We start from the raw sequence: 72,089 nt of genomic DNA on the forward strand, positions 1-72,089 counted from the left end.
AGATATTGTGTCACCAGATTCTTTGTTTTGCTTTGTTTGCATTTTAAGAATCTCAACATGATAGATCCATCAAGACAATGTGGAGAAAGTGTGAGCTTTCTCCGTCCAAGTGATGTTTTGTTTCCGCAGGTGTAAAAGAGAGAAAGTGAGCTAATGTGTCAAAGGATTTTGCAATTAATTTTGAGTTAGTGTTATATTCCTGCAGAGTTGTACAATGTTTCTGTGATGTGATGGTTATTACTCATCACATCACAGAAACAATATTCCTGCAGAGTTGTACAATGTTTCTGTGATGTGATGGTTATTACTCATCAGCACGACACTGCTGATCTGTTTTGTGATTAAGATCAGCATAAAACAGAGGAAAATATGCAAATAAATGGAAATAGATTTTACCAAATGTGCAAATGTACAGTACTTTATTCACTTAATATCCTTTTTTTTCAAGGATATTTTTTCACACCTCCAAAGTTCAGCCTTAGAAATTGGTTGTATTTTCTGCTTCTAACAATCTGAAAATATCCCAAGCATTTCAGTGATGTTGAGGTCTGGACTCTGGGGTGGTCAGTCCGTTGAGAACACAGCACAGTGGAAGGATGGACAGAAACACCTGTGGATTTTTTTTCAGATCTGAAGTAAGAGTGGAACTTGATTTTCTCCTCTCTCTCAAAGATGAAAGCTTTAAGTACTGTTTATCTGATGGTGATGGTGGTCCTGGAGAGCTACTGTCCTGCAGAGCCTAGTTCCAACCACAATTTGCCACACCTGCTCCAGCTAATCAATCTCTTCCCAAGTCCCTTATTGGCTGGATCAGACATATTAGAGTTAAATAAGGGGTGGGGCAGCTTACTGGAAACAGATTGAAATTAAACTCTGCAGGAAGGTAACCCTTCAGGAACACAGCTGGAGACCACTGCTCTAGTCTTTCCTCAGTGGTCAGTTTCTGACCACAGGAGCACTGTTGACAGCAGAACTGTTGCTTGGCAGACTATGGATGTGCTATGTTCAACAGTTTTATAACTGCAAAGTGTACCTAGGTGAAAAAATGGCCACCAAAGTAGGTGTGCCTAATATACTGACAACTCAGTGTATTCACCAATACTGGAGCTGCGTCATTAAGACTGATAAAGTGAATGTCTGATTTCATATAAAACACAGCGGTAAGGTGTCCCAAACTAACTGCTGTCAGCTCATTCAGTATAGTGGTTAAACTAAGACTAGCCTCTGTGTCAGACATGTCCAACTGAGGACCTTGCAGGAGACTTACATTTACCCTCATCTGCCGCTCTGAATTCAGTTCATGAAGGCCTTGCTAATTAGCTGATGAGCTGAATCAGGTGTGTTTAATGAGGCAGTGTGCTGAAGTCTGCAGTGGTTTGGCCCACGAGGACTGCAGCCTTACACATGTGCTCTATGTCCACACAGTCGCACCAGTGTCATGGAATTAGCCCTTACAAAATCACTTTCTTCTTGTAAATCAGACAGTGGGGCTTTACTGCCTCACTGCCTTTTTTGCACCTGGTACCCATCAATCAAACTCGCTGATTTTCCTGAATTATAGCAACCTGAACTGTCAGTGCTACCTAAAGTCAAGACTGGTTGGAGATCCTGTGAATTTCACGGGCATGTCAGGTTTCATTTGGGAGAAAAGTTTTAATGTTTCTACAGAAACCATTTTTTATTTGGAGACCTGTACATAATTGTTCAAAAGCTGAACACTTAATTTATGCACCTTTCACTTTTCCTTCAAGATTGTCTTGAAGCCACTGGCCTTAGTAAACAAATGGAGGAGACTTTAAAATCAAAGAATTATAAAAAGACAATAAGCCTAACTGTACAAATGTCAATTCCAAAAATGCTGGAACAGTATGTGATATGCTAATAAAAACAGAAAGTGCTTAGTAAATTCTGTTTGACCTGTATTAAAATGAAGTCAGTGCAGAAACACATTGTACTAAACTTAATTATTTATTTAGAAAGTTGAGGCAGGAGCATGTTTACCACTGTGTTACATCACCTTTCCTTTTAAGAGCACTTAATTGTTTAGGGACTGACGACACCAATTGATCCAGTTTTGAAAGTATAATTTCTTTTTGCCATTCTTCAGCTGTGCAGCTGTGCGGGGGCTCTGTTGTCGTATTTTGTGCTTTATAATGCACAAAAATGGGAGACAGGTCAGAACTGCAGGTAGGCCAGTCTAGCACTAACTCTAAATGTGCAACCATGCTGTTTGTAATACGTGCAGAAAATGACACTGTCTAGGAAGCAGCATATGTTGCTCCAAAATGTGTATGTATCTTTCAGCGCTAATGGTACCTTCACATATGTGAAGCTACAGATGCCACGGGCTCTAACACATCCCATACCATGATAGACTCTGGCACTCTGCCATTAAACTTTATGCTGGTAACAATCTGGATAGTCCTTTTTATCTTTGGCCTGGAGAACACAACATCCATTATGTTCATCTGAAAAGTTGACTCAAAATTCATGTTTCTACTTTGCGTTAGTTCATTTCAGATGAGCTTGAGCCCAGAGAAGTTGGCTGCATTTCTGGACATTGTTAACATGACATCTGCTGTGAGTTCAGCCTTAACTTGCATTTGTGGATGCACCAACGAACAGTGTTTATTGACAACGGTTTGACCAAGTATTCCTGAGCTCAAGTGCTTATGTCCATCACAAAAAACCAGTTTTCAATACAGTGCTCTCTTAGGGCTCAAAGGTCACAGGCATTCATTTGTGGTTTTCAGCCTTGACCTTTATGCACAGAGATTTCTCAAGATTCCCTGACACTTTTGATGATATTATGCACCAAATAAGGTGAAAAACCCAAAATCTTTGCAATTGCTCATTGAGGAATGTTGTTCTTAAACTGTTGGATTATTTGCTGATGAACTTTTTGCCAAAGTGGCGAGCCTGGACGCATCCCAACTAGGGCTTTGATCGATGTTGCTTATATACCTGAGCATGGTTGCATCACCGTCACTGTGTTATTTGAACAATTTACAATTGCCTTAAGTTACCTCTATCCCAACTTTTTTGGAACATACTTCAGGCATTGATTTCAATATGAGCATATATTTCCAAAAAGCAACAAAGCTGATTAGATAAAACATTAAGTAACTTGTCTTTGAGCTGTTTTTTGTTTATATACAGGTTGAAGTGGATTTACATCAGACTGCATCCTCTTTTTATTTGCATTTCATTTATTTGCATTACTGTCTTGATTATTTGTGAATTGAGGTTTGTAGATACTACCATTATTTATTTTTTTTTAAACAGACATATATTTCCATATCATGAAATCACAATGTGATATGATTGGCCAGATACTAATTCCATTTACTAAAGATCTAGAGCTAAAGATCCTTCCAAACTGATCCACAAAGTATCAGAGTATTTCATGAAATTATTATGGATTTTGTGTATAGTGCATTTTAAAAGCTTATTAAAATGATGTTATGTTTTCTATTTAATGGCTAGCTTGTTTTCTGTTTCGTGATTCAGAGGATCACGATGGTAAATGTCATACATTTTTGATTACCCCCTAAAGAGCAGGTCTTCATCAGGAGCCGGAGAGGAGAACAATGTGCTCTGGTGGTCCCTAAGGCAGAAATGGGCTATAATTCAGTTTACACCCCTACATGATCTATTTGGGCTCAATTAAGGTTGGGCGCCATGTGGTGCATTATACAACTCTATTATATGAGTGTGAGCTTTAGCCAATCCATTTTCACCAAGCCCACTCAAGTATTGTGATAAATGGGTTTGATCTATTATGGATTTCCTTGTTGTTACACCTTTAGTCCAGGATTTTTAGTTGTGACCACAATGGATTCAAATCTTACATGAGATTCAACTCTTATACTTACCCTTTTTCAGATCAAATGTATCTTCTTGGTTCGTCTTGGCGCTCGGCAGCTCTTCCAGATAATATATCCTATCTTACTTATCTGACTTAACATGCATATTAAATGCCAGCGCTATGTACTATTGGATTACTCAGCCATTGTACGTCCATTAGACTGATGTGTTTGTTCAGCACATATGGCAGTATCAGACATGCACAGCATCTCTATAGCACACTACTCGAGTCTTAATCACCGCTACTCCATATGAAGTGCGACCATGACATACATGCTATTAAAAGATGTTCCAGCGACGATAATTTGATTGATTTGTTCATTTATTTGCTGAAGGCAAAATTTAATAAAGTAATTAGCAAACTCACCAGGCCTCTGGCACCGGGTAGAGAGCCTTCTGCAGAGGACAAGTATAGTGTGTCTTTCTCCTACAAAGCCCTGCAATGACAGCTGATTAATCATAGTTATGACTTCTCTGCTGAGAGAGCTCCAAATATCATTGCAAGTTAACTTTATAAAGTTGGCCTTGTTCCTGCCAGAGGCATTTCTCTTGCATTCTCAGGAACAAGAGAAACAATAGGTCGAATGCAGTCTAGACTAAGCTGCAGATAAAATGTATTGTGTTAACTCTATATTTAATTAAAATCAGTACATGCCATGTACAATAATCCTGTTGGAGTGATTTATGAAATTGAAAAACTACAATCCTTGTGTAATAGTGTCCAATACGGAAGTGTGTAAAGTAATATATGTGGTTCATTTGTGACACTACAGTGACCTACCCAGCAGCTTCTCTGTGACTTTTTAATGAGTGCTTTTAAAGCAGAGGTCTTATTTGTGACCAGTTCAGCAGTTTTTAAGTAAGAGAGAGAGAAAGCAGAGGGTAAAACTCTGCAGCATGGTCATAAATCTGCTTGGAGGAAGGCTAGCAAAGTAGTCACTCTCAGTAGTGCTGAACAAATGCAATGATCTACATCAAGGCTCTCCTGAAACCAGCCTGTGCACAGATATATTATGGGGAACAGGGCCTTAAAGGGAAAAAGGGCAGCTTGAATGAATGTGTGAACAAAATTTGATGTAATTTACAGCATGTCATACTCCTTTTGCCTCAAAGAGGAGGTCTAATCATGTATCAGAGGAAAGCAAATGTAGTGTTGTGGGATGTCATGATTGAAAATGTTAATTGAAATTGATTTATTTTTCAATAAATGTCTATTCTTATTTGAATATGCAGGTTTATCATTCAAGTTTAGGAACATTTTTGAATGATATAGGGGCGCTATAGGCAGTTGGTTCCACAGGTATTTGTGTTTGATTTAACTTGGGCTGATATGCTAGTAAATCCAGAACTTTAGGACATTAGAACATTACAATATTGATCTTTCAGTAGCCATCATTACATATTCCATTCATTCTGTCAGGTTTTAGTCCTTTGTCATATAATTATGTACATATTATAGTTGTAAAACCCTCTGTTTAAACAAAACCATGTTTCTACATAGTGTTTGTTTAATGCATTTTTAGGGCCGTTTACTGCGTATACAAGCCGATTCCTGACCCCACCTATCAGTACTATGTTCTATGGTCACTACACGGAACATGTTTTATTATCTCGGGGCATTAATGTGTATAGAAAGCATATTATAATGGCTTAGAATGTGACTCAGCCAATCAGATATCAAAACCAGAACTCTCCATTTTAATATTTTCATGGCTCACATGCATCATTGTACACTTACTGGTTGATTGATTGCCAACTAATACTGGTTGGTTATCAATCAAGAGACTTTGACTAGTCAGGGATGTTTCCCAAATACTCTTATAGATTGCCTAAAATCACAGTTACATGCTGATACAGGAGTGATTTTGCCCAGGCCAGGCATCAAACCCTCAATGTTCCATATGCAAAACAACAGTGTTATCTATTACACCAACTGCAATACTTATAAGTATAACTAGTTATAGTTATACCTCTCTTAAACCAGGAGGTCACTGCCCCACATTGTTTGTATAAATATCCCTGTTTTTAGTTTAAAGAAAAGCATACTGTTGACATTAAGTTTGGTTGTTTAGGTCAGAGCTACTGAGAGGACATCCCCTCAGGCAGTCAGCACTGCACCTGAGGGGGCACTCAAGTAGAATGAAGCTTGTGAACTCAAGCCAACCCATGAGCTCTATTCCTGGGGTGAGGCTGAGCCTCGCCTTGCTGAAAAGGATCTTGAACAAAAATAGAGGTCGTATTAAGTACAGTTATTATAGGTCACTTGTACAGTGTGAGGGCAAAAGGGGCAGGGGACCAAGCCCCTTCTGGGGTCTATCTGTGCAGATACCTGCCTAAAACAACGATGACCTCATTAGATCTTCGCTGCAGACCATGCCATGCCAGCTGACCCTGTTGCAGAGGGAAGCCCCTCACACCCCACAATGCCATGTGACTGTAACACCCTGCCATTGTGCTAACGACGCAGCAAGAAGAGGCACAGCTAAGCAAGTGGCAAAGTGGCCACCATGTGTAGCTGGCACTGGCATGGGCACGTTGATCAAGTGTGCCAAGCCCAACTGGAAAATGGCGTTGCATACTGTTGTGCTGCACTGATAATGGAGCCAGTCTCCTCCGTGGAAGGCTGTAACCCAGTTTTCCAGAGAACAGCTACTCTCGCATGCACTCTCAACCAGCACATCCTATTGATGCTAGTGGCTTGTCAAAAGGAATGCTGTGGGCATAGCTCACATGAACTGTGACCCACAAAAGCACAGATATCGATGCTGATTAATATGATAGCTTCATGAATATTTCAGGTCGTGTATGAATTTCAAAAAAACTGGACACGCTGCATTAATTTCCTAAAGCGTTAGCTGCAGCTCTTTTAACAAGGCTGGAACATGACAGCAGAATCTGTTCTTGCTCACTTGGGAAAAAAAACCAAAGGCTGGCTGGTGGTGAACTCTCCATTTGGTCTTCGTGAAGTGAATGCATGCGAGAGGAAAAGGAAAGGCTAAGAGAGTGGAGCACTGAATGACGTTAAAGCCGTGACGTAGGGAAATTGAACCACTTTGGTCGTCGTTTTGACGTCATCGAAAACTATTTGACGTATTTTTTAGCCTCAAATATCATTGCATCATTTACACCAAATGTCAGTTCTATTTATATTATTATCAGTGCATCGTTCTGTTTATGGAACCGAGCCTGTTTTTTTTTTGTCCTATTGGCTCATATATAAATAGCTTACAAACAAATATGAGGATTGGTTCTATCGTATGTTAAAAAAAAGAAAAGGCTTGTCAGAGTCAAAAACAATATCACCACTAAGATGGTGCTGGTGACCCATTCGGAGACACTGTAGCTCTGTAACACCATCGCTCCTTCACGTAGGCTACATTTTCACCTGATTACGTCATTCACCCATCATTTCAGCCACCCCAGGAACATGTACAACTGTCAAACACTGTCCACTGCTGCCCACTTTTAACTGGTTTTATTTAATACCCCTTTATGTATTTTATAAATGCTTCATATCTTTGTTTATCAGTCTGCTTCAAACTGCTTTGTTTACATTTTTTCCTCTGAATCTGCTCTTGTTTGCTCATATTTACTGACTTTGATATTTTTTAAAGATCACAAACGAGCGCCTTCCCTGCTAATTATCACTGAACTAGACCTGTGTAATTATTTCTATTAAACATATCGTTATTTCAAACGAACCAGTGTTTCCGAAATGAACGCTATAGAGTCTGTTCTTCTGCGCCAGCGTGCAGGTGGAGTTTCTATAGTGCAGATTCATAGAGATACTACAGTGTAAATAATTGAATAGTAAAAGGCGCGCGCGCTCATATTTTATTTATCATTTCAAAATGGCAGCTTATAGCTGAGCATCAGTATCGGTCCAGAGGAGCTGCAGGGTGTGAGGAGTTTCACACAGGCGTCAGGACGAGCTTCTCTTACTCCATATTTAAATACAGACGCGAGCTTTGATTCTTATAACTCGTGTTTGGCTCGCTTTGCTACCAAATTCTCAGAGCAGTAGTGCACAGATGTGTGTGTGTGTGTGTGTGTGTGTTAAAGCACATCCACCGTTACGTCACACAAATCCCCAACATGAATACATGACGTAACATAAATTTAACCCACATTGAAATATATATGTGTATATATATATATATATATATATATATACGCAGAACATTTAAAACCATTTGTCTCAGTTTTGAGTGTGTTTTTGCAAGTAAAAACCCCAAGTATTGTTAGAATGAATGCTGAATAAATGCGATTGAACACAAATGGAGTAAAACGTACTAAAAGAACCAAAAATATTGGGCTAGTTGTTATCGATTACTCCAGACATTATAACATATATATATATATATATATTTAATATGTATATATGTTAAATTCCATCATCAGCACACCTGATTTAACCTAATGAAGCACTGATTAGCAAAAACTAGTGATAGATTGGATAATACCTACAATAATACTGGGCTGACATGGGGATTATTATATTTATTGCTGGTATTTGTATTTATTGTAATATTAGATATTAGTGTCATATTACTGTTACTGTTAATTTTGTCACGTGCACACACGCGTATACATATATATATATATATATATATATATATATATATATATATATATATATTATTTTGGTTGCGTTCGTATTTATTTCTCCAGATTCTCGTATTGTGTTTCTGTGTCCCTCCACACTGTAACACAGTCCTACTGCCTTCACCAGATCTCCACATCTACATGAAAGGACTCTGCTGCTTTATTAATAATGAAACAATACCTCCTCGCTCCATACAGCGTGCATGGGGAGTGGTGGAGGGGGGCTGCGAGTGCACCAGGCCAGCACACACTCACACACACACCATTTGGCCTGATGCATATTGATGTTTTCCCTTTTTTTCAGATGCATTTTTCCCACCACAGACCAGCACTGCTGTGTTCTGTATCAGTGGGGTTTAAACAGGACGAACTAACGGACTAAAAACCATCACAGAAACTGTGCAAATGAAAACCACACATGTTCTTTTTTTCAAACATTAACTGATTTTATTTAATACTCTTTTATGCTTTTTTTGTTTAGCAATCTTTTATATACCTGTATATCAATCTGTTTTTAAAACTGGTTCGGTTAAAGTATCTCTCTCTCTTTTTTTCTCAAAATCTTTATAGTATTTTTCCACATAACGTCTCTTATTTACTCGTATGTAATTGTATTTGGAATATTTAGGTATTTATATGCAACATCCCCAGAAACGAACGAACAAACGAACGAACGAACGAACAGAATCCACATGGTCTGAAGGCAGTGAGTCGTGGCCACATCTCAGCAAAGCTCGAGCAGATTTCCCTCCGTCCACACCGGCGCTGACACGGCCTGAATGGGATCGTGCTACGGAAACCTACCGCTCAGAGGAAACGCGGTCTGCTAGCCTACACAAAGTCCCGGAAACTAACAAACAAATAAAGAAATGGCAGAATGTCAACAGTCAAAATCATTCACCAGCCTTCTCCATCTTCTTCTATCTTCCTTTTCTCGCTACATTTCACGTCTAACGTGTTTTTTCTACCTTATTGGAACTTTCCACCATCGACTGAATGCCTGGGTTCATTCCTGAGGTTGTTATTATTAGCGTTGTAAGTGTTATTCTAGCTGTTTGATATCTGCTTACAGGTCCAAACCAGCTTTCATGGTACCAACATGCTTAGCTTCGCTAAATTTGGCAACTAAAACCAAGAAAATTCAATAAAAATAAATAAATAAATAAAATAAAGGAATAGAGAGAAGAGAACATGGGCTCAGCCTCCGATTACTGGTCGAAATGACTTTGACTGATGTGTGCAGTGTCAGGATATCAGGATTTCTCTTATTTCTTATTATTTCTAGGCATGATCGTTAGATGAAGAGGCCTGCAGTGATGATTACTTCACTGCGGCCTTTAACACTACAGGCCTATGGAAGTCCACCGTTACTGTAAGCGCGGGACCGTCAAAAAATGACCGATTTTTTTTTACTTTTTTTGACCCCAGGTCAGGCAGATATGCTGGAGCAGTTCCCCCCGAAGACGACGTCACCATTGTCTCTAGCAAAGGAAAAAAAAAAACACACACACAGGTCGTCGTCTTCCTCTCCGGATGAAGTATATAAATCCATTTGGGCGAAGATGGTTTCTCTGTTTTCTTTTTCTTTTTGATCGTCATTATTATTTTTTTATTATTATTCTTTTTCTTGTGGTGCTAGCACTCTGAAGTCGTCCTCCTTCTCCTCCTCCTCCTCTTTCTGCTCCTCCTCCTCCTCCTGCTGCCGGCCGTGTCTAGAGCGCGCAGAGGCTGGTGAGCAGGGCACACAGTGCGGGCAACAGCAGGCTCAGGCTGAGCGGGGGTCCTGCTCTGGGGGCTCCGTTCCCTCCTGCACACAGTTCAAACAGGCTGCCCCGGAACTGCAGGCTCCTGGACTCCTTCTTCAGCTTCTCCCACAGCTCGGTGGCGCCCTCCTGGCAGTCCGCCAGCGCGGTGGTGGCACACGAGTGGAAATCATCCCAGTACCTGCACATCACATTTACACCCGGGTTACACACCCAACAGCGCCTGCTCTCACTCTCATACACATCTACTGTAAAAGTCTCAATCACAATCGACTGGAATGCAAAATGAAAATCATAAACATAAAAAACAGATTTCCTGTCTACTGTAAAAAATCCACATAAACCGTAAAAGCCTCACTTTTAAAAAATGTCCATAAATGTCCCATTATAAAAAACCCACTAAATCCCCTTTAATTGTAAAACATGGTCCCCATATCTCCATTTACTGTAAAAAAAATCCCGACAAACCGTGAAATCCCCAATCACCTGTGAATGAATACACCATTTACTGTAAGAACCCTATATACCCACTATACTATATATAAAAATCAGCGTCCCGTCTACTGTAAAAGGCCAAATCCACCATAAAAACTGCAATACACTGTAAAAATTGCAGCCACTCTTAAAAAAATCCCCATATACTGAAAAAAACACTAACCGTAAAAATCCCCGTCAACTGAACTGTAACATATAAAAATTCCAACCCACTGTAAAAAAAAAAACACTTTCATGTATCTTTATTGTTAAATTCTCAATTTCTTATAAAAATCACAATCAACTGTAATAAAAAAAAGTTGAACTATAAGATTCCTCGTGTACTGTAAAATCCTTATAATCCTTATAAATGTCCCAGTCCACTAGTACATCCCCACAAACCACAGGAATCCCCTTCAACTGTAAAAAAAAGGATCCCATCCAATGTAAAAAATGGGAGGCACTGTAAAATTCCAATCCACTCTGAAATTCCCGTAAGACTGTAAAAAAATAAACTGTAAAAAATCTACATAAACCGTAAGAATTCCAATCAACAATCAACAGTAAACAGCACCCCACCAACTGCAAAAAACCCTCAAACAAAAATCACCATAAATGCAACAAAAATCCGCACTGTAAAAAAAAATTCACTGCAAAAAGTCTCTTTTAAACCTTTCATATCTACTTTAAAAATCCTCATCCATCCATTCTAACGTACATATATATTAAAGAAATTCTTAAAACAATGTATACAAAAAAAAAATCCCCAAAATCCTTTTTAAAAATGATAAAATCCATCCCTATAAAAAACCCGTCTATTTAACATACTATATCCACTGTAAAATGCATTCTATAAATCGTATATAATAATTTTTATCCTACCTAGTACTGGAGTTTTAATAAGCTTTAAAAAATTCTTAATTGGCCAAATTACTTATTTTTAACATGAAATCAACGTGTTTTTATGTATCCACTTTCCTTTCCGTTCATCACACAAAAATTAAAACGTCTAAAAGTTGAAAGCGTCTGTTGTCAGACAAAAACGTGCGTTATTACTCCTTCAGTCAGGCTTATACTGTTTATCTACTAAGTGTTCCTGAAACACCGCACTTCTGGGATACGAGCTGTTCTGTTGCTTCCATAGGACCGAGCTCGTGATCTATAGGGAGGATGATGATAATGGTGATGATGATGATGACGATGCTGACGATGACGTGAGGAGAACAGTATCTCTGCTCCCTCTTTTTTCTGTCTCACGAAGTGAAACAGAAACACGTGCAGCTCCTCAGTGACCGCACAGCGCGGGACAGAGAACAAAAGAGCATCCCTGATTAGATCCACACAGTTTATAGTCATGGATCTGGCTGAAGAAGAACGGATTAATGGAGTTTAAAAAACACCCACACGAAACGGTGCCGGTAACCATCTCAGCAGAGACTCTTTCTGTTTTAATGGCGTTTCTTCTTTCTCTCTTGTCCTCGTGTAAACCAGTGGATGGAGGTGAAGCCGAGATGGTAATACAGTGCAGCCCCCAGGGACTCTTTCTCTCTCTCTCTCTCTCTCTCTCTCTCTCTCTCTCTCTCTCTCTGTCTGTCTGTCTGTCTGTCTCTCTCTCTCTCTCTCTCTCTCTCTCTCTCTCTCTCTCTCTCCGTGGTCAGTCCTGCTCTGCTTTTCCCTCTAATCCAATCTCTCTTCTTCACCTTTCACCTGAGAGTCTCCCTCCCAGCGCCTAATTGGTGCGAATGAAGTGATGAAGTGATGAAGTGATGAGTGACGCTTTAACGCTGCGGAGCCTCATTTTCATGATGGAGATGTCGAGTTAAACAAGGGGCCCCTCATACCATCTGGCTCCTCACACGCGCGCGAGAGACTCTCTCTTTCTCTCTCTCTCTCTCTCTCATTTGGGCTGCATTAGCCTGTGTGCTTTATATGCATCATCACCAGTGCAATTACAGCACTACAGACGCTGTAACTGTACTGGCGATATCAATAAAACATGCACAACAATGTCTATACATATATATAAGCGTGGCAATATGAAACCCTAAAAGGTGCACTTACAGGCAGATGGTGCGGAGGTTGTCCTTCTCGTCCAGCTCCTGCGGGTATTGGGCCATGCTCTCTCCCAGCTGAAGTAGGCAGTTGGAGAAGCCCTTAAACACGGTGTCACATTTCCCCGCCGCTCCAACCGCCTGCAGCAAATAGGCTGCAACACCGAGAGCATAGAAATCAGCACCTCATTCACGCTAAAGACAGCCATGCAGGTGATAAAAGGGGGCACGTCTCAGTTCTGGACTGATCATTTATTTAACGTGCCCTCGATTTTTGCGCTTGTGCTTGTATTTGCTTTGTTAGCCTAGAAACACATGGAATATATGACGATGCTTTGAATTCACACGACCCAAATGAGTTCAAATACGTTACAGCAACACAGCAAAGACGTGGACTGAAGACATTGTCTGTAACGCAGTAACTGTATTCATGTGTGCATCAGACTCAACCATGTTTCAAATATATTCATTATTGTAATTCATTTTCGTTTCCAAACGCAAAGTCACGCGCCCTCCATTCACACATTCATTCTGCGCCCATTCACCGACTGCTTAAAGCTAAAGTAAACGCTCCCGCGCGTGCAGGTACGGGGCATCTTTAAACGCTGTTTATGGGTCACTCCAGTCTCATCTCCATTCAAACAGAGATGCACGGCTCTGAGCGCTGAGATCATTTCTGCCCGGGAGGAGGAGGCAAACAGATGAAGTAATGCACTTGGCTGCACAGGAGGAAAAGGAGGAGGAGGAGGAGGAGGAGGAGGAAGAGGGGGGGGGCTTTCTGCAGAGCTCCCAGAGAAGTTTTCCCAAAGAGGGACATTTGTAATGTATCAGGCTATTTTGGACACAAGCAGACCACCATCAGAGACCCCACCACTTGATTTTTTCACCTGTGCATATTTATTTATTTATTTAACTGTTAGAATTTCCTATTTATTTGTGTATTATGCTGTTTAATTCCTTAGTATTCAATTATATATGTGTTTGCACCTCTTAGTGTGTATACTATACACAGCCTAATGTATTAGCGTGTTATTAACGCATTATTATTAATTTATTAACGTCGTTGTTTTCTTTTTCGTTTTTTTTTCTTTAAAATCACTTTTTTTGTGGATGGTTGTGAGGTGTGAGGTTTGAACTGTAGCTCTTATTTTCTCAATGAGCGCCGTGACTATCAGAGCAGCGGAGAAAACGAGAGCGAGCATGAAGGTTAACCCAGTATTCCATTTAACTGGAAAAATGTAATAATAATAATAATAATAACAACAACAACAACAACAATAATAATAATAATAATAATAATAATAATCATTTAGGCTTTAAAGCTGAAAAAAAGCCCGAATAAAGGTAGTGGTGGTGTATAACATTAATCTCAACGGATTTGGAATTAGTGTTGAACGTGTCAGTGTTGTGAATATATATATATATATATATATATATATATGTGTGTGTATATATATGTATATATATATGTATGTATTAGTGAATGTTGCCGCAGTGTTGCAGGCTTACACGCTTACATAACCCTGTGTGGAGCTCTAATTAGGCTCGGCTGGGCTTTCTCAGGCTTGTTCGTCCTCTCCTGGGCGCACAGAGCAGATTAGAGGAGGCTGATTCGCTGCGAATTTGCCGTTCCACCTTAAATGGTGCAGCAGTTACATTCTGCCGCCCAAGACCGTTTAAGGTGGAACGGCAAATTCGAATAAGACGCTGGCGAATAGGACAGAAACTCCAGCTCTACATCAGACCGGGCCGTGCTGGAGGATGAAGCGAGCGCAGAAAGCGCCCACGTTGTTCTCCATCCTGAAAGCAGCAGCTCCGTTCCGTCCCTTACAGCCTTAAACATGGCGGATTTGCTCAAGAAGAGCACAAACACGACTCTGTTCGCCCTGATCGTGTCCAGAGAGGATTGAGCATTTCTTTATGCGAACGCTGCTCTTCTTCTCGCCGTATTTTTAAACCAAACCTATATTTTCCCCTCTTACTATCTCAGATTTTCCTTTTTTTGTCTTTCTTCATCGCTATGAATGCCACACCCATCACCAGCTCGGCGTTTCCTTGGAATATTACGGTTTTTAGCTCTAACGTTGCTTTCATTGAGTGTAGCTCTATATTTAGTAGGAGCTGAAATAGACTGTCCTGCTGGTCAGCCAGCCCTCAGCACCGCGCGCTCACATGGAGAGGAGATGGGAGGGGATGATGGGCGGAGGTGTATTCGGGCACTTCAACCACGTTCGACTCCTCATTTCACACCCAACGATTTAGGCCACATTATTCTAAAGCATAAAGAATAGATCAAAGAGGACTTTCATAAATCATTTGTTAGAATGCAGCCTCGTTTTAATAAGGTATAACGTTGTTATTATACTATTATTACATTAGTAGTCTTTGAATGTCCCCAGGATGCGTTTTTTGTGGGCTGTATATTGAGAGAATAAGGCTGCTGATGATGTAAGATTACAGTACAGCAGCATGTTTTCGTCTTTAGAGCATTTTAAAATATTTAATTTCAAATTTCAATATTTAGTTTCGAAAAGTCATTCAGTTTAATATTATTATTATTATTATTATTATTATTATTATTATTATTGGACTACTTTTACTCGACTACTCTTGGTCTGAATTAAACTATCAATATTATTACAGTTACTAAACTGTTAATATTATTATAGTTACATTATATTATTGCAATAAACGATTGTTATTTATTTATTTATTTATTTGTTTATTTATTTATTTATTCTCTGGTCTGGATAATTCCTGGAGTGATGTTTCTGAGAGCAGGCTCCCCCCTTAACACACACACACACACACACACAAACACACACACATATATACACGCGCACTTCTACGAAGCGGACCAGCGCGGGAGAAACATCACCAAACGGGACAATAGAAGGAAACACATAAAAATATGAAAAACGCGAAAATGTGCGCGTGCTGGAGTAAAGCTCGTCTTTTCATGGCTGTAATTTGGTGAACGGGTGGAGAAAAAGGCGACCCAGTGCGCGCTGAAACTCACCGTGCGCTCCACTGTCGCATTAAACTGCAACACTCAGTCACAGACTCAGAAGTAGCGGCCGCTCAGAGCGCAGAGGAGACGCGCAAAGGACGAGCGCAGTTTATAAAGAACGAGCGCGAACGAAAAAAAACGAAAAGCACACGAACATTTCATTCACGACCAAAGAAAAACCAGTGCAACACACACACACAGACACACACTGTATTTGGGAATAAAATCAGTGCGCGTGCACTCACCTATCTGAACAGCGAGAAACAGTGAGATGTATCTTCCGGACAGAGTTAATCCCATCCTATGTGAGGTAAAACCATTGGCGAGCGCCGGCCAGCCTTTAGATACTCGCTGGAGAGAACAACAACTCAGCTGCGCTGCTGCTGCTGCTGCACATTGCCGTTTATTTACAGATCCTCCAAATTCAACCACTTTCTCTCTCTCTCCCTCTCTCTCTCTCTCTCCCTCTCTCTCTCCCTCTCTTTCTCTGACTCTCTATATTTTTTGTTATATCTCTTTATCCTGTTGCCTCTTTTTTCCGCGCACGGTGAAGCGGAGAGGAGTGAAATGGTGCACCCCGTTTTACGCGAGGGCGGTAATGCCTCGTTTCTCTCTCTCTCTCTCTCTCTCTCTCTCTCTCTCTCTCTCTCTCCTTCACGCCCACATCGCGCGGTTGACGTAAAAAACTCCGTGTCGGACTCCCCACGTCTCCATTTTTTTCCCTTCTGTGCCAGACTGGGCTGACCCCCCGCTCCCCCTCCCCCCTCCCAACACACTTCCTCCCTCCCACACCCCCCCACCACACACACACACACACACACACACACACACACACACTTCCTAGCCCAGCTCGAGCTCACTGCACTGCCGCCGCGCGTGACCACCGGGCCGGAGAGGTGAGAGAGCCCCTCTGACACAGACAGGCCGGACAAGCGGGGATTAACATTGAACTGCAGTGATGTGAGCAGCCTGAACACGCGCCGAGTTCCGCGCGCGTTCATAACGTAAAATGCGGACAATCCCTCCGCACTGACTGTACAATTCAGACAGTCCCTGCACAGCAAACGGCACCCAACTCATAGACTGCGGCCTCCTCTTACACTGTGTTTGGAAATTTCTCTGAAACAAGCAGAGAAAACCTGCTGAAGTGCAGATTCTAAACTTTCAGTCCACAGCTTGAAAGCAGGGGAGCATAAAATACTTTATTATGATTAATTTTTGCTGAAAAGTTGTTGTTGTGGGATCTGTTTGGCTCTGTAGAAGAGATAAAACACTGTTTACATTCTTATCACGTTTTCATCATTTATTATTCTTTGACCTTCTTCACACTCACACATCTTGTTTGTCTGGAGCCCTGCTAGTGACATCCTGTATAAATAATAATAATGTGTACCCACAACTTAGTAAGGCATGGGAACAAAATCCTAATGTGTGGCCACAACTTAGTAAGACATTAATGTCATCCCCATGCCTTACTACGTCATGGCCATGCATTAGGATCTCATTCCTACATGTTACTAAGGCGTGGCCACACATTATTTTCATTTATATGGGAAAGCAGGCCTTTGTACACTGGCACATATGGTTCTCCAATGAACCATCCATTGAGAGGTTCTTCAGGACACCAACGGTGGTTCCTCTACAGCGTAGTGTGAAGAACCCTTTCTGGCCCCTTTAATTTTAAGAGTGTGACCATATCACATCTGTGGCTTTATAAAGTGTAGAATAACACACAGTCCCTACACAAAGGCTTGTCTTTATTTTAAAAAAGTGTCAAATTCAGATGATCCCTACACAGTGATTAGGTTACACTGTGAATTTAAGGACAGTAAAATTCAGACAATCCCTGCAGACAAAACTAGGTTAACCTACATCTATATGGATTTATATTTGTTCACATTTACCAGAGAACAATTCAGACAGTCACTGGCATTTCATTAGCAGAGAAATCCTGTTGAAAATGCAGGCTGTAAATTTTCAATCCATACCAGATTTGAGTTTGTGAGCAGAATTAAGCAGAAGCAAAGTTATTGTTACTGTAGACTTTCTGCAAAAGAAACTGACTGAGAACCAAACAAAAACGCAAAAACATCTTCTATACCGTGGCTGTGTTCTTTTTTTGTCATTTTTAAACCATAATATTAAGACATTCCCTACACTCTTAAGATCCTAAAGGTTCTTTGAGTGCTGCCAAGGAAGAACCACTTTTGGTTCCCTGCAGAACCATGATTTATGAGTCTGAAGAACCTTTTAAATGTTTAAAGAACCTTCACATAATGTAATGTTTCCTTACCAATTTTAAGGTTCTTCCTAGAACCTTTACATTCTTTGGAGGTTCTTTAAACTTTAAAAAGGTTCTTCATACTCACACATGTTTTTTTCAAATATTGCTCATTAAAGAACTACCCATTGAAAGGTTCTTCTACAGCACCATGTAAAGAACCCTTTCTGGTCACACTTAAAAAACATGGTTCTTCAAGGGCTCTTTACTAAAGAAACTGGTCTTTCATCCAATCATGAATACTCAAAGAACCCTTTGCATGATGCAATGAACTCTTTAATGATGCAAAGAGTTATTTCAGTTTTCATGGTTCAATATAGAACCATTTTCTTTACTAAAGAACCCTTGAAGAACCTTCTTTTTAAGAATGTACCTTTAATTTTAAAAGTGTAAAAGTGTAAAATTCAGATGATCCCTACACAGTGATTAGGTTACACTGTGCCTTTAAGGACAGTACAATTCAGACAATCCCTGCATACAAAACTAGGTTAACCTACATCTATATGGACTTATATTTATTCGTGTTTACCAGAGTACAATTCAGACAGTCACTGGGTCGAGCTTTCAGATCATATCTCAAAACACAAGCCAGCACTCTGTGCATTCACATACTAGCAAGAACCCTCAGTCATGAACAGCTTGAATGATCTCAGACATCAGACCTTAAATGGACTTTATTCATCATATTCATCATATTCATCGTAACGCTGACCTTGCAAAGGTCTGTTGTGACTGTGATCCTGAGTGCCTGTGTTTCCATAATCTATTAGGCTAGTGCACAAGCTAATGTCAGCTAGATAATGTTTTAATTTGTTGGATTACGAGAAATTATGAGATTTGTACTCAGTTGCACACTCTGCCTAAACTGCAGAGCCATGTTCTAAGTAGCTAATGAGTAGCATTCTAACACATCAGCACCTCAGCATCAAGAATTAGATTCTATCAGAAATGTTCAGGCCCTGCATTTAATTATTAAAAGATAGGAAATCACGTGTTTGTTTAGAAAAGTCACATATGTTTATTTTACAATAATTCAAAGCTCTGAGTTACATTCTGAAATGTACTAATCGCTGTAAGCTGTGTAAAGAGTTTGTTTTTCAGCTTGTTTGTGTTAGCTACGTAATGACCATCACCACGTTCCTTACCTGTTCCAATATGCAGAATGATTTCAGCTGTACTGAGTAATGGTGGACAGACTGGCTCATATTAGTGTTCTTACTAGAATAGATTCATTTATATACATCTTTTCTCTTCTCTTCTACATCACATATTTTTTTCATTTTTACTCTTTTGCATAATCTGAAAACTCCAGTTACCCTTTCATTGTGCTACAATTTTAAATGACTTGAAAAGATTGTTTACATTAACTTCCATTGTAAGTTAAGAATGTTTTTTCTTTCTCCTGTGAAGTTTCCATTTTGGAGAGGTTTTGTTTCCAACAGCAATGATTTAATATAGTGTACACATAGTACTACTAAAAGAATTTCTACATGATTCCTATAAAAATCTTACAGTAAATTTGAGCAATATCTGTAGTTTACTACAGGATATTACTTCTAGAATACTAGGCAGTACAAGACAACACTACAGGACTATTATATGCATATCATCGCTGTCCAAAGAAAAACAAGATCTCCAAATTAGTAACTTTACAGGAGAAGGCAAAAACACTCTTACCTTTTAAGGTAAGTTAATGTAAAGAGATTTTATTCCAAGTGATTTTGGAGCATTTCTGTTGGTCCATTCATCATGAAATTGTCACACAATGTAAAGGACAGCTGGTGTGTTGAAATGATGTTAAAAAATAAAAATCGACAAAAAGGAGACACATGGTTTTCTTTGGACAACGACAATATATGGATTAAAGATATTATAATTATTATAGAAGCATCACACAGCACTATAGAGATTGTGTAGTTTGTTGTAGTTTTATTAGATCAAACTGCAAGAGTTTGCGAAACGAAACAAAGTCGATTTTTGGAATAAACGGTGTTTTCAGCTACCTGTATTTTCACACTTGAAATTTGAAATAACACTTGAAATGGCGACTAAGTAGGATATTTACAGTATACAAGCCAGATCTGCACTGACTCGCTCCTGAACCTGTCCCGTAGCCTTTATTATTCTCAATCTAACAGAAATCAGTGTTCTGAAGAACAGTCTGTGTTTCTGATAAGAGTTTAGACTCTTGCGACGGTGTCAGTATCAGAGACAGCAGGTGGTTATCATGAATAGGGACAGTGTCATGAAGGAGCATAACTAGGATCTTACAGGTAGCCCACATGAAAATTGATTTCAATTAATGACAAAAATAACGGTGTAATTTGCTTTTTCACAATTTATTTTTCATGTCACAAGTTGATGCTCTTAATGTACGCCACTCCATCCACTAGCATCTGATGCCGGTCTAAATGTTTACATTAGTTTATCACTTTGGATCACAATAATTATATGTTATATTTAGCTGTCTGACATGCCACTGGCCAAATACGGTTATATAGATGACCTAGAATCCTTTGCTGTACAACATACATGTTTTGATATGCCATTTAATAGGAATGATTTTGATCTTGCACAATTTTTAGCTATAAATAACAAATATATCACAATGCGTTATTAATGAGAGATGGGTAAAAAGACGTCAGTGCTGACTGTATACACTGTTAGAAATAAAGGTGCTGTGCAGGTTCATTTTTCATTCATCAAGGTATAAACAATGGAAATGTACTCCCAACAGTGGTTTTAAGGTCCCATTGTGTACCTTAAATGATATTTTCCCAGGTGAAAAGTACATATTTGTATCTTTTCATAACCTACTGTTTTAAAACAGAACATTAAAATAAAAAGCCTGGAGATGAAATGGGGTGTGTGGAGTCAATACAACTTAGAAAATATAATTTCAATGGATTATGGTACATTTATGTTCCCTGACTAAAGGAATTGAGATGTATCCTTGAGGAGACCGCCCCAGTGACAAGAGGGGTACCACTCCAGTGATAGATTCATACCTTTTTTTCTGAGAGTGTAGTGCTGATGGAAGCTAACTGGTAAGGTGTGTTAAGAAATATGATCTTACTGTCAGTCTTGGATTTGTTTTTGTGTCAGTATCTCTATGAATGGCCCATTAAACACCCCCCAACACACACATAAGTAGTTACATCACTGGCATCATACCACATTGGGTAACTGCTATAATGACAACATTCTAGTCAATAGGGTTCTTCTTCTTCTTTGGTGGAGGCATATACAGAGTGTTTGCCAGGTTGCTGGAGCTGAAGGAGAATCCCGCCTGTTCTTCTTCAGCCTGGCGCCCCTCTGCTGAGTAATTGGCTCCCTCGACGCTTCCTTCATTTAAAACAGAAACTGTGCTGAGCTCTGGAGCCCCGTGCTAATATCCCTCCAGCTCTAACGACTCAGCTCTGGCTCTGTCTTCTTGCAGTCTGGGTCACTGGTTGATTTAATGACTTTTAATAGTTCACCTCCTCAGCCATTAATTAGTCCAGGTACTTTATTGAACCGCAGGCCCTTAAAATTATGTCTGCTTCTAGAGTACTGAATGTGTATTAGCTTCCTCTACTGGTCACACCTAGGACAGGCTGTCTGGCTGCTTTTTCATAAATTCCTTAGGCTTCTGCATAACAGAGTGATGTAGTGTCATGACGAAATGTCAGACTTTCATCATACTGTAAAAAAATATTGGGCTACAATGGGATGGATGATGCAGGATATTACAGGGACGTATTCAAGGGTGAAAAAAATCGTGACGATGCTTTTATTACAGAGGTTGTAGCCTCACAATGCATGTGCTTATTGCTCTCGCCCTCTTGTGGCCAGGATGTGCTATAATGATTTCACCAGCCCCTGTAGGACACAAATGAAATTCATCACAATGACAAATATTTCCCTCCAAATTACTGCAAACAGAGTCAGGAGATAGAAAAACGTCCTATATTAGCTGTCTGCTCACAAAAACCTGGGCATCTGCTAAAAAGAATTAGACTTTGTGTTAATGAAGCTTGGAATGCATGGGGCAAAACCGAATTGTTGTGTAAGGGAACCCCGTTCTAATAGGCTACGCCTGTGTATGTGTACTCTACCCACCAATTACCGAACGGCTTGAGTGGGTTTCCATGGATGACTCATTCAGGTGGGTGCAAGAGAGAGAGAGGCATAAAGAAAGGAGATAGAGAGAGTGAGAGAGGGAGAGAGGGAGGGAGGGGGATTCCAGCAGTGGTAGACGCAGCAGACTAGGCTCGAGCTGTCTAAATCCAGCAACGTCTCATTAATATGGAGGAATTGGACCAAATGAAAAAAAGGCACCTATTGCGTCAGTGGAGGAGTTTTCCCTTCCGCCGCCGCGCCTGCAGGCAAACAGATGAGCAGATGAGGGAGTGTGGCCTGGAATTACCTTTAGAGAGAGAGAGAGAGAGAGAGAGAGAGAGAGAGAGAGAGAGAGAGAGAGAGAGAGAGAGAGAACAGCAGAGTGAGACAGATAGAGAGAAAAAGAGAGAGAGACAGGGCAAGAAAGAGAGATAAAATGAGACAGAAAGAGAAAGAGAGAGAGACAGAGTGAGAGAGTGAGAGAGAGAGACAGAGTGAGACAGATAGATAGATAGATAGATAGATAGATAGATAGATAGATAGATAGATAGATAGATAGAGTAAGACAGAGGGAGAAAAAAAGATAGGTAGACAGAGAGAGAGAAAAAGGGAGAGAGACAGAGCAAGAAAGAAAGATAAAGTGAGACAGAAAGAGAAAGAGAGAAAGACAGAGTGTGAGAGTGAGATAGAGAGAGAGAGAGGGAGACAGATAGATAGATAGATAGATAGATAGATAGATAGATAGATAGATAGATAGATAGATAGATAGAGTAAGACAGAGGGAGAAAAAAGATAAGTAGACAGAGAGAGAGAAAAAGGGAGAGAGACAGAGCAAGAAAGAAAGATAAAGTGAGACAGAAAGAGAAAGAGAGAAAGACAGAGTGTGAGAGTGAGATAGAGAGAGAGAGAGAGAGAGAGAGCGAGAAGGGCAGAGCAAGAGAGTGAGAGACAGTGAAATAGATAGATAGATAGATAGATAGATAGATAGATAGATAGACTGAAAAAGAGAGAGAGACTAAGCAAGAGAGACATTGGCATTTAGTGAGAGAAAAGCTAAGAATGAAAAACGGATGCTAAAGAAAAACAGAGCTGACGAACAATGTCCACAACGATGAACAGCAGAAGGGAGATGAAAATCCACACAGCTGAAATCTATTTTATTTTTTCTGAGAAATAGTAATTTAACTCTTAAAAGAAAACAAGACAGCAGCAAACCAGCTGAGTCTGGATCAGTCAGTGCATAAACAGAGGCTGGTGGTCATCAGCATGCCATTCACCCAACGTCAAGGACAAATGAAGGGCAACTAACAATTTAGAGAAAAGTTCGGGGAAATGTTCTGATTTCAGTATGATAGTCTTCCTTCTCTGTTTCTTGCATTCTGTTTCCTCTGTTTGTGAACCCTCCACCCCTCCAGGTGATCGCCAAACAGGAGGAGGGTAGGGTGGTGGTTATATCTGTAACTCGTTAAAATCACAGACTTATAACATCCTAAAGCTTAATACTCAGTATTAATGTGGACAAAGGAGGAATAATGAACAAGCTATTAACAAACTATTAAGAAGCCTAAAGACTCAAACAGAAGACAGGATTTTCTAGAAACACTGTCTATATGGTATTGAGAGTCAGAATGGAGGTGACTAATTATATTAGTTTTTATTAAAAGTTTGGACCTGCTAGTCTTTTAATGGGTTAATTCTGCCTATTTATAATATATATTTTTAAAAGCCTTCATAGTTATTTCTAAAATTCTAGACAAGGTTACATAGAAACAGCAATATGTATAGAGCACAGTAATAATGCCCTGATATTATAACCTATTTTGGGTTATCAGCTGGTATGTGGCATGTGATTGTATGTTCACATTAATGACAGTAGTCCAAATATGCTTCAGGAATGATATTTATTGTTAGTATTGTTAATAGAAACATCAGCGCAACAGCACTACTGTAAAGAAAATCAGTTATAGATGGAGGAGTATGAAATACACTTCAGTCCTCAAGGAAATATATTAGTAAATGGAACGTTATATCATCTGAAAAATTGTCAAGCAAATTATGCAAAATGCTAAGGCACCTTTTAAATATTACATGGCAATTTTTGGAAAAAAAAACATTATGACATTGATTGATTTTGATTGAATCAGAATACAGAAATGTAGGGTTTAAAATACAAACCACATTTTCCAAAAAGGGCATTTTGTAAAATGCAATAAAAAACAAGTATCTGTGATTTGCTAATTCTTTTGAATCTTTATTTAACTGACAAAAGTGCAAAAAAAGACATGTACTGTTTTAGTTGACCAAGTTGATTGTATTTTGTAAATATTGACAAAGCCACACATCAATTCTATGCAGAAACACTGCTGAGTTCTCTGGGCACAAGATCATCCCAGGTGACTGAAAGAGAGTGGAAAAGTGTGCTATGACTGTTGAACAGCTGAAGTCTTGTATTCAGCAACAATGGACAAGAAGTCCACTCACAAAGCTGCAACAGTTAGTATCCCCAGTTCCCAAACCATTAAAAAGTCTAATTAAAAAGGAAAGGTGATGCAACACAGTTGTAGACATGCCTCTGTGTGTTGCAGACACAATACAAAATACAGTTAGGTTGGTCAGTGAAAACATTGGAAATCTTTTCTTTGCACTTTTGTTAGTTAAATAAAGGTTTGAAAGAATTAGCAAATCACAGATTCTTGTTATTATTGCATTTTACATTTTTTCAGAAGTGGGATTTGTACTTTAAAATCACATTAGCAAAGCAAAAAGAAGGAAAAGCATTTGGTAAAGATCTCTCTCTCTCTCTCTCTCCTATACTGTTTGCTCAGTCAGTTCCTCCATTTTCAGGATTTATATCGACGTCCAGCTGGCCACACACATCTCTGATAGCAGTGCAGTCCAGGCAGGCCACCAGCTTCTTTTTCCCAGCCAACTGAGGGGTGAACGACTCCATCCACTTCACTGAAGAACCCGGAGCGATCCGACTACAAGATAAAGTAAACATCAAGTTATTCTAACTCGAGTATTATTAGAAATAACAGTTATTAGTAAAGACTATTTGTACATGTAAACTACAGGATGCAGCAGCATGAATGAAATTAGTAGTAAATCTGTAATATCAAAAATGTATGAAGTCTCACCAAGTCAGTTTAGCACCTCTGTAAACACACATGGATTACTGCTTATAATGATAGCACTGATATTCACAAAGGGGGGTGGGTATTTTTAATATTGTGCATGTGTCATTCACTCAAACGGAACAAACGACTTTTGCTGCCTTTAAAGAATTTTGCTAAATGCCAACATGATTGCCTGGACACAACAAGTCAAGAGATTGTCATTTTTCACTGTCTAATCACAGCGTATAATACTAAAGTTGTACATAAAGGTTTGCTTTTGTAATTTGTAAGTTATTTTTACTGTTACTTTTTAATTCAGTGAGAAAAAATACCTGCAAAGGTTACGTGTGAAACTGTCCTTTGAGTATATCAATGTCATAGTACCTACTTTGGTGTAAAGAGCAGATTTTGCCTAAGCAATAAAAGACAAGCAATAAAAAACAGTTTTCCTTCCCAAACTGTTGTTAATATAAAACTTTTCTGATCTAAAGGTACCTTAAAACCTGAATGATTTGAGTGTTAAAGAGCGTCGACATCACAACAAAGGGGTAAAATGTGTGGGCTTTGGTTTTATTCCCAAAGATAGCACAGTCACAAATATTTTCATGTGATATTATGTTTGGCAGTATAAACCTGCTTAGTTACTACAAACCGACAAAGAGAACATTCAGGATTGTAGGGGCCTGCAGAGACCCTTCTAGCATTCACATTCATGATAAAACACATTCAAACAAATGCTTTGTTATATGTTGGACTGGTGCAAATTCAGAGAAATGAATATGATAACTGTATTTTACACTGAAACATTTTACATTTGACTTGCTCTATGTAGGCTACTCCCAACGCTGATACCCTCCACTCGTTAGGCTAAATTCGGACCCCTGTATCTGGTTCTAACAGGCGGATCAGAGTGGCCTATTTGTGTTTTCCATCCATCAGTGTGTTACCTGTATTCTTTAGTTTTCAGAGGCATGAGGCCTGATCCTTCCATCCGTAGGGTCACGTCGTTCAGATCATAGCCAACAGTGTTGGTGAATTTCACTGTCACATAAAGGTCTGCTCCGACCTGAGAGGCTCCACTCACCTGATAGTACGTTATCACACAGAGAAAGTGCATATGGGTTAGAATAGTCTGAGGATATGACACTGCTTAAACATTGCAGTGCTCAACCTTTTTTTTCTCTGATTTAACAGACTGATAGCTTATAAATGGACACAAGTACACACAAAATTCATGCTTAGAGTTGGCTAATGCAATTTCCCTTCGAGATCAATAAAGCTGCATTGACACATTAAAAGTTATGGATGTTTTTGCCTCCTTTTGTAAAGGTTATTATTTTGGAGATGCATGTTTTTCTTTGGAAAACGATGATGTAAAGCCACACAGGGAAGTGGGCTCCCATCACTGGACATGAGATTATCATAGTTTAGTATTATCCCAAATGTAAACATTATAATCCAAAACATTAAAAATGTAGCAAAGAGTGAAACAAATACCTCACATTAGGACAAAAGAACTTTGCCACTTGTTAACTATTTGTCATTTAGCACTAACTGTTGCAAAGGTGAACCATAAAATCAACAGGGTGTAAGAAATGCACCGTGTAAATGAAGAGACAGTCATATACCTCAATGTAAAGTGGAGGGGCATCCAGATGAAGCACGGACATTGCGGTGATGGAAATGCCTGTGTTCTTAATTAATCCATACGCAACAAAGGACAAGAAAGGCTTGCCTTCGACCAAGGCCTTGTACTCCACACCTGCCACGGTGAAGGTCTCCTGCTTGGCTGGACAACACACAGACACATAGATCATCATCAAAAATGGCATACAGTACAGTGCGAAAGTCAGACACCTTCTGGAAATATTTTTCAGAGATATTTTTGAGCAGATCGGATAATCCTTAATTCACTTGCATAAAAAAGTGGGAAGTATTTAGTAGATTAAAGCTACACATGTTTGTATTATACATTTGTTTATTGTATTATACATTGTAGGTCTGGAGAACCATATATGGTACATTCACTGGTATTGATGGTTTGGACCATCAGAAATCTGGTACTGTAATGTCTCTATATCTGACTCACCCTGAAAAGGCAGCAGATCCAAGGTTTTGGTGAAAGTCTTGAAGATGGACCTTGTGGCCCCGGTGTAATAGTCCACTTTGCAGGTCAGGCCGAGTTGGACAGTCCGCTGCTCCTTGCTCAGGTTGTTGATGTATATGGTCACGCTGATGTCTTTGCCCTGGTTGATTTGGCTGGCCCAGAGCTGCAGCTGGACATCAGTGGCCGGCAGTGCCAGTTGGTATCTGTTCATGCCTCGAGATTCTGCCTGTTCCATGGCAAGCTTATCTTCAGGACTGCCTGCAGGGTAGGGGGTGAGGGGTATTCATGTGAGAAATAGGGGAGAGCATAAAAGCCGAGCTACTTCTCTGGCTTCATACCCCCCAATTCTTCGTAGTGAATGTTATCTGACAAAGACAGTTTCTTCTGTTTCTTTTTTATTATTGCTATTTAACTCTCATAAGCCCAGCTGACTTCTAACCATCACGATCTCAGAACGGTTTAAGGCACGGACACGATACACACATCACAGTGATCCAGTTCACTCCATTAAATCTCTGTTTAAGTGCTCAATTTAAATCCCCCTATTGCATGTGGTTTGGTCTAGAAATTCTCATCTGATTGACTCTAGTGTCGTAATAAAAAATCTACAGCTGAAACGATGAGCAAACACAAAAAGACTGGAACATGTGTTTACTCTCTGAGACAGAGGGGCAGGGGCAGAGATAGGGTTGAGTCCATTCCAATTCATGGAATCAAATCTTTTACGCAAAATGAAAGAAATCAGGAACTAATAAATATTTGTACAGATAAATAATCATAATAATAATAATATAATAAGAAGAAGAAGAAGAAGAGCAGAAGTATATAATAATAATAATAATAAGAAGAAGAATATTAATATATATATCTTTCAATTTACATGTATTTTGAGTACTAAAAACAGCTGACAGTTAACATCCAATTCAATTTGAAATGAAAAAATAAAGCCTGTCTTGCTGTCCTGCACCCCTTTAACCCTGACATTAACAATCCAGTTTCTTGTATCCAGTTTGCTAACGACGATGCTAACTGCATTCAAATACACTGTTTGCAGAGATCACATGAGGATGTGTTTCAGGCTTTGTCAGGAGTAGAGGTGAAATGTACATTAATTAGTCTTCATATTACACTACTAGAGCTGTTCTACATGCATACATAAAGAGTTATGGCACTGGTCTTAGGAAAGAGTTAGGCCAGAAACATACTCATCGCAAGTACGTGTGCAGAAATGAGAGTGCTCAGCCAAAGCATTGCAAACGCTCGGTCCTTCTGCACAAACTCACCATACGTTCTAATGTTACTGTGGTGGTTAAAACACTCAGTACTAAATGGGGCAACAGAGAACAAATCAGGGAGGGATCTACTGTTAATCCAACAGCCTCAACAGCTAAACGTGGACAAGTAGAGGAGAGTGAGCTGCTTTACGTCTTCTAGAGGAATGGAAAGGCAATAATGTATCATATTTTTTATGTTTACATAAGCCTTCTTTGCCTGAGACTCAACTGCTCATCTGCTATGGCTGTCGTCATAGCGCCCCTTGTTGTGACTCCCAGAATTATGAAATGTGTTCTGAGATATTTTTGAACACAGCTACACACAAAACCTCATCTGCGTAGCTCAAAACATCTCTGCTCGCGTTCTTGCGTGAAGTGTGTTTTGAGCCTTATGCAGGCTGTCTAAATGCATGCTAAATAAGGCTTAACTGAGGGGTGTGAAAATGCTCATGGACCCCTGTAGAACCAGGCCTGTCTCAGAGTAGTATTTGCAAGTCCACATTCGTCATAGTTAAATGGATCAGCCTGTGGAATTGGAGTTTTCTATGTGCTACCTTGTTTCCTATCACTGTGTAAAAGAAGTTCCATGCTGTGACAGTAGCTTTGCAAAATGTTACTAACGAGTGGATATGAAATCAGAAATACTTTTTAGCTCAGGATTTAACAAGTTAAAGCAGTGAGCTCCACAATTCTCAAAAAGAAATGAAACGGAGTGGGTTATCCAATTCTCAGGTGAAATATTGCTGATTTCTGTAAATGTTTTAGAGCAAGACATTTCAAATATATGAAAAATTACTCTGCTGGCTAATCATACAGAGTGGGGCGTAAGACAAGCAGCAAAAAAATGATTGAGTGATTGATTTCATTCCCTTCAAACTATCTGTTTGGGCTCGCTCAGATCTGCTTACAAATAAAGGGGTGAGTAGATCCGACTCCAATATTAGCTTCCTCATGAAGGAGCTATCTGCTTTCAGAGCAGCCTGTGGCATCTGATAGTGCTGCTTTGCCGCAAAGTTAATCACTCTGATACAAATTTCTCATGCAGTGCTCATTGGAAAAAGAGGCAGAGGGACAAGTGGAGAGATGACAACACCAAATTTAGAGTTTTGTGCTGCTGAAGATGGCAAATGGCTCTCAAAAGAAGCCAAATAAGCTAAACTTATTGAATTAAAATTTGATTAGACTTTGATTAAAAAACTCTGATGATTTAGTTTTCAGAAAAATGACCTCTTTCCTCTAAAACCTTAATTGATCTGTTGAAAGAGTCTTTTCTAATAGCGCACATCATTTGCAAGGCAGGTTTTTGTAGTAGTTGGTTTAAAAAAAAACGTTTTAAATTATGATATAGCAGTCCTGAAGGACCTGAGTCCAGTATAGATTAGTGATTTCCCAAATCACCAGTTAATTAACAGGTTAATCTGTGCTGGACACAGCCTATCCAAGTCCAATTTTTAAGTAAAAAATGCAAAAGGACACTTCTAAACAACCTAATATACATCATCCATTCACACGTCTAAAAGTATCATCCCATTGCTCTCACCAAAGTGCAGAGACAGCATTAGTCATAGTTGAAAATGTGAATAGCCTAAGGCTTAGTTCTGATTAACAGGGCTCATTATTATTTCTGATAATTCACAAGTTCCTGATCCTTTGACTTGAAAACTGAGTAGGCCTCTCAGACAAAGCTACAGGAAGGTTTCAGTTATATTTGACTAACAGGAAGTTTCTAAATCTGAAAAAAAAGATTAGTAAAAAATTAAACCATAAAAATAGACACTATTTTAATTCTGCACAGCAGATGGAGCTCTTGAAAAAAAAAAAACAACTAATATCCAGCAAACTTTGGATGACTTTTTACAAGCTCTCCTGTGGGTGGAGCAAAAGGCTTTTATCCACTGGAGGTCAAAGCTGCTGAACAGTGTTAAAACAGTGATTGGCATTTACTTACCCTCAGGATATTTGTAATTTTCTGTTACGTCCTCAGCCATATTGGAACCAATACTTTTGGTCACAATCAGCTGTCCCACGTAGGTGGTGTTTGAAGCGATAACTGTCATGTTTCCGTACTTGTCTCGTTTATGGAAGACCACGTCACTATTAACCTGGTTTTAAGAACATAAGTTTTGTACAGGATTAGTGTTTTATCACACTAAACAGCTCTTCAGCATGGATACACTTAGAGATGCACTTAGATGTCTTAGAGATGCATTTAAAAACAAATGCATTTTTAAAAAATTAGCCAATGTTTGACTTACAAACTGAAAATATGTTGACATTAAATAAATTAATTGCGTTGTCTTAAATAACCAGTTTCAGCCAAATGGACATAAATGAGAGAAAGTACATGAAATGAATGGAAACTCTTTAATCTGATCTGGAGAGAATTCCAATTAACCTCTGAAATATTTTAATTTTGTTCCATCTACAATTGAAATTCAGGTTGTGGTAACAAAGCCTATGTATACTGACTCTATTTGATTGAATAGAAATGTGTGGCACAATTGAAATTCATACAATGACTTGTGTAAATGAACAACAATGATTTGAGCTGCAGAGTGTATAGAAGCTGCAAAGACAGCTAATATCCGGTTCACCTCAGCAAACACGAAGGGTGCATCAAACTGATAGCCCAGCATTCCCTCTTTGACGGCTCTGACAGATGTAGGACCGCAGCGGTAGTAGCCTGCAACAAATATGAACAGTCAACCAAGAGCTCTTTATGTTATGATCTTTATGTTATAGGAAATAACCATTAAACTGTGTTTTTGTTTGCACTTTTTCAGTATTTGGGGATTTTTAATTTCTTCTCATTTGTGTGATATACACTAAATGTCCAAAAGTATCCAGACACCCCCTTTAATTAGAGAAGGTTCACCCATTGCTGACACAGGTGTCCAATTGTGCACACACAACTTGAATAACCACTGTAGAAAAGCATTGTCAGTAGAATGGGGGGCAAAAGAAGCCGCACATCAGCCTAAGGTCACCATGTGCAATGCCCAGCATCGACTAATAAAACAAGTACATTGATATTACACTAACACAACTTTTTGGACAGTAATGATTTATATAGAAATCATGTACACATTTAAATCCAGTAAATACATTTTTTTTGCTGCTTTTCAAATTATTTAGCCAAATATGTTGTATCTTAATATAGAGCTTTACTTTGTTTTGCTCCAGCTGAAATGTGTTGGTCTACATACATGGCTTAGAGTGACTGAAAACATGTGAACTTATTACCATCACTGGTCTCCTGAGGAGTAGAATCCACCACTTGCCAGCCTGAATAAATTGGAGGTAAATCAGACCTCTTCAAAAACACCTCATTCCAGCAGTGAAAGTTCCTGCAAAGACAAACACTGGGAAATGGTACATATTGACTTAACGTGTTTAATTTGTCCTCCAAGTCTATATTTGTATTTACTAGATCAGGCTATGATGGAGCGCTTGTCTTAATGTTTTGTAGATTCTCTGGGTACTTTGTGTCACATCGGCTTCACTGCAAAAAATGATGCCATGGCAAGTAAAATCATTTCAAATGTAGTCAGATTTTTCATTATGATATTACTGTAAAATGTTATAAGATTACTCAATCTATTCCCAGATGTTTATTTGTTCAAAATAATTGTGAAATTATCATCAGCAGTTTATTTTTCTTCTTTCGAGACGCTTCAAATGTGCTAAAATATCTGCTTGGGTAAACTGGATAAAGTTACTTAAAACAAGAGAAATTGTCTATAAATGGGTTGAAAAATGTTATAATGATAATAGTAACTTTACTGTTCCTCTTCCAACAGTGGCTGCTTTTGTCAATTTTGGTGTGATTTTGCCTAAGAAAATATTATCTGACACTTATTTGAATAAGCCTTTAAGAATATTTGTATAGGTTTAATGTTATATCAGTGAAAGGCTTATGTAGGTATTGTACAACTTAACAAATGCCAATTTTCAGTAAAGTTTTATCTAAAATTCTTACAGCAATCTCATTATGAGAAATAGTAGATATATTACCTAGTTTAAAGATGCTTTCACCTGCCAAAATATCATTTTTGCAAGCAATTGTAAGTTGCTCTGGATAATGTACTAAATAAATAAATGTAGAACTAATATATTACCATTATATTTTATTAATATTGTAGCATTGTGCACTAGGAAAGAAGGTTATGCACAATGCAATGTGCTTTATTAACACCTATAGTTGGCCACAGCTTCGCTGTACACAAATGGGGCTTTGGGCTAACAGCTAACTCAAGCAATAGCTCAGGTCTAGGCCCTCCCCCGAGGGGTGACAAGAGAATCTCTATCATGTCTACACTCCTCATATCCATCAAGCAAGCTAACCCCACTCCTCGGAATAAGAGTCCCCAGCAAACAGACCCAGAGAGCAACTGCAGTAGAGCGAATAGCAAGACTAAACATTACACATTGCTTGAAAATGCTACAATATAAATACAGTGACCAAGTTCAGGTATGTTTTGGTGACCTCATGTTACATAATGAAACCAACTGTACCTGATAGCACCATGCAGAGATAAACTGGATGCAAAGGAGAACATTCAGCACTGAGTATTTTGAGAGTATTGGATGTATTGAAAGTTGTTGCAGTAACAAATGGGGCCCTCAAATTTGCGGTAACTTCTCGAAGCAAACCTGAGTAGCTATGAGTTGTTGTGTGACTGCGTTCTGCTGTTGAGGAGATATTGGCCGCTCATCAAGTTATCTCACCAGATAGAGTCTGTTGTGTAGTTCGTGTCCATTCTCCCATCCTCGTCCAGCACAATATCAGTCTTCAGGTCACCCATGTTGTCATGAGCAGAGCAGTAGTTGGTGATGATCCTTGCAGGCACTCCAAGACAGCGGAGGACTACAGTGGAAGGTAAATACACTGTAATACTTTGGCTGTTTGTTTGATTTCTGCTAAAGCATGCAGGCGTACGAAAATGTTTGGGCACTACTAGTCAAATGTTTTGTTGGTTTTTCTAAGTAAAAATAAATGACACAATGTAAGACAATGAAAAATTAATGAAAAATGTAAAAAAAATTAAAAAATAATTAAAAATGGAGATAAAAGGTTTTGTTCTGACAGAAAAACATGCATCAGTGAATGCTACTGTTTGAATTATGAACATTTACTTTGTGACGTATATGCATAAGCATTGTCAAGCAATGTGATTATTCACTAACATGTTCAAACTATTAGCTAATGATTATTTTGCCAGGGCCCAGCTATTACAAATCAGTGGTCACCAACCCTGGTCCTGGAGATCTACCCTCCTGAAGGGTCTTGTTACAACCACCATTTACCACACCTTCTCCAGCTAATTAACTTCTTCAGAAGTTCTTGAATGGCTGGATCAGATACATTAGTGTTAGGTAAGGACATGTGTGATGCAAGCTGGACCTTAAATCTGCAGAAAAGCAGATCTGCAGGAGGAGAGTTGGTGACCACTGATAACAAGTGCTACCACTTATTTTAACAGGGATAGATAAGCACGTCAGAACCATCTTAATTTGAGTGACAGGTATTAGTTCATCTCCATGACAGACAGCTCTCGATCTGAATCATTTTCAGTGCTGTACGGAACAGCTCAGTGCTCAGTTACGACAAGATGAACGCTGATGTCTTAGAGACCTGTGTACATTATTGACTATAATACATAAAATATGATTGTCTCTCTGTGCCATACTCACAGGTGTTGAGTGTGCCAGCGTACACCCAGCACTGAGCAAACTTCACAGGCACACCGCCCTTAGAGGCGTAACTGAGCAGGATCTCTGCACTGCCTGTCCAGGCTGAGGGCGCAGTACCAAGGGAAAGGTTTCCACTCCAGTTACCCACCAGAACACCATTGTCATCCTGGGAGTTAATCTGAGAATACAAGGCAGGCAGTAGTAAACAGTAAGCACCATTTTGTTGTTCAGTGTGTTAACTGTTAGACCTAAACTGTCATTTCTGCCATATATGTTCTTGTATGAACCAGAATACACATAATACCATTCCTGAGGCCTGCCGAACCAGTTTTATAGCATTTCCTCTGAACTGGAGGGGCATTCTCCCAAAATCCAAAACAAAGAGGCAAGCGTCCAGAACTCCAAGCTTAAACTGGAGGAAAATCAAGTTAGTTAAAGAAATATGTGTTTAAACATGCATTTATTCATTTATAGATATAAACAAATACAATTAGTACTTTAAACATAATAAATTGAGGGCCAGAAAAGGGACAAAAATAAAATAAATGAATTAATTGGCATGTTTCATTGCTTTTCTAAGTGAAAATAAGTTAGCAGTAGCTACCAACCCTCCTCCTGGAGATCTACCTTCTTGCAGATTTCACCTCAGATCCAGATCTAATACACTTCCTTCAACTAATTTAGGACTTCTGAAGGCAAAACAATTAGCTGCTTTAGATGGGGCTGATTAGGGCAGGAGCTAAACTCTTTAAGAAAGTAAATCTACAGGAGCAGGGCTGGTGACCACTGCGCTACAGAGAGCACAGCTCTGCACATTACAATGCACAATTACTTTTTATTTGTTGGATTTAATGCACTGGGGAAAAATAAAGCATAAAATGTGGCAAAATTATGGCATATTTTATATTTGATGTTTTTTTCCCAGTATTTTAAATAAGTATAAAAATACCAAAAAAATAAAAATAAAATTAATAATCAAAAAATAGTGCTCTAAAAATTTGCTGAAAAATTCCATATTTAAGTTTTACTCTAAAGGATGTGTTAACTTATTTTCACTTAGAGAATCAACCAAACATGTTATTTGAGTGTTCAAACTTTTGCATATGACTGTATATGTAAAGCCCACTCCCAACAACATACATCATGGAAAAAAGAAAATTCTTTATATGTGAGTGGTCTATGATGAGTTTTGGAATTATATTCCTTCAAAACAGCTGAGTTAAAGAGGAATTTCACTTATTTTTTGAAAATTTGCATAATTCAATCTTTGAACCTAAACATTGTCATTCAGAGGGGCTTGATGTGAAATGTAGAATTTTAAAGAAATGTACCAACTCAGAATTGTTCATAGTTCTAGTGATGGTGATAGGAACCAGACGTCCAAAGCTTTTAATGCCTCTAAAAGCTCCCTTATAGAAAGTCATTACATTAAATGGTTATGAATACACTGTCTGATGCCTGCGACACTGTTTTAGAAGAGTTTTGCGATAAAGTGTTGACCTAAAATGTATTTTAAACTAGTTATTTATGGCAAGGAGGTACATGTAGTCAGTTGTAAGGAAAAACATTACCAAAGAAAACGTTTTTCTTTTTTTTGTCAGAATTATCACTATTTATCATCATCAGCATAATGTATAAAAGACAAGTATCAGTTCACAAATTCATAGTTTTTTGTAGACATTGTGACCCCTGGTTCCTGTCATCACCACTGTAAAGAAACCAGCATTGGTAAGTTTCTGTACAATAAACCATTTAACATCAACACGTCTGTTCACATCTCAGTGATTGAATTATGTAGACATTTTGACAAACCGGTTGAATTCTGCTTTAAAGCACGAACACAGCTAAACTGTAGAGTGAAGTGGATGCCCAGCAATAAGCCAGATCTAAAGCCAGACTTAGATGTTTTTATCATTATTAAAAATGTCTCACTTATGACTCATTAACTTTAATTCTGGCAGACTGCAGCACAACTCTAAAACATACGCTGTACGTCCAAAAGTATTCAGGCACTCATTCTAATTAATTCAAGATACACCCATTAATGATACACATTCTTAAAAACCAGGTGCCGGAAAAAGTTCTTTGCACAATGTTTGCTCCTTAAAGAACCTTTCAGTGGCTCTTTAGAGCAGTATTTTTATAAATGTTTGAGTGTAAAAACCCTTTTTAAAGATCCTCGACATGATGTAAAAGTTTTAGGAAGAACCTTTAAATTGTGCTAGAACCCGTATTATGTGAAGGTTCTTTAACTATTCAAAAAGCTCCTACACACTCATTAACCTCTAGCACACAGCTTGTATAATTATATCATAGAAAAGCATTATAAATGGAATAGGACGCTCTGGAGCAGCTGCAGATGAGCCTAAGGCCACCATGCCCAATGCCAAGAATTGGTTAGAAGGGTATAAAGCTCCCCAGCACTGGCCTGTGGAGCAGTGGAAATACTCTGTAATGATGAAGCTCCATCCAGTATCTTTGGGATGGGTTGGAATGACATTTGTGATCCAGATCTAATCATCCAACATCAGTACCTGACCTCACTAATGCTCTTGTGGCTGAATCCAATCAAATCCTTACAGCAATGTTCTAACTTCTAGTGTAAAGCCTTCCAGAATAGTAAAGACTGTCACTGAAGCAAAGGAGAATGTATTCCCTATTAATACCCTTGTCTTGTTTTCAGGAAAAATTTTGGATAATCAGATGTTTACAAACCTTTGAATGTACAGAGTGCCTGATAAACTGCATCCAGTGTGTAAACCCTGCAGTGCTCTGGCCTTCAAGCCGTGGAGTCTGAAAACCCTAGTGTGACTTCTTACCTGTCCATAGTTCCAAGGTCGACTGGTTATTTTATCGATCACTCCATTGTAGATGACCCCTGTGTCGTTCAGCACATACTCTGCCCGCTCATTCTCATTGGCCATGTAAACCTGATCGGCTGTGTAGCAGCATAAACACACATGAGATTTACCTTTAGAACCGATAGAATAGAATTAAGTTGAATGTCACTGTAGAATGCAAAGTGCTTACAGGGGGCCCAGGGATTGAAGAGGATGTAGAAGTCTGTTTTGGGGTTTCTTTTGGTGCGTTGTTTCATTGTAGGGGTTATAACTGTTATGAAGGTGCTGAACAGGCCAATGATGCAGTCTGAGGATGGAGTGATACCCACTATGGTCTCAGTCCAGTTGGTATCCACCACACGGCCTTTCCAGTTGAACATCTGGGAATCCCCACCAAGACTCACAGTGATTAAGGTTCCTTGGAGACTATTGGGGTTACTGCCTGTAGACAAACAAGACATGCAACGAAGACAGCTCTGAAGCATCCTGTACTGTAAATCACAAACTGTATTTAATGCTAATTTTGTACTAATTAGTGAATTAACACAAACACTAAATTAACTTCAATGACTCAAACAAAAAATCTCCCAATGCATCAAAACAGGTGAAGTAAATTAAAGGGGATGTGTTAATGCTACATCACAGAAAGCTATTACATGAAATGGTTACAAACATGTTGTCTGATGCCTGAGACATTGATTTACTGTAGTTTTGGGCTAAAACATTTTGTTATAAAACCTTTCATTGGATAGAGATACATGCAGGGCAATGTAAGACAAAATAGTATCAAACAAAACTGGCTGAATTGGTTTAATTTTTGCAAAATTCCCCTTTAAGCATACAAGGCCTACTGTTACTTTATAAAGTCTAACCTAATCTAACCTTAAAAAAAGCTTTACATAACTTGATGGTTAACCTAAAGCTTAACTATTCTGAAACAGTTCTGGGACAACATGATCGTGGTTTATGCCCTATGTTCACATCCTTACAACTGTGCTATGACCATTCTGCAGCTTTGAAGCAAATAATCTTAGTGCAAAACAGTTAAAACAACACTGTAAAGGTTCATAAAGGCTTTTTGACTTTGATGCATGGTTCCATGAAAGAATCTTCTTTGGTATGAAACATTAATAAATGATTGTTGGCTTGGATGTTCGGTTCTACAAAAAAAGTTGATTCACATCATGACAAAGTTCTTTAAGTTCCCAAATTAAGCAGTAGAACACGAGAGGGAGTGTGTTGTCGTGAAATAACATCACAGCTGTGATTTGGTCGCAGATAATCACAGCCGTGATGTTATTTCCGATAACACACACCCTTTAGTGTTCTATTGCTTTTATATAACAGTTAAATAAATAAAATAAGAAACAAATAATAAATAAATAAACAAATTGGGCCTTGATTAATATGTTTTAATGTTAGCAATTATAGCTCCTTAAAAAGCAGCTTGTTGCTACGTCAGAGTAATGAACTCCGCTTACTCTCTGCACAGCCAGCAGTTCGTTCTCCAGTTCCTTGTTCTGTTCCAGCCAGTCTGTAAAGCATCTTACAGCCCATTTTGTTTGACGAATGGTATTTGGTTAATTTCTGGCTGATTCCAGGTGTTTTTCTGTCACAACTGCTGACTAAGAAAAGCTGCTCAGTGGTGATGACAGTTTGGGAATTTAGTGTAGTGTCATTTTCAGACTCTGACCAAATCGGCTGTCGGTCAAATGTGATCTTAAAAGTGTCCATTTTCTGTTTGTGCAAAGTAAGAAGTAAAAATGGCTTGAGCGTCTCCTACAGCTGTCAAAGCCATTGCGGAGTGATACATTGTTTGTGAAAAAAACGCTTCTCAACCAATCAGCTTGCGTGGCCGGAACTAAGTGTTGTATAAAGGTTCTTCAAACACATCTCAGTTACAAACATGATTCTTTAAAGAACCATGGACTGAAGGATTCTTCAGAAAAGTGGTTCTTCCAGGACATCGCTCGAAGGAAGTCCATTTGCCATTTTAATTTTTAAGAGTGAGCAGAGAATCGTCTTGGAATAAGTTCTCGAGACACTGACCATATCACTAGCATCCAGACATCTAAACACTACAATTCCAAATGCTGATGTTGTTAAAGCATGAAATGTCAGTCTTTTGTTTAAGGTGTAGCTTGATTGCAAGTGACCCTTAGATTGTTAGACCTCTTAAAAACCTAATACACCTTCATTCACCGGTCATTCACCTTGGCTCCGTAGATAGCAGAGTTAATGACAATTTAATTCAATAGTAATTCATCAGGATGGGATTGAGACACACACTAAGCAGCAGGGCTGGATGAGCTCTATTGAACCATTGATGACTGTAGCATTGCTGAGATTTGAACTGAGTTCCTGGATATTGGACACAAGCCTCTAAACTAGATGGTCCACTCACTCAGCTCTTCGTATACTTTCTCTCAGTTTGTCACTTTCTGTCTCCCAGTCTCTTCTTTTGCACCTCTCATGTCTAATCAATGTCATCTGAATCTGTTTATTAGACCTCCATAAACCCTTCTTTTGAAGAACACAGCAGTTGGCAGTGAGGAAGACAACATTAAATCAAACAGGATGCAGCCTGCACTGCTCTTGAATCAAAACCCTGTTGCTTCCTCAAGCCTGTGATTGTGACTCAGGCATTCCATGTAACAGCCCTTGTTTCCTCCTCCTTACTGCTGTGTGTGGACCTCTTTAACATATTCTGCGAAACACAGGAAAGTCAAGTGGTTCCGTCTTGTCTTTTACACTTCCTGCACAGCTTACCAGCTTGCGTGTCTGCCCCTCCTCCATCTTCTGGTACCCAGAGATTGTCTAGTAATTACCACAGCTAATGATCTGATGTCTTTTTAATTGTCTACTAGATGATTCACATATGAGTGCTTGATCATACTAATTGGGGGCATTTGCTGCCTGACATGGGAGAGTGAACAGGCAGAGAAAAATCTACCAGTGAGAACATGACTGTACCCACCCACTTCTCAGAGACAACAGTGTCCTTCAGGATAGCACTCAGTCATCAACATCAGCCCTGTCACACTTCCCATCCTGCCAATCCTATATATATATATATATAAATCACTGTTGTCATAAGAAAACCTTGTATCTCCAAAATGGTTACTTTACTTTTAATGTAAGTCAATAGAACCAGAGTTTTTTTCCAAGTAATTTTGGGTCATTTCTTTTAGTCCAGTCATAATGAAATTTACATACAATGTAAAGGGTAACAGGTATTTTCAAATTACGTCAAAAATGGAGATACAAGGTTTTCTTCTGACAACAGTGATATATAACCATCAGTTTTGGTTCAAACTGTGTGACTGTGTGGGGATGGGGGGTAGTCTCTCAGAATGACAGTACATCAATAGTACAGTTTACGCTATAAAACCTACTGAAATCAAACATTTAAAATGAACTATTTCAGATTTTTTAATAGAGAGTAGAAATGAATGGCTTACCAATCATGAACTCAATGTTGACCGTGTCATTTTGAGGATTAAATGGACGACTGAATACAATGCCCATGATGAACTCCTGCCCCCGACGCACGATCAAGCTGCTGTTGTTGTACTTGTCCGTGTGGTGGGCCACTTTGTTCATGTCCTCGTACATTTTCACATTTTTCACACTGAGAACTGAAAAATCAGAAATAAAGACATTTATTATCACTTATTCTTATAAACTTTTCTAAACAAATACTCATACAATTGTTAGACAATTACTTTCACAATAGTATAGAACTATGTAAAAGTCAGAAACCACACTTCATTTATTTAATTTACAAAACTAACATTAAGTACAAGCTGTTCATTTTTCAGCATCAGGTAAAGAGCAGAAAACATGTCTTTAACACAAAAATAACAGAGAAGCCTCAACAAATAAATACAATATTATTTTATTCAGCATCCATCCTTTTCATTTATTACAGCTTCCATTCTTTTCAGAGACTTGCTTTCAGTTTTTCAAAGAAATCTGCAGGAACGTTTTCCCACAAAGTCCAGTCTTAGAAGTTGGTTACATTTTCTGCTTCTCACAATCAAAATAATCCCAATTACAAATTTAAAATCATCAGAGCATAAAATATACTCCACATCTCAGACATCCAGTTGCTAGTGCAAATGTTCTTCTTTTGTGTCTGTTCCTTTTTCTAAGTAAGATCTTTTCGGCAGCAACACATCGTTTCAGACCCACAGTGTTCAATTGTCTTCTAGCATCTCTCAAAGGTGAGAGCTTTGAGTACAGTCTTATTTTCTCTATATCCTTAACAATTATTGGAAATCCAGTTTTGGAAAATCTTACTCGTTTATTTTTCTTTTGTCAAGTGAATTATTTTATATTTAATCTCTTTAGAAATATCTCCTGAAAATTGATACCTTATGACAATTATGACTGAAATTAAAAAAATAAATGCATTCATTTCAAGAATCTGATTGGACGCCACTCAACTCATTTACATAAAGTTTGTACAGGAGGAGAGAGAGCAGAAAAATCAGGGTGTGCACCAAGGGGAGTGATGGGTCAGGTATGTGGGTATATTGTCATCTTTTGCCACATTGTGGTAAGTCATGATACGCTATGTTTGACATAAATTATCAACAAAAAAAGGAAAAAAAAGGCAAATCATTTTGCATGAAGTCACATCTTACTGCTTTTGTATGTACTGCATGTATGCACAGTATGCACTGCAAAAAAATATGATCAAATACACAATTTTATTTTTGCATAAAATAATTTATTATTAATAATAATCAACATGAAGAAGTATTCCGCCAAGAAACGTAATTCCTTTAGAGCATCGTTGCCAAGCAATCATGGACCTCTGAATGAGGAGAAGACTGTTTGGTTGCCCATCGCTGTAGTTATGCTGCAATCATTTCATTTTTCATGAATTTTTAAAACTTTATGTCACAAAACAATGAACATCGCTTTATAAGTACTTATTGGTCACCAAAGTACCACCCGAGTCTCATTTAGCACCAATCTAGCAGCGCCCCTCTTCTCGTGCTGGGGCTGAATCTCAAATGGCTCCTTGATCCCTACATAGTGCACTACGTAGGAATTTTAATTGGATACTGTATCCTGCAGCCCAGCGGTGCAAAATATAGCTAGGAAATTGTCATTTGGGACTCAGCCACACCCATGCTTGATATATGATGCACTATTTGGCTGTAGAGGCTAGAATTTCTAAACTTTCATAGCTAGCACCCTATTTAAGGAGTACAGAGCCATTGGAGATTCAGCCTGGGTTTGACAGTACAACTGACTGAAACACAGACATTTGAAGTGTGTAATCCATTCAAATGATTTTTTTAGACTTTTATTCTTCTGTTTTACAGTTTATTATACTGTAAGTACTTAAGCCTGACATTAGTGATGGAGTTGTTTAGGCTGTTGGCCATCTTTTAGTCTGTTAGCTAGCTGACCAGCCTAGTTCAAGTTATGAACATAAGTCACCAGCCCCTAAGTTTAAACAAAAAATGGGTTCTTACTTCATCGATAAACTAGGTGGTCCATGGGAGCAGCATGAGAGTCAAAGACTATTCCATTAACAGCACAATTCACTTGTTGTGAGACGATCTGAGGTGTGCTATATCTTGGATTTTACAACAGCTTCGAAGAAAAGGGTCTGACTGCGGAGCCGTAGAACCATAGATTTTACACCTGCAGTTTCAGGCCAGTGGAACGCATATGCAGTAGGACAGTGTGATTGTGCCATGTAAACAATTGTCCCATTCATGTCAACCAGTGGCCGATTGAACGTCTTTGATGTAAACAGCGACTATTTGTGCTGGTTGTATGTGTCGCCATGCATATTAGCATTCAGGAAGGAATATCATTGCTAATATACCATTGGTGATCAACCATTGGTAACTAGTTAAACCATAAGCCAAAACACATTACAAAAGCATCAGAAACCAAAAGAAACACTTAATGGTTTCTGTTTTTTTTCAGCAGGGATACGTTCAAAAACTAAAGTTTGTTTTAGCCTAGAAGCTTAATATTATGCTCAGTTTAAGCCTGCTTGAGGTAAAGTTTTATTCCTGCATATGTTTATGTAGCTAATTGTACACATACAAAGCCCCTGTATTAGCTTATCAAGGCTACATAAGCTGTGTAATATTTACCCTGTGAATCTCTATATGTGTTCAAACCAAAGTTTGTTTTAGCCTAAAGCTTAAAATATAACGTTAGCCCAATGCAAATGTATCACAAATTTATTGAAAACCCACATAAAACAACTGACATGTTGATTAGCCTAAAACTCGCTAAGAAAAACAAAACAAATGTGGTGCATGCGCTGGATGCCACCAGCTTGAACCTGCTGGCGTGAAACTGTGGCTCTGTGGCTCTGTGGCTCTGCGGCTCTGCACACAGATATTACTGGGGGGTGGGCTTCGAATGCGCCTCAGCCAATCAGATTTTAGGACCAGAACTATCTGTTTTATAGATCAAATGTATTTAACAGTTGGATCTAATAGCTTCCTCTTCTGTAACTCAGAAGACTGAGGCGAACAATATTTAACAGCTTTTAAACCTGCATAGAATGATGATGTGTTCACCAACTGGCTGGTGGAGTGAAACAGATGTGCCCAGATACAGTATAACCCTCAGTTGTACAAAAGTGGTTCATTTTAAAGTGGCCAATACAGCACCAACTACTCTGTTCTCGTTGAAAGAATGAGCTTCACTGTCTTTACTGTTCTAATTGCAAAGGTCATTTGCTATGTCTTATGCTTCGACTGACCCTCAAGCACCTGAATCTGTTCTCTGTATCAGCTCCAGCACCAGCAACCCCACAGTTTCATTTTCCCTGTTCTAACACGCCTGATTTAACTCACTGAGTAATTATTAGGCCTGCTGAGAATGGAATTCAGTGAGTTTTAGCGGGCCAAATGTGAAACTTCTCAGAATATTGGGTCCCCTGGACTGGCCTTACAAGTTGCTGTTGCTGCAGTCAAATCCTCCTGTGGTCCACATACACAGACACTGCAAGTCTAGTGTCCAGATAGGAGGCAAAATAGCCTCTGTTTAGAAAAAGAAGCTGTGCATCAGCATAAAGGTTCTGTCGTTACCCAAAGGAGCTCCAAAGTGTCTTGTTATACGGTCAAGCTAATGCCAGAGGCAAATGCAGCTTTTCGTCTTTGGATGGCTTTAAAAGCAAACTTTTTTTCTTACTTCATCAGGATGTGGTGCAAGATACAGAATTCAAATCACGCTGAGAAAGACTTTCATCATTGATCTTTGTGAGAATGAACCCTTACAGACGGCGACTCTGAGCTGTGCTGACAGTGGAACATTAAGAAGTGCAGAATTGGCCTCTGGTGGCTTGTGGTGAAAAGAAAGTGTCACTGTAACTGATCATTGGGGTACATTCTCTCTCTGTAACAGCTGTTCTGCACAATACTTTTACATTGGGTAGAACCTCAAACTCATCAGGTAAAGGACGTTTGTGTCAAACATATATGATTTATAATATAATATATGCATTAAATGAATGCATTATTTTTATTTACTATCACATTTTCAGTTGCAGTCTGACCCCAATATTGAATTGCATTAAAATATTAAATGTTTTGAGACACAACCATAAAACATAGCATTTTCATGAGCCATGTTTACAAACCAACATCAATAATAATATTTGTAATGTTTTTTTTAAATATTTTTTGAAGAAGCTAAAAATAAAAAATAAAAATAATTAAAAATAAATAAAAAGGTTTTCCAGTGCGGCTGGCTTAATAGTATGATAATTTTACTTACCAACTATCAGTAAGGTATGTAAACCTGTTAGGTTAAGCCCTTAAATATAAATTACTTGGTAAGTCATTATAACAAGAAAGCCTCTCATATTTAAGACTAAATATTTCATAAGTTTTTCATAATTAACAGATACGAATCATAGTGATAAAATAAAATAGTTAGTTGTGACTCTAAGATAGATATCTCAGAATTATGGCTTAATATCTCATAATAATGAGTAACTAATAATCAGATAGCATTACAGTCTCTTATTATGAGATACTAAGTCACAATTAGGAGAAGCTAATTCATGAGATACTAGGTCTTAATGAAAAAGTTTCTCATAATTATGAGATAAAAACTCACATTTAAAAGATACTATGCTACAAATATGAGAGAACATATTCTCTCATTTCTTTTTCTTTTTTACGCTTTCTCAACGATGAGATATTCCATCATAATTGTGATAAAGTACATATTATAATGCAGTATTAAATGTATTATTAGATGTACAAGTAAAAGTTATCTCCTTCTTATAACTGAGAAGATCATTATGATATAGTAGGTTGTTATTATAAGATAGTGTTTCATAATAAAGAGAAAAGTTGTCATGACTTTATGATTAAATGGCTTAATATTTTTATTTAACATATTTCAGAAACGGGTTACATGTTAAAGTAGGCCAACTTTGGGACTGTTTCTCTAGCTAATGGCTTCAGGCTCACACCTGTCAAACACACTGTACATTTCACTACAAATACAAATTTTAGATTACCATATCTCATTTTGGACAAATGAACATATTCATTTTTGACCAGATATCATGGGCATGATGAGCATGTGTGTGCTCGTGTGCATGCACTGACAGACCGCTGCAGTACAGTATATCCTATAGTATTCTCTGTATGGTTAGAGCATTTGTATAACATCTGACCCTACAGTTGTTCAAGTTTACCAATTGTAAAAATTAGCTGGTTGCAGTCACTAAACAGACGGAGTTTATGTCTTACCGTCAGTGGGTGCTGGACCTCTAGGCACGGCTTCGAAAACTTCAATCTCTGGCAGGTTGATGTCGTTTGTGTTGGAGCAGGGGATGGGGTTATTTCTGCGGCCTTGCACGCGATTACAGGAATCAAAATGTGGCATGATGTCTGTACACACAGAGACTTTACCCTGAGGAGAAGAGAGGCACGTTGGGTAGATGGAAAAAGAACATGTGAGTTATTCAGAAAGCTTTATGAGTGGGGTCTCATTAGAAGGCTCTGATGGACAGGGACAAGGGAAGTGGGGGTGCTGAGGGGGCTGTAGCAAACCAGATTTCAGCATTGTTTAACAGCAACTGCTAAAAATAAAAGCTTCGAAAATTAGAACTTTGAAATAACTTGAGCACAGTAAGGACTTATGTGTGCTTGTTTTAGGGTGGTTAATTACTTTGTAATTAAAGTAATCATGTCTAAACAATACAGCATCCTATTTTATAATTTTTCTATAATTTCTATAATTTTTATAACATTTTTTTCAACCATCTTCCGCTTGATGCACATTCAAGTATTGAATCTCAAAATTTAGCTTGACTGTAAGCATAACATAATTGGATATTGCGCCACGTAACAACATGATTGGTGGCCGCTCAGCTCATTTGCATACATTTCATCCAGAAGGAGAGAGAGTAGAGTGTTGATCAGCAGCTCAATACCTGTATATTTTCATCTGTAGCCACACTTTATTATTAAAAGAAAAAAATCACATAAAAATTGGCCTATCAAGTTGTCACTATATGCATCACATCACTTTCCCACGTCTTTGCTAAATGATTATGTATTTTAGTGATATAATATTGTTTTTCAGTTTCTTAGCTACTGTTGTAGCACCACCAAATCTGCAATTGAACTGTTTCAATCTAAACAAGGCTTTTTATTTTTTTACTTTGCTAATAATAGCTTGGAGGATTGCATGTTCTAATGCCATAAACTAATACCATTAGTGATAACAGATTTGCATTAATGAGAAAATGCACAAAGAAGCATTAAAAACATAGCGTTGTCTGTTATGTACAGAGAGTGTTTAAAAAAACAGCTTAACAATCAGATTTTTCCAAAAAATTGAAGACATGTTTCAAAAATGAAAAATCAGACTATGCGAAACACCTTTTAAACTTTTTGAGTCCAAATTCTTCACACAGTGAACGTGACAACACTCTGTTTGGACCAGACCATAAAGATTTTTTTTCCAGGCTTGAATACAGAATGCAGTGACCACAATTTCCAAAACTTTTTCATTCAGGTCTCATTCAGTCTCAGCCTTTAAGAAGACTGTGTATTTCTGTAGCTCAACTTGCAAATGCTTGTGTACACTGTTACAAAACTGTTACACCACAATCCATAAACTTACATGAAAATAAACTGTTTATTAGTTTACTAAATCATAAATACTGTATTGGCCAACAGTTAAAGCCCAACAATAATAATGGTTATAGAGACAAACTGCTCATTGAATGTGTATAAACAGGCCAATCATGACTGATTCCCATTTGAGCCGAAGTCCTTCTGAGGTGCTGAGCATCTATAAAAAGGAGTCACTTCTAGAAATATTTTGTTTCCAATGGACAAACCATTATGGGCTCAGAACATAATTAGCAAGTGCTTATTCATACGTGCACAAGCAATAGAGGACATGAGGTGTGATGTGGTCAAATGATCAGAGTAAGCATTTACAGTGTCTTTGCTAGATAATGTGAAGTATTGAATTATTTTTCTGTTTCTGTTCTTTGTTACTATGCAACAAAAATATATCTTTCTGAAGCTTTTCAGATGTAATTCGTCAGCTCAGCCTAAAAGAATATTTCATTAGGTAACAAACAGTTTAACTGGTTTTATTCAAATAAATACTTGCAATGAAATAATGCAAAGCAAAATCTTTGTTTATATCAATAAAATCAATATTTTACAATTTACAATTTAAACCTCAAAACACTTCAAATCAACTTCTGCCCTTCTTCACAACTTCTTCCCTTCTTCATAAATACATTGTTGTTTATGTCATCAGCCCAAAAAAAGAAATAATAATAATTACAAGATGAAACAAAACTACAGAGCGAATCTCTCTTTACTGCTTAATGGATTTACATAAAATAGTGAATTTCCATTAATGCCAACAGGTGGCAGTGTTTTTGAGGTGATTGTGCAGTGATAAAAGATTCTCCTTGTAAGAGCACTGGTATCGATGTTTTGATGCGTTGAATTTATTCTGAGATATTTCTTTAGTCTTTTTGCAGCTCTGGAGCATTTTGGGAACAAAATGAACTGTTGTGCTGAGCTGCATGTTTCTGGAGAGACGACTGTGGAGAGTTTTGGAAAAGTGAACTTGGCACTAAAAAAAAAAAGGCTTCTTATCAAGTAGAAGGACCTGGATGGAGGCGCATTTAAAGACCAGGCCTTCAAATACTAAGGCATCTATAACACAATCGCAATTTAAGATCAGATGTTCAAAAAACTATCCCAAATAAACAGAAATACACCAGAACGTATTCAGATGTTTTACAGTTAGAAGAACACAGGTTTGGTTCCTGACTCCTTACTGCACTCCACCGCAAATACACTGTATGAATGTGTTCAATTTCTACAGAAGTAATCAGTAACAGTAGTGCCGTGTAGTCTAGGTACACTCTTAAAAAAGATGGTTCTTCAAGGGTTCTTTAGTAAAGACAATGGTCTTCTATAGAACCATGAACCACCTCAAAGAACCCTTTGCATGATCAAATGGTTATTTGTATTGGGAAATGGTTCTTCAGATTGGTGGAGAATGTGTTGTATATGGTTCTATATGGAACCTTTCTGAAAATGTATTCTGTGTAGCACCAAAAAGGGTTCTTCTATTGTTACAAGCTTGATATCATGACGATAGAAGAACCCTTTTCAGTGCTACATAGTACCCTTTTCACAAAGGTTCCATATGGAACCATTTACAACACACTCTCCACCAATCTTAAGAAGTATTTCACAATAAAAAGAACAATTTAATCATGCAAGGTTAAGATTAAGAGAGATCAGTCTTAGCAGTTATAAATGAAGACTGAACATTAAATACAGCATTAAAGAATTTCTTCCTATGAAACTGTAAAACTTGTAACTTTAAGACTCATGAGAATTACTGTAAAGGTAACTCACCCTCTTTGTTGAACAGTAGGACGCTCTGTTAGAGATGCTGCGGGCAGCGGTACCCAAGCGGACCCGTCCACCATGTTATATAGGGTCTGAATTAAACCCTTCCCACTTCAGAAAATGCAGGACTCATGCAGAATCAAAATTCTGAGGAAAAGAAGTAGAGCGGTCAGCTCAAAATAATTGTGAGGGCAGGTCACTCTGACATTTTTTGTCATTTTTGAGAAGTTGTTGACCTTCTTTTTGATGAGCATTGCTGAAACTTCAACACACAAAAACATTATTCATGTCATATTAAACTCTTGACTGATTTCAAGACCATTTGAAAACACCAGCTGTCCTGTACATTGTGAAAACACTTCATGACAAATAGGCCAATAGAAGTGGTCTAAAGCTACCTTCAATAAAACCTTTCTCCATTAATTTACATCTAAGTTAAGAATGTTTTTCCTTCTCCTACAAAGTTACGACAAGATATACTTATGACCATGAAAAGTGTGTATTATATGGGTCATTCTACAGAACTGGTTCAAAGTCAAAGTTGAACATTTCAGGCATTTAACTGACTTGGACTTGGACTAAAATCATTTGGCTCTGAGTGATCCTATACCTTGATTACGTTATGCTATTAAAATAAGTGGTTGAACAATACATTTTGTCATTAGAACAATTTTAGCTAATTTCAAGCATAAAGCCAGTACATGACTAGCAAACACAGATTTGAACAGTTGTACACACATAAAATCATACTATCTTATGAAAACACAAAAAGGTTTTCTTTATTTGCCGAAAAATGTGTGTTTTAGTAGTGACAGTTCTTAATGTTATACACTGATTTTCAAACTTTAGGACACATGTATTTTAGGACACATGAGATGTGTCCGTATGGCCATGAGGGACAGGGATGCAGTCTCACTTCCTGCTCTAAATTGCAGGAGCGTGTCTAAAATAGGACTCCACCTCTGTATTAACACTCTTTGTGTTTAGTGATGTCAGAACAAGACACAGCATTTTTTAAACTAAGGTAAATTCTATTAAGCTCCCAAATGGCTCAACCGTCTAAGTGTTGCATCGGCCCTGTCGTCAGGAGATCACAAGTTTGATCCCTGGGGATCCCCCAGCTGCATCCATCTGTGGCCTCATGCTCTCTGGGTGGGTAGAATGGCCCTCCCTCCCCCCCATCACTCAGTGCACTGCTAGTCAGCACAGGTGTCTGTTAGCTGATGTAACAGAACTGGCATAATCTTTGTAAATATCTAAGGTCTGAATACTTCAATTGGACTGCAGTTTGAACACATACCATCATAAAACATTTCTGAAGCTGTTGAGCTTTGTGAGTAACTCAGTCAAGGCCAGTATCTGAGGCCTAAGCAGATTATTGTTTGCCAATAATAAGACCAAACACCTGCTGCTAAAACAGCTTCTAAAGACAGTCTATGAAGCTTTAATAAAAAAGCTCAAAGAAAGCATCACGGACTGGAAAAATGCTACTGACCAGGTGAAAATCTTACATGTTCATTAGCCTATCAGGAAAAACACTACTTTAACAGAAAAAGCTGTTCAGCGTACCAAGGAACAAAAATGGTGAGGTTGTCTTAGTTTAACTAACTATTTGATAAATTATTTCACTCCATTCACTCCTCAGCCCATACTGTCCATCCAAACAGCCAGCTTTGAATTCACTGTTTTTTAATGCAACATGGTGTAACACATGATGGTAGATAACCTTACACTGACACAGTTTATATGATTGTGTGATTTAATAGCCCATCATAAGGAGCGAGTGTTCAGAGTAATATCTGCTCCATTTGAAGAGGCTTAAACAGTTTTGCCCCAGCTGCACTCCGTGTATTTGTGAAGTGCTCTGTAGTTTCAAGATTTTGCCACCAGAGGGCATTCTACATGATCTCAACACCCACTGGTTACTAAGTTGAGACATGAAGCGACTTTCATGAGAACTTTCTTCCACAATAAGTTTGATATATCTTAGTTCTACAGTAATGTCATCTAACCTGTTCTGAATACTTTTGGGAGTTTGTAATCCAGAATTACTCATCCAAGATCAGGACCTGAGCTCACTAATGCTTGTGGCTGAATGCAATCAAGTCATAGTTATAATATAAAGTAAACATGAAAGTTGTTATGCTCTATAACAGGGTTCAGGTGTACGTTCTGTATAACATCCAGACCCATCACAATAGGTGTTACCAACTTAGCTCAAATGAAGCAGCTCTCTGTGATGTTTTTGAAATATTCACAAAAGACCCTCTCGCTGTGCATGTAATTATAACTACTTAAGAGCAATTTTACAAGCTTATGCCAGGTATTTCACAGTCTATGTATGTATGCCATATAATGACTTACAAATGCATTTTTTAAAGCATTACAAATACAGGATTCATAGGAAGTGGTACGATTAGTTCTATTCATTGGTGTAACTTGGATAATATGGGCCCTAACGCAAAAAATAAATAATAAAATAAATAAATTAATTAATTAAAAATGAATGGGCCCCTGTATGAAAACTTAAATAAATAAAAGAAGACAAAGTAGTTTGCTTGTTTCATGACGATGACTGTGTCTCAACCAAGGTGCTGTGATGTAGGCTAATGCTTGACATATTAGGTTATCGTAACAGGCCTAACTAATGAAAAGTGTAAAATGGGCTAAGTAGCTATATAAGTCAAAGTCAAATTTATTTAAAAAACATATCTAAAAACAACAGCGGTTGATCAAAGTGCTGTGCAATCAAAAGAGGAAAAAGCATAAAACAACATAATAAAAACACACAGACCAGTTCAACCAGAAGGAACTGGTTGGTGGACCTTAGTGACTTTGATGTGGTTGTAATAGGTCAGTGAGATAGTTTGGCACTAGCCCATTTAAAGATTTATAGGCAAACAATAAAACCTTTAAATCAATCCTAAAATGTACAGACAGCCAGTGAAAGGAGGCCAGTACTGAGGAAATGTGCTCTTTCGTGCATGTTCCTGTTAAAAGACGAACTGCAGCATTCTGGACCCCCTGTAACCACGAGAAGCCTGGCTAACACCAACATAAAGGGCCTCGCAATAGTCAAGTCAAGGATGAGATAAAATCATGTATACCCCTTTCAAAATCATTATAAAAAAGCTTGATTTTAGATAAGAGCATTACTTGGAAAAAGATGTCTTTGTCTGTTTGTCCAACATAAAATCACTGTCCAATATCATACCCAAATTTTTTACATATGGTTCCAGTGATCAAAAGTCCATTTGAAGGGCATCACAGGCTCCGCTGGGTCCAAATATTAGGACTTCAGTTTTATTCTCATTAAAGTTTAAAAATGTAAAGGCCATCCAGGCTTTAATGTCCAGTTAAAGTCGTTTTAAAGAGTTTGTATCTTTCCTTTTTAAGGGCAGGTAAATCTAAGTTCCATCTGCGTAGCAGTGGAAAGAGATGCCATATTTTCTAAGAATGGACTTTAAAGGGAGCATATATAGGAAAAATAGGACTGGCCCGAGAATAAAACTCTGAGGGACTCCACAGGGCAAAGGCTCTGAAGAGGTTTAAAAGGCACCAAGGATGACAGAAAAAGTTGAAACCAACTGCGAGGTCTAAAAGCATAAAAATGATAGAATCCCTGGAGTCCACAGCTAATAAAAATTGTTAAAAACTTTTAAAAGTGCAGATTTAGTGCTGTGAAGAGCTTTAAAACCAGCCTGGAACACCTCATGAATACCGTGTGTGTCTAAAAAGGATTGCAATTGTAAAAGTACAACATTCTCCAAAGTTTTTGAAAGAAACAAGAGTTTGGTAATTGGTCTAAAATTAGAGAGGACTGAGGTTTCCAGATAAGGTTTTTAAACAGTGGTTGTACTACTGCATGCTGAAAGTTTGCTGGTGCAATATCTGAAGTGAGACTGCTGTTCATAAGTGCTTAATTGTTTAGTCCCTTTATAAAGGTGAGGGGGGGCAACATCTGTGGGACAAGCTGAAGATTTCATATGAGCAATAATATTCTTTAGGAGAGAAAGAGACACAGGCTCAAACCGGGTAAAACAGCAGAGCAAGTGACAGTGATGGATGTCTCATAAGAAGGGGGTGAGATAAGAGCTCTAATGATCACAATCTTGTCAACAAAAAAAGTGTAGGAATTTTCACAGGTGTCTAAAAAAACATCAAGACAAGCAGATTAGGGGCATTAATAATTGGTTAAATGGTACTAAAAAGAAGGTTTATGGCAGGTTTTAAAACAATATGAGAAAAAATATTTGTCCTTTTAGCTTTAACGATTCTCATCTGACTGCACGAGTAGTGTCATTCAACCATGGCTCAGATTTAAGTTCGGAACGCATTATTGTAAACGGAGCAACAGCGTCCAGGATGTTTTGTCAGGTGAAATAAAATAGTAAGATTAGCTCCAAAGGGGGCCCTGGGTGAGTCTCAGCAACATTTTTAAAATGGCAAAGAACTGTACAGCAGTGGAGGGATTAAGCAAATGACCACAACGAGCTGGAGCACATGATCTAGCGATATGACAAGAGAGAGAGCTTAAGTAAAACGAGCATGTGATCAGTGAAAACTGCATTTCATACTTCAGTGTTAAAAACAAGTAGACCACAGGATAAAACAAGATCTAGTGTGTGCTCATGCTCTTGTGTAGGACCATTCACAGACCGAACAAGACTGAAAGCATCAATAAGAGGTAGAAAGTCTTTAAGCAACAGATTAGTAGAGCAGCATACACGAATATCAAAATCTCTGATGATAAAAGCCCTGTCATATTTTGACACAAATCCAGCAACGAAATCAGAAAAGTGTTTGATGAAGTTCTTGTTTGAGCTTGTTAGAAAACATCTCAGAAATCTCTCAGTAGTCGATCAGTGTGGAAGGAGACCAAATACTTTTCTCATTCCTCCTATTTGAATGGTATGTACTGGTGATCAAAGCTCAGACAGATAACGTATCAAGAGTTTACTACAAATGAATAGTTATAGGTTTTTATTGATTGTTTAAGAATTTTTTGGATTTTAAACAGCTTGAAATACCTTCTGGTGTCTAGCTTATAGTATTTAAATTTACCAAATACTTTTCTCATTTCTCTCCAGAACTTCTTAGGATTTACGTTCTCCATTTTCTCTTAAAATGGGTTTAGGACTCCTCCACTAGGAGTCGCTGTGGGGAAGTGATTGAATAAGGCTGCACATAATAGCCAAGTGCCCTGCGATGGACTAGCGACCTGTCCAGGGTGTATCCTGCCTTCCACCCAATGACAGCTGGGATAGGCTCCAGCACCCCACCGCGACCCAGAAGGATAAGCGGTTTAGATGATGTATGTATGTATGTATGTACAATAGCCAAGGAACAAATGTGTATCAAAAACAGACATATGGTGTTGTTTCTCCTTTGTAATGTACCACAATGTCTAGTTATTCTTCATTAATACAACTTGACATATGTTGTATTTTGATTTTTGTTACAACATTAAAGGAGAATTCCAACAATTTTTTCAAATTATAAACAAGTGATTCTGAGAACCAGACCTATAAAGGGGCATTCCCCCCTAGATTTCTGCATAAATAAATGGTTAAGATGAAAACAGAGTCATTCCAAGGGGCATCCACTGTCACTCAGAACGGTTTAAGAGTATTTTGATGTGTTGATGGAATTGTTCACAGTGGTGGTTATAGGAACCAGACGTCTGACCAGACATTTAATGCCTCTAAATGCTTTGTCACTGAAAGTTGTTACATGTATTAGTCACAAATACATTGCCAGATGTCTGAGACTTAGTTTTACGATAGTTTTAAGAATGTTTTGGACTAAAAGATGTTTTAAATGCATTCATGGTGGAGAGATACACATAGAATGTTGTAAAGCAAAACAGTCCCCAAAGAAAACTTATTTTTTTCAGATTTTCCACTGTTTTACCTGGTCATTTTGGATAGTTAAATAAAATAACTATGTTTGCTTTGTAGACAGTGTGACCTCTGGTTCCTATCAACACCACTGTACGAAAATCCAAGCTGGCAAGTTTCGTCACAAAGCACCAGTTCTCATCAAACCTTCTGAATACCACCGCTTACGTCTTAACCACTGAAAATACGCTGGAATTCCTCTTTAATCACGCTCGTTTGAACTAGTATTCAAGGCTTTCAAGAACATCTGAACACCAGAACAAAGTCTGATTTGGTTAGTTTCACTCTGAGGTTACAGTTAGGGTTTAAGTTTAGGTTTAGGGACTGGTTAAGACGGTAGGTATTCATCAGGTCTCCATTTAGGGAACCATCCAAAGTTATTACCCAAACTCTGGGCTGCACAAGAACATCCGAGAGCTAAAGAGGGCAAAACAGTAAATTCTGTTGAATTTAGAGAAGATTTAGTGCTTCTACATTTCCATTTAAAACAGAACTGTTCCGGAAGCACCACGAAAAGTCCATGATTACAGAAAACAATCATAAACTCATAAACAATGGACAACAATAAAGGGTCATTGTGACCGGTCAGAGTAGTGTTTTTGGTGTACAGGAGGAAGTGAAACATTCTCATGCTTGACATTATCATAGAGGCTGAACCAAATGGGAAGTTTTGCATTGTTCAACTTCTACCATTTTCTGTTCCAATTAAGAGAAGTCTGGACGAATCTGGGTTGGAACTGCTCTACAGAGAGTGTAAAGGAGCCAGTTTGTTACTATGAAGGTACACGGTGTTGCTGTAATCCTGGGCATGGTGATTCTACATGTGGTGGACACCCAGGATGGCCACTGGCCTGTCCACACTGTGTGCAACTCAAACAAGATCAGCGTCAAATACAGGAGCTGTGGTGAGATTCAATGAGTATATGTTTGATGCTTGTTTGTGGGATGCTTGTGAGGGGGTGGGGTTGGGGTTTGGGAGATGGGGTGGCGGTGTGTGTGACTTGGGGTGAGTAGGCGGGACCCATTTCTTGAACTATACTTCAATCTTTAAGAAGATTTATTCAGAGTTGCTGTATTTGCATTTCATCTCGAACTGAGTAAAAGTTAGTGCAACTATGCAATGGGCAAATATTCCAAATCCCTTTTATAGTTCATGGTACTTATTTAAGCTGTGCTCTTCCCTTCCGGAAGGAGTTATTTTGATCATTATACCAATCACCAACTATTTATTAGCAGCTACTGTTAGCTATCAGAGCTAAGAGTAGCTAATGGTCTAGTACACTTTATACACTACCTTGCGAAAGTTTGAGATTTTTTTTAAAAACATGACAAAAAAGTTGCATTGATATATATTTACTGATTCTACTGTGATGCTACTGCTCTATAACTTAGACAATAGATATAAATAAAATATAACAACAATAGATTTCTACTGATTTGTAGGAAATGGTTAAAATGAAGAAATGTGTCCAACATTTTAAACAGAGCTGTAGATCTTTCCTTTAATGACTCAGAGTACAACATTTGGAATGAAGTTATGCTAAAATTGACATTCCGAATTCCTCCTATTTAAATGGTATAAATGGTACTGGTGATCAAAGCTCAGACAGACAACGTATCAAGAGTTTACTACAAATTAATAATCATAGTTTATTATTGATTGTTTAAGAATTTAAATACCTTCTGGTGTCTAGCTTATAGTATTTAAATTTACACTGTATAAGTTAGAATGGAAAAAAACAACAGCATCATAATATTACAAGTGAGTGCAAACTAATGGTAGTGTGTATTAATACAATTTTTCAACTTATTAACTTTTATAATGAGATATCATTATCAACTGTGCTTCTTGTCCATTATAACAGCTACATGGGCATCATGGAAAAATAGCCCACTAACAGAAAACAAGTCAATCTTTTTTATATTTTTTTCCATTTTTTTACTTTGTTTGTTTATTTGACGTTTTTTATGTTTTATTTAATCTTTTTTTATTATTGTCTTTTTTCTTGTTTTGTTTGTTTTTATATAAGAAATCTTCTTAACTTTACATACTACCACTCAGTTACTGATACAACTAAAAATAGAAAAGACAGGTTTTCACCCCAAACTACAGAATGATCAGAATGTTGTAAGTTATTATAGTGTGTATATCACCACTTTACCAATAAAATCACCACTTTTTAAAATTACTTTATTGAATTGGCTTTATAAAGTCAACTTTATGATTTTTAATTATTATTTAATGTTTTTTTGTTTTGTATCATTTTCATAAGTTGAAGTTTTCATGCCAGAACTACGAAATTTTGTTTGCAGGATTGTAGAGCCTCTAGTCGAATAGTTCACTTGTGCTTTTTGGTCTGATCACATGTACAATTTCTGTACAGTAGTCATTTAAATACTTTTTTACATAAAAAAGGAAGCAGCTGAATGTTACAAATTCACACAAATGATGCCACAAAGGACACTGACACTCATATACATTACATACAATCTCACATACATAATAGGACACACATTTATACATACACACATATTAACAACCACCTGGGATACCATAGCAATGTCCTAGCAACATCTTAGCAACTAACTGAGATACCATAGCAATGGCTTATTAACAGTTCAGTAACCACACAGGATACCATAGCAACGACTTAGCAACACCTTAGCAACTTTCTGGGATAACATAGCAACAACCTAGCAACACCTTAGCAACTACCTAGGTTGCCATAGCAATGACCAAGCAATACCTTACCAACCCTATAGATACCATGGCCACAGCCTAGCAACACCTTGGCAAACACCTAGGATAACAACAGCTCTATAATACCTAAGCAACCACCAGGGATACCATGGCAACAGCCTGGCAACACTTTAGCAACTACCTGGAACACCATAACAACAGCCGAGCAATATCTTGGCAACTACCTAGGATGTCAACAGCCCAGAAACACCTAAACAACCACCTGGTATAGCATGGCAATGGCTTAGCAACACATTAGCAACTACCTGGTATACCATAGCAACAGGCTAGCAATATCTTGGCAACCACCTACAATGTCAACAGGCTAGTAACACCTAAGCAACCACCTGGTATACCATAGCAATAGCCTGGCAACACTTTAGCAACCACTTGGGATTCTATATCAATGGTCTTGCAACACCTTAGCAACCACTTAAGACTTATGTATGTTAGTTTGTATGTTATGTCTATGAGGGACAGAGTGAGAGATGTGATGCTGTATGGCAACTGTGTTTGTGATTGGTCCCAAAGCACAAGCAGGCTATAATATTATATAGGCTCATTGTAAAAAGTGAAGCTTTGTGAAGTTAATTTATATATATATATATATATATATATATATATATATATATATATATATATATATATGTGTAGTCTTTGATGGCTTTAATCCAGTTTCCGGTGCTGGCCTTCAGGTATGTGTACAACCATGTCAATATTCTGATGTTGTCCTTCCAGATCCTCTACAGGACATAGGCTTCACCCTTCAGAGCTCTTGTTCTCAGATTTGGACAAAGCCAATTGCAATTAAAGTGACTCTCCCTCTGAGTAAGTGCTCTGTCTGTCACCCACACTCCTTCACCCAGCATCAGTGAGGGCATCTGCCTACAGTGGGATACAAAAGCCTGAGACAACATTAAATGTCTGGGATTTTTCAATTAAAGTTGGAAATAAACAACAGAAATTTAAGAATTTTGTAAAATGTAAAGGGAATAAGAAACATTGAAGATTCTGCACTATTTCCAGGTTACTATTCAACTTTTAGCAGATTTGTAACACTGATCATGTTAGGCCCTTTGCACAAAAAGCTCAGATTTTATTTCTTAGTCTTTTACATTGAAGCTCAGACAATTCTCAAGTAAATTTGATGTATCAGAGGCTTCGACACATAATTGCGGAGTCCAGATTGAGCGTTTGTTGTCATTAAAGCAAAAGGGGACATGTCAAATACTAAGAAATTTTTACATTCATAAATTTGTCTAGATATTTCCAGGTTTCTACTTTTCATTCAAATTGTTAATGAAATTTCTTCACTAAATTAAAACAGAAAACATTATACTCTGTTAATTTTACATCAGTTGACCAAAATAAAGACTGTTTTGTAATAACAGCACATGAAGGCATGGGTATGTAAATGAACTCTGTGTGACCTCCAGGGAAATCCATTGATGAGTGTTACGTTTCTATGGATCTAACTTTTCTCGGAGACCTCATCCTCCATCATGATGAGCCGCTCTGCCTGCCCGACTTTCCTCGCTTCACCTTCTGCGGCAGCAAGAAAGGAGGTAAGAGTGAGGGGGGTCCACAGAGAAGTGCATTAGAGGCCTTCTCACACTTTTAAAAGCCAAGAACCCTATTTGCAGAAAACATTAGCATCATATGAAGAACTGTTCTAAATGATCCCTCCTCAGCCAGGTCACAGTGATGAACCTGGTCACAGTCAGTGATGAACATGCTATCATGCTTTTAAAGAAAACATCACAGGTGCTGAATGAATCTCTAATACAAAGACAGGTAGATAGATAGATAGATAGATAGATAGATAGATAGATAGATGAAGAAGATGGTGATGGAGAAGATGATGAAGAAAAAGATGATGGTGAATAAACCGAACATAAGAAGAGTAAAAAAGAGGAAGAAAAGGATGAAGATGAAGACAATCAAGAAAAAGAAGATGATGATGGTGAAGAAGAAGAAGAAGAAGAAGAAGAAGAAGAAGAAGAAGAACATGATGATGAAGAAGAAGATGATGAAGAAAAAGAAGATAGTGATGAAGGAAAAGATCATCACGAAGAAACAGATGATGATGAATAAACAGAAGATAAGAAGAAGAATAAAATAAGAAGAAAAAGATGAAGACAATGAAGATGAAGACAATCAAGAAAAAGATAGATAGATCAATAGATGAATAGACAGAAAGACAGACAGACAGACAGATAGACAGATAGATAGATGAAGAAGGAGAAGAAGAAGAACATAGTGATGAAGGAAAAGATCATCATAAAGCAAAATATAATGAAGAAAAAAGATGATAAATAAACAGAAGATGAATAAAAAGAAGAAGAAAAAGATGATGACAATGAAGATCAAGACAATTAAGAAAAATAATATAAGAAGCAGAAGAAGAAGAAAAAGAAGAAGAAGAAGAAGAAGATAAGAAGAAGAAGAAAAAGAAGAAAAAGAAATAACACATATGGATAAATACAGTGCTTACAATGTATTTCCTTTTTTTTAGAACTTTTCTAGAATCTAGCTAGAACTGCTTATATTTGTTTAGGTAAGCATGTAGGCCTGAATGTATAGATGAAGAAGTCTTTAAGATTATAAAACATGTTTTTAAGTGTGTCTAAACTTTGACTGGTAGCGACTGTACAGTGTGTGGTGCTGCAGTAGTAAATGAGCTCTGTTCCAGCATTGATCGGTGTCGTATCTTTTTCAGAAATGATTAGTGTGGAGACGTCTCTGAATACACTGAAGCTCCACCTGAAGGTCTGTTTGATCTGTTATCAATGGCATAGAATCTCTGTAATTCATTTATCAGAGTCTAATCCCCACCCTCTCTCTCCACAGGGTCTTTACAATCTGATGGTATATGGAATAAACCAAGATGGCTTCCAAATTGTTTGTGTGAATGCCACTCTTGAGTTTCACTGATCGGAATATCTGGAGAAAAACAGAGAACGCTTCAAAACCACACAGAATAATGCCAGTAAAGGAACTGATCTGGATTGGACGTGTAAAGGATGCTATGCTAAGGAAACTCTTACTATTTATGACTTTGCTATCAGTGTAACAATGTGATTTTAAACGTTTTTTAATGTGTTGTGATTCAGAATTCTGATAATGCTGTCTAAATGATGCTTCTTAAATTAGGAACACACAGTCATAATCAAATGTTCATGTTACATGTGTTGTTGATTTTCTAAGTGAAAATAAGTTAACATAACCTTTACAGAGAACACACTTGAATATGACAAGTTCTGCTCATTTTAGTGCACAATTTCTATTTATTTGCTGAGTTTTACATACAGAAAAAAATAAAACTTAACATTTTAAATATGCCATTACTTTCACACAGGCCACATTTTATGTTTTATTTTTTCCAATATGTTATATTCAGCAAATAAACAGTAATTATGCATTACAATGTGCAGAAGTGTGCTCTCTGTAGAGGATGTAATTTGACCAAAGGGTGTCCAAACTTTTATGATATTAAATAGGATATTATACAATAACTATCAACATCCATAATAAAGGTTATTTTCACAATAATAACACATGAAGGCTTGAGTGTAGAAAAAAACATAAAGGAGACCTTAGAGCAGGGCTGCCCGAAGAGGAAGCTGGATTTGCTTTCTGTCCCAACAGAAAGATAACCCTACCCCTCACCCCCCCTAACCTAATAAGAGAGCAGACATATTTTTATTCTGTATATAAATTATTAAATTCTTATTTCCTACCATTAACCAGGTATTTATGAAGCATTTTAGTACCAAAATATAGTGTAATGTTGTAAAATAATATTGAAAAAACTACTAAGCTTTATTTGTGTATTATTTATCTTTTTGGCCTTCAGCCCAACACAAACTGTATGTTTGGCACCCCAAGACAAAAAGTCCGGGTACTCCTGCTTTTGAGTTTTAAACAGTACGGTTATTGCAGATATCTTTGGCCGTAGCAATATTAATTTTTACCAAAAGATGGCGCCCTTAAACCCTAAGATATTCCTTTCTGTGTCCTTCCTCCGTCTCTTCAGTTCCCTTTTCTCCCACCCATTCAGACATAGGCCAGCTGTGATGGATCAACATAAGTAATGCTGCTTTTATTACAGTAATGCACAGTTTTTTGCAAGTGTAGTGAATTTTCTTACTTTCTAAGTCCATTTCAGTCATTTCTCATCTGTTGATTCTTCACTGTGTCATTTACACATGACCCGTCCTTACCAGCCCAATCATGCTAAGCCACCCTTATGAAAGTACCATAATAATGTTTATAACATACTGTACTAACTGCATCACTCTTTCAGTGAATCGTCCTGAAATTACAGCTCAGTGCTGCTCCACCAAAGCCATTAGGTGGAGGTTTGCTGTTCTAGTGTGATGATTGTGGCAGCTGCCATTTTCAGCCGAAGGTTGTGTGTATGTTTGTGACAATGTAGTGAGGATTCCTGTTGCCTTTTTTGCAGCACTTGACTTTTCTAGTTGATGAACAGCAACACTCATGCACAAAAGCACATATGAACTGTGAATTATGTGTGATGATTGATCAAATCATGTCTGATGTCTGGAATCCATATGTCTAATAGGTATGATGTTATTGCCATCAAAAGAAAACCTCCAATCTCCAAACGTTTGTAGACACCTGCTCACTTTTTTCTGAAATCAGGGGTATTGACAGGGCATTTATCCTTCTGGGAAGGCTTTACACTACACTGCTGTGAGGGTCTGATTGCATTCAGACACAAGAGCATTAGTGGGGTCAGGTACTGATGTTGTGGATCACTCCAACTCATCCCAAAGGTACTAGATGGAGCTTGATCACTCCAGAGAATGCAGTTCTGCTGCTCCTCAGCCTAATGCTGGGGGCTTTAAACACCTCTAGCTGACGCCTGGCATTGAGCATGGTGACCTCAGGCTCATGTGTAGCTGCTCCAGAGCGCCCATTCTGTTGACAATGCTTTTCCATGGAAACTATGCACCTCAAGGTAGCACTATTCACAGCATTAAAAGGGCAATATTTCAATTCATGAAACTGTAGATGTAACACTACTAAGCTTCAGTAGCATAGCACTGTCAATAACTTTCAGAATCATCTTCTGAACGATGTAACAAAGTAACTTGAGTTGGTAAAAATGCTGCCAAGGTAAACTGAGTAGGTGAAAAATGCAAAAATGTTCACAGTAACATAACAGTTTAGGGGTAAAATCAGGCAGAAATTGAAATATTATGTCTGAGATTTCCAGTGTTTTGGCCTATTTACTACAAAACCTCAAAGTAGTTACAGATGGAGAAGACAAACAAGACAAAACATGGTAAAAGCATTAAGGGGACACAAAAAGTTCACTTTCTGAAGTCCAAATGTGCACAAAATTATACACAAACTGTGTGACTGTGACTGTGTCCTGCAACAAGCGCTGGTCAAGTATGGACCAAACCCATTGATTACACTACTGCTGTCTCAACGTGTAGTTACTGCTGAAATCAGAAGGGTGATGATGCTTACAACTCCCCCCATAAATCCCTTGGTAAAAAGGCTACAAGAAATAAATGTATGGCTTCTGAATCAGCTGAAAGGAACAGTCAGGTCTGTCAATAATGTTGTAATACGAATCACCTATTCCCTGAGAAACAGGTGCTATAAAGTAACTACAGCTCTGTAGTACAGCACTATAAACAACCTTTTAACCATATTCTGAATTATACATTTACAATTGTACATATACCATTTCACACTACGAAAGCTTTAAAAGGTTAGTAACCAGGCTGCCTTAAAACTCCACCAGTCTTGCAGAATTTCTACATACTTGCTGGGAAGTAAATCAAGTCACTCCGAGTGGTTTGATGTGAAATGGCTCATTGCAGAGAAATTTGCTGACTCTAATTTTTTACAGTGGTGATGATAGAAACCAGTGGTCACAATGTCAACCACACAAATTAAGCAATATTTTCTATCCAAAATGAGCAGTGAACATATATGCAGTGTTAATAAAGGTAAAACAGTGATAAATCCCAAAAATAAGTTTTAAAACCTTAACACAAATATCTTGTAAAAGAATGCTTCATGCATCAGGCAGCAAATTCATGACCATTTCATGTCATATCTTTCTGTGAGGGAGCTTTTAGAGGCATTAAACTCTTTAGATGTCTGGTTTCTGTTTCCATCACTGTGCACATTTCTAACTGAGTAAGTTTCTCTAGAATGGAGCACTTCACCTGAAACTACTCTGAATGACTTTGTTTACATTTTACTTGTACAACGTTTACAACTATGCAAAATGTTTTGAAAAATCAGTGGAATTCCCCTTCTTATGGTAAGAATGGAAGTCTCAATAAACTTGAACTTCAATAAATTTTAAGCAAGCCAACTTTTTTTTTTAAATAAGAATATAAAATGTAGTGTGAAAAACATAGAAATAGAAAAGGAAATAGTAATAGAACTAAAAGTATTGAAATAGGAATAGAAAATAAGTGTAAGAATATAAAATGATCACTAAGGAGTTACTTTTATTTTGTAAAAAAATCAACTTTCCCTGATTACTAATACTCTCCGCAACATTTTTCAAAGCAGTTTGAGGTTTGAAACAGGCATGAAAATTTATCTGTTTAACAGCTCATGTCATACTTAATTTTTCAGCCTCTTATCTGTAACTGAAGGCCCTCTGAAATACATGAGAGTGATGGACATTAATGGAGTTGTTTTACCAGGAAATTCTAAGCACTGCTAACAAGTGTGGCTTGGACTCAAAGTTAAAAGATGCAAGAGACAAGACAGCAGTTTGGTTTAGTCATGAAGTACTTGAGCTTTTAGATATGCACGTATCCATTAACTATGCTGGCAAATCAGCAGAAGCGTGTTTATGTTTGTGGAGTATAAAAGAACATCTCTGTAGTCTGAATTGCAGTAAAAAACACAGTCTCTCTGCTTCTGCTCTGCTTTGAATTGCCACAGGAATGCTGTCTCAAGCCAAGCGAAAAATCCTTTCATGCATTGTATGAAGGAAAGGTCCACATGTTGAAAGGGTCAAGCTTAGGTAGATGCAAAGAGTTCAGAGTTTGTGCATTATTTGCACTGATAACAGCGGCTAATTTGATCGCATGCAGTAACCAAGGACCAAAAAATATCTATGCTGAGTTGTGGCTGAGCTGCAGCTCGAAGGCTGCAAGGCAAACAAGTCACCAGTCCCAAATGCAAACCGGTTTTTTCGCACCACTCCCTCTTCTCTTATCTTTGCAGGGCCTTCTGAGCCTGAGTTCAAACAGCGTGCGCTAAAAACACATACTGCATATTGCTGCGTTCAGAGTTTATTAAAGGGCCCATACCAAAGAAATCTGCTTTTTGTCCATTTTTTTTTATTTTTGAAAGAGTTTGTAAACAATGTAAACATTGTTAAAGTTCAATGTCCTAAATGTCCACTCCCTCGTCCTCACATGGAAGCTAAGCTGTAAAAAAAGCCTCAGTTTTTTTGTGATGTCACAAAAACGAAGCATTACATATATCTGCCTATAGCAGTTTAACCCTGCCCATTCATTTTGAAGTTATGAGGAGTGTTTCAGACAGGATTGCTTTTAAACTAAGCACATCATAGAACAGCCAATCGGAACAGAACTCATTTACATATATCAGTCTTAAAGGCACAGTAACGAGTAATGAAGAGAAGCAGTTTAACCCTAAGGGGATAAAGAACGGTTGAATATGTTCATTTAAAAATTAATTATGACTGTTTTTATTACATAAATTACGATAATTATTCTGTTTCAAACTTATCATTATAAACAATCCTGATAACTGTGTGCAATTAGCATCTTTTTAAAAAAGTCATGGTGGTAATAAATAGCCTGCTGCTGTAATTGCCCTGCAAAACATGCACCATGACATAATCGCATGTAAACTGCAGTAGTTGTTGGTGAAAATTGCAAATTTGTTTACATTATGTTGATTGTTTAGTGTTCCGAAGAAATACGAGAGGGTGAATAAAAATATATCAATGTAATGTCTATGGCGAAATAATTTCAATGTGTGTTAGTGCCTTTTCAAACATTTTCAGCATATTTTGACAACAACATTGAACACTGTGATCATTTTTATACCGTCCCATTACTAGGCTTTTACTCTATAACCCTGTCCAACCAGCAGCTGTATATTTCATGTCTCAAGTCCTTGTCCATAGCTTTGAGAACTGTGGTTGTCCAGGCCTACCTAAACAGCTCAACTAATAGTTACGCTTAAGTCTGATGGTTATAGAGTATGAAGTATTCCACATAAACTGTTGCTCCATGCCGTCCACAGCCATCTTCCAGCTTTGGTCTAGTGCTTGATGCTCTAAAGTTGCTGTGAGGTACTCTTTCAGGCCCGTTCATGGAGGATAAAGGAAACCTTTTGTTGCTGTGCAGTGTTGTTCCTTAGCAACAGGCTTGCATTTGGATGCCCTGGCAACGGTCAGTAAATAACATCACTCTCAAGTTTCCCTGCAGTTCGGACAGTCGGGTTTCATCTTCTCTTACTTTATGGGATTTTTTTTTGGAAACATACAATTACCGGGGCATTTACAACTACTATATATTTTTTGTACTTGTCTACCTCAGTATTGATGGTTTGGTTAAAAAAAAATACTATGAAGTTACATGGGGCCCACTTTAGTTTACACTGTGAATAAGGCACTCTGACTTATTATGCATTGAAAATTCAATTATTAATGATTCATTAATAAAATTCTGTAGGTTTTGATGAGGCCTCTGGCTGAAACTGCACACATAGTGTGTATAAACAAGTGACTAATTCACTCAAATAGTCTGGACCCATCTTAACTGTGAATTGTGTTGCTAGTAACCTCTACAGACTTAAGTCTAAAATGTCTTGGAACGTCAGTAACCAAAAAACACGTTTTGTGTTCACCAAAATGTTAACTACCTGTTTTACAGATATTTATTTAATAATGCAAATAGCAATACGGCATGTGCAGTCTACGTGCAATTTCACATGGGCTTACAACAGATTTAAAAGTAAAAAAAATTCATTAGTCCTCTCCCCCAAGAAAAAAAACATGTTGAGTATGACATCACTGGACTCTTCGGATACATTTCTAAACCCTATTTAGCAGAGCTTGTAGCTTATAGAATCTCATTTCAGTTATGTATTTAATATCTTGTTTTGAGCCATAAGATATGGTCCAGTTTGAAAAGTTACAAATCCACAAGAAAACAGATGACCACGATATGAGGCCTACTCTTGTGTGACGTGATGGAACTTCACTGAAAGTGAAAACTTCTACATGAAGAATACATACCATATAGACGCACAGGCTTATTCTACGTAATGTAACCATACAGGAATTTCCACAGTCTGCTGATACTTGTGGCTACGCTTGCTGAAGAAGTCTGGAAACTGTTACACTGCTAGAAGTTAGCTGATATTCAATGAGTTGATTTGGTAAGGTTAGGTTAGAGCAGTACAGTTCTGCATTTATACATCACTGGAAAAAAAATAACCTACAGGGTTGTTTAACTTACAAACTACTACATTAAATAAATGAATAATTGTATTAAACAAATGAACTGTGTTGTGTTTAAGTAACTATTTTACATGAAACAGTCAAGAAAGAAATGTATGAAAGTACATTTCAATTGGGCCTAATTCAATTTATTTTCATCCAAACACAACTTAATTCCACAGAGGACCAAATAAACTGCACTGAATCAACAACTGAATTTTATGCTAGCAAAGCCGGTTTATGTTGACTTTACCCATTCTGACTGAATGGAAATGTGTGATATAATTGAATTATGTTCATGTGATTTATTTTTTGGCTGTAAAAATTATTATACAAAGGGAACCTAATAATCTATTCATTAAAAATAGTTTTTCTCCATAAATAAATAAATAAAACTGTCCAAAAAAAAAAGCATCTCTATTTTTATTTTTCTGCATCATTTGAGCACAGCTAGCTTTTACATTGTGTGAAAATTTCATAATGGAAAAATAAAAGTGCTCCAGAGCTGCTAAGAATAAATTAAGAGTAAATAATATGCTTGTTTTCTCCTGTAAAGTTGCCATTTTAAAGATACTTCTTTTTTTGTTTGGACAGTGATGAACTGTAGGCAAACACAGCAACATTTGGATAACAGACAAGTACAATAAGCTCTCTGTAGCCCACAAAACAATCAAGGCGCCCACTTCACAAATCCAACTCAGTTAATTCAATCATTGATGAACAGATTGTGTAAACACAGATTAGTACACAAAAAAATGTGTTACTTTTCTGTCTCCCCATTGAGCTCTAAGACTCCCAATCCTAGCAGAAAGTAGTCTGATATCTTATACTGCCTTCACATTTTCTTGTAAGCAGGCTCCATCGACAAAATGGCAACTTGTGGAGCCCATGAGGCAGTTTGGCAGGCTAATGGCCCTGCTGATGGTCCTGCAGGCTCAGGTAGCCAGAGTGGCCAGTGCAGCGGGGGGTGGGGGGAGGGAGGAAGGGAGGAGGATGGGGGAGGGAGGCAGGCTCCAGCAGCCTCAGCCTGGTTGATGAGCAGCTGGGGAGGGGTCTGCAGTATCACTGGGCTCACGGAAATTTGAGAGCCAGTTGCGCCCAGCAACAGCGTTAGAAAGTCACAGAAGTCGTGAAAAGTTTTTAGTATTTGCGGTTTCCACCGTCTCGCACTGAACTCATCAGCGCGTTTCGCTGCCACCGACGAGTTTGACAACAACCGCCTGTTGCTCGCTAGTTTTTTTTTCCATTTGGAGCGAGCTTCCTTCTTTCTCCCAGGCGGTTCCCTCTGGTCCCAATTCGACCAGGAAAGCCCAAAAACTATGGACAACAACTGCGATGAGCACCGTGTCGGACTTGCAGCAAGGAAGCCTTAAAGAAACTTGTGCTTCCTTTCCGTGCGTTGAGATGCTTGCCGTGGTTGGCCACAGCCTCAGGAACTCACGTCCCCTTGGAGACTAGCAGGAGGGAGAGAGAGAGAGAGAGAGAGAGAGAGACGCAGGCAACACACGTGATGCGCGGCAGACTTACTGATCACGGTTAGAGGAGAGAGAGAGAGAAAGAGAGAGAGAGAGAGAGCGAGCTAGAGCAAGGAGAGGAGAGGAGAGGAGAGAGAGAGAGAGAGAGCGAGCTAGAGCAAGGAGAGGAGAGAGAGAGAGAGAGCAACGCTTTGAGGAACACACCGAGAGGAAGAAAACTGATAAAATAAGGGCTTTCCTCTCCTCCTTGACACGTCTCATCATCCTCCTCTCCTCTGGAGGAATTCACTCGAGAGGAGGAGAGAAAACACCCAAGTTGACGAACTTTGCACATCTTCAGGAAACGCCATTTTGATTCCTCTCCGGAACAACTTTTGCTGCTTCTGCTGGTTTCTTTTTTTCCTCCTCGGCCCATCACTCCCATCACCATGTCGAGGCGAAAGCAGCCCAACCCCAACAAAGTGAAACGTAAGTTTGTTTTTTACTCCTCTTTACGCTACTTTACAGGTCCTCACTTCCATCCACTGTTTATCACGGTACGCGGGGTAGATTTGATAGACGCTGAAGTGTAACTGACATTTGTGGGCACAAAAAAGTTGTTTTGAGATCGTCCGGAGTTTGTCAAGAGTGGTTTTCCCCGCCGCGACTCTCATTCGTTTCCTAGTTTCGCTCTGAGGACCTGATGCTCAAACCTGCGGAATGTGCTTCTCCCTCTCTACACATCATCCCTCGCTTAGCTTACGTTTCTGGCGCAGCGCTAGTTTTACACACCGAGGATTCACGACGTTTTGTTCGGCATCTCTTCGTCAACTTTTAGACCTTGTGTGAGTTTGAATGGCGTGCAGAGCCGCTTCAGAAGAACTTTAAAACGTGCTAGCTGGCGGTTGCTAGCTCACTGGCTGCGCTGCACTGAGCATCCATGTCTCTTTCTCTCTCGCACAGCTTCTCACTCGAATTTTCCCGTTCCACCTTAAATGGTGCAGCAGTTACATTTCGACGCCTCAGGTTCCAGTATGGAACTGCTGCACCCTTTAAGGTGGAACGGGAAAATTCGGACAAGAAGCTGGCGAATAGGAAGCCAACTTTAGTCTCGTCTCTCTCTCTCTCTCTCTCTCTGCACTTTGATCGGAGCAGCTTTGTGGACGTTGAGTCGTTTTACTACGTATTTTTTTTTATCTCGTCGACGATTAAAACCTCTCAGAAGTAAAAGCGTTCACCTCTTTATCGCAAATGTGACTACTTTATTGAACTTTTACCGACGACTTAGTTGTTTTATTCGAGGTATCTTTGCTTCCCATCGTGTGGTGACCGTTTGGGCTCCAGTTTGGCTCATTTGACGGTTAAAAACACACGAGGCTGAAAGTTGATGCTCGGCTAAAACGCTCCATATCTAGCTTCGCCGAGAACGTGCAGCTCTTAGTAACGTTTGCTAACCGTAATATAGATCATTTCTTTTCCCCGTTGACCATATTTATGAAGCTTTTTTCGGGTTTTTGTCGCTAAACTCCGTCTAACTTTACTCAGATTAACTCCACTGATGGAGCTTTTAGTGTTGGGGGGGCAACGGCAGCCTAGCTGCTTCCGTAATGGTTGCTAGGCATTTTTCTGCTGCCGTTTCCTGCGCTCGTGCTCACCGCGAGTTTCTCAAGTTTTGTTTATTTGTTTGTTTGTTTAGATGTAGTTAGTGAGCGTAGAGGTGGGCGATTTGGCATAATATCGCGATGCTTCAAGAAACTTTCACGATACGCAGTATGTCACGATATCTAATTTTTTCAGACATCTCATCAGTTGGAACAGAGAAGAAAGAACCAGTAGAGCTAAATTGAAAAAAAAAAAAATAATAAAAACTGAACACAGTGATTTTCATTCAATAACTGGCATACTGTGTTACACGAAATCCAGTTAAATCGGACTAATTTTGCTCTCTTTATAATAAACATGCAGTCGGTCAGGGTCCTGTAAGTATTGATGATATAACTCACCCAATGTGTTCAGAAAAGCATGTTATATTCTGACATAATTTATCACCATAATAATATGTCATATTGCCCAGCTCTAAGTGAGCACTTTAGTTAGTTAGTTGGAGCAGCAGCACCATCTCAGAAGGTTTAAAGGGCCTATAGCCCACATTTTCCTTGTATTTCATTTTCCCTCTCCTGAGGTCGATTTATGATTGAGTGGTTTTCTGTACCAGTTAATCCATTTTTTATGTGACAGTTTTCCAATCTCTTCACGCTTTAGATGTAGATGTGCTGATTTGGTTACTGCACCTTTAAGACTAATATGTAAATAACCTCTGTTCTGATTAGTTGCCTCATTCAAAAAGCAGTCGGCTGAAACACTTCTTATAACCATGTGATGGGCAGGGCTGAACTTTGATAAGCTGTGACTGTATGTAAGTGTGTTGGTGAATTTAAAACGGGTTGTTTTTGCAGCATAGTTTCCGTGTATGAACTAAGGATGAGCAGCATTTTGAAACTCTACAGTTTGGAAATGTAGTTTTCCATTATATGAGCCCTTTGAAGTCATTTCTGGAGTTTGTTGTTGGCTGAGTCTGACTTTCTGGTAGCAGTACAAGGGAGCAAACATATGTGAGTCCAGGTTTAAATAGGGATGTTCTCTACGGTCAACCGGCCTCCTCTTCAGCCATTTGGGAGGAGGAGGAGGAGGAGGAGGAGGCAGGGAGGAGAGATCCGGATGAGCAGTTCGCATTCCATTACGAAATTCAACACTGTAGACGAGCAGGGCCTGCAGCCGTGCACACTCTCACACACACACACACACTGAGTTTGCGCAACGACAGCAAGCACCATTCTCTCTCTCGTTTTCTCTCTCTCGCAATGCACTCTCGATGCAGAGATGCTAAAACTAAAAGAGCCTTTTCGTGTGACCAAAAGGCAGACACAAGAGATTAACATTTAATAGGCCCTGTGAATGAAAGTAAAGGCTCTGTAATAGGACATCTATCTGTTACTGATGGATCGTATGCTTAGAGCAATGCAAAGACACATTCTTATGCAAAGTGGTGCCATTTTCTGCTAAGATGATGTCAAAGGCCATTTCAAAGAGAAGCACCGTGCACATGTCCATATTGGGGCCCTACCGCTATGATCAAGTGAGGGCATGCAGCTTGAACTGAAGTGACTGGTGTAAGAGGATGTTGTGCAGTTTCTGTATGGTAGAAGAGGTTCTGTGATTAGAAGAGGCATGTAAAAACTGAAACCCATACCCTGGCTCTAGCCTTGATGGCCAACAGTGTATGATTGCAGTTGTTTGCCGTCCCTGTGACCTCCGATATACTATTAAAACAGACTAGACAGCGGCTTTTGTTGTTCTTAAAGTTGAGTTGTTTTTAATTTCACAGAAGGCAAATAAAAGTTGCTTTTCGTTTCTCCTCAGAG

The 72,089-nt window shown here is 38.3% G+C and overlaps 4 protein-coding genes across 4 annotated transcripts in view; 2 read left to right on the forward strand and 2 right to left on the reverse strand.

The window, feature by feature from the left end:
• Positions 1 to 8,897: 8,897 nt before the first annotated feature.
• Positions 8,898 to 16,511, reverse strand: nrn1a (neuritin 1a). Its single transcript, XM_036582627.1, has 3 exons — positions 16,016 to 16,511; positions 12,771 to 12,915; positions 8,898 to 10,416 (listed from the first exon to the last, which is right to left on the reverse strand). Exons 1-3 carry the CDS (start codon positions 16,068 to 16,070, stop codon positions 10,185 to 10,187), a joined length of 432 nt encoding a protein of 143 aa, XP_036438520.1. The 5' UTR covers positions 16,071 to 16,511; the 3' UTR covers positions 8,898 to 10,184.
• An 8,315-nt stretch (positions 16,512 to 24,826) lies between these two features.
• Positions 24,827 to 49,166, reverse strand: f13a1a.1 (coagulation factor XIII, A1 polypeptide a, tandem duplicate 1). The gene is made up of 15 exons (XM_036578099.1): positions 49,146 to 49,166; positions 45,937 to 46,099; positions 40,645 to 40,821; positions 37,374 to 37,625; positions 37,163 to 37,281; positions 34,648 to 34,755; positions 34,344 to 34,521; positions 33,378 to 33,516; positions 31,893 to 31,996; positions 31,244 to 31,332; positions 30,598 to 30,751; positions 27,358 to 27,633; positions 26,897 to 27,057; positions 26,216 to 26,352; positions 24,827 to 25,133 (listed from the first exon to the last, which is right to left on the reverse strand). The coding sequence occupies exons 1-15, from the start codon at positions 49,164 to 49,166 to the stop codon at positions 24,974 to 24,976; spliced, it is 2,238 nt and encodes a 745-aa protein (XP_036433992.1). The 3' UTR covers positions 24,827 to 24,973.
• Positions 49,167 to 55,610: 6,444 nt separating this feature from the next.
• Positions 55,611 to 60,934, forward strand: ly86 (lymphocyte antigen 86). Its single transcript, XM_036578667.1, has 5 exons — positions 55,611 to 55,891; positions 58,465 to 58,554; positions 59,163 to 59,291; positions 60,446 to 60,495; positions 60,577 to 60,934. Exons 1-5 carry the CDS (start codon positions 55,762 to 55,764, stop codon positions 60,658 to 60,660), a joined length of 483 nt encoding a protein of 160 aa, XP_036434560.1. The 5' UTR covers positions 55,611 to 55,761; the 3' UTR covers positions 60,661 to 60,934.
• Positions 60,935 to 68,827: 7,893 nt separating this feature from the next.
• rreb1a (ras responsive element binding protein 1a) overlaps positions 68,828 to 72,089 on the forward strand; it is a 62,900-nt gene continuing 59,638 nt past the window's right edge. Inside the window, exon 1 of the mRNA XM_036582637.1 lies at positions 68,828 to 69,156. Coding sequence (XP_036438530.1) covers positions 69,117 to 69,156 — 40 coding nt within the window. The 5' untranslated portion in view covers positions 68,828 to 69,116. The remainder of the gene's footprint in view (positions 69,157 to 72,089) is intronic.

Source organism: Colossoma macropomum, unplaced genomic scaffold (assembly GCF_904425465.1).
Source record: "Colossoma macropomum unplaced genomic scaffold, Colossoma_macropomum, whole genome shotgun sequence".
Classification (NCBI taxonomy): Eukaryota; Metazoa; Chordata; class Actinopteri; order Characiformes; family Serrasalmidae; genus Colossoma; species Colossoma macropomum.

What these genes read in the sequence shown, in the direction of transcription:
- ly86 (XM_036578667.1), top strand. Translation starts at nt 55,762, where the DNA reads ATGAAGGTACACGGTGTTGCTGTAATCCTGGGCATGGTGATTCTACAT. An exon ending in TAAAGTGACTCTCCCTCTGA is followed by an intron (nt 58,555 to 59,162) that starts GTAAGTGCTCTG and finishes TGTGACCTCCAG; the next exon opens with GGAAATCCATTGATGAGTGT. An exon ending in CTGCGGCAGCAAGAAAGGAG is followed by an intron (nt 59,292 to 60,445) that starts GTAAGAGTGAGG and finishes TATCTTTTTCAG; the next exon opens with AAATGATTAGTGTGGAGACG.
- f13a1a.1 (XM_036578099.1), bottom strand. Translation starts at nt 49,166, where the DNA reads ATGGTGGACGGGTCCGCTTGG. An exon ending in TGGTGGACGGGTCCGCTTGG is followed by an intron (nt 46,100 to 49,145) that starts GTACCGCTGCCC and finishes TCTTCTCCTCAG; the next exon opens with GGTAAAGTCTCTGTGTGTAC. An exon ending in CACCCTTCGTGTTTGCTGAG is followed by an intron (nt 30,752 to 31,243) that starts GTGAACCGGATA and finishes TCTTAAAACCAG; the next exon opens with GTTAATAGTGACGTGGTCTT.
- nrn1a (XM_036582627.1), bottom strand. Translation starts at nt 16,070, where the DNA reads ATGGGATTAACTCTGTCCGGAAGATACATCTCACTGTTTCTCGCTGTT. An exon ending in GTTTCTCGCTGTTCAGATAG is followed by an intron (nt 12,916 to 16,015) that starts GTGAGTGCACGC and finishes TCGGTGTTGCAG; the next exon opens with CCTATTTGCTGCAGGCGGTT. An exon ending in AACCTCCGCACCATCTGCCT is followed by an intron (nt 10,417 to 12,770) that starts GTAAGTGCACCT and finishes TGTGATGTGCAG; the next exon opens with GTACTGGGATGATTTCCACT.